At 40.1% G+C, this 61,451-nt stretch overlaps 5 protein-coding genes and 1 long non-coding RNA gene across 10 annotated transcripts; 1 reads left to right on the top strand and 5 right to left on the bottom strand.

The window, feature by feature from the left end:
- Positions 1 to 16,387: 16,387 nt before the first annotated feature.
- LOC108960616 lies at positions 16,388 to 17,186 on the bottom strand. Its single transcript, XR_001988559.2, has 3 exons — positions 16,943 to 17,186; positions 16,640 to 16,845; positions 16,388 to 16,526 (listed from the first exon to the last, which is right to left on the bottom strand). It is a non-coding gene; the product is annotated as an uncharacterized LOC108960616 (long non-coding RNA).
- A 331-nt stretch (positions 17,187 to 17,517) lies between these two features.
- On the top strand, positions 17,518 to 20,768 carry LOC104449071. The gene has a single exon (XM_018876387.2). The coding sequence runs from the start codon at positions 17,551 to 17,553 to the stop codon at positions 20,590 to 20,592; it is 3,042 nt and encodes a 1,013-aa protein (XP_018731932.2). The 5' UTR covers positions 17,518 to 17,550; the 3' UTR covers positions 20,593 to 20,768.
- A 322-nt stretch (positions 20,769 to 21,090) lies between these two features.
- On the bottom strand, positions 21,091 to 22,521 carry LOC104451764 (PRA1 family protein G2). The gene has a single exon (XM_010066356.3). The coding sequence runs from the start codon at positions 22,231 to 22,233 to the stop codon at positions 21,547 to 21,549; it is 687 nt and encodes a 228-aa protein (XP_010064658.2). The 5' UTR covers positions 22,234 to 22,521; the 3' UTR covers positions 21,091 to 21,546.
- Positions 22,522 to 23,060: 539 nt separating this feature from the next.
- LOC104449070 (histidine biosynthesis bifunctional protein hisIE, chloroplastic) lies at positions 23,061 to 26,245 on the bottom strand. 2 transcript variants are annotated; one of them, XM_039315285.1, is made up of 5 exons: positions 25,933 to 26,245; positions 24,235 to 24,490; positions 24,050 to 24,145; positions 23,814 to 23,965; positions 23,061 to 23,515 (listed from the first exon to the last, which is right to left on the bottom strand). In XM_039315285.1, the coding sequence occupies exons 2-5, from the start codon at positions 24,391 to 24,393 to the stop codon at positions 23,314 to 23,316; spliced, it is 609 nt and encodes a 202-aa protein (XP_039171219.1). In that variant the 5' UTR covers positions 24,394 to 24,490; positions 25,933 to 26,245; the 3' UTR covers positions 23,061 to 23,313. The 2 variants fall into 2 exon arrangements, with proteins under 2 accessions (XP_039171219.1, XP_010061389.2); XM_010063087.3 differs by having other exon boundaries at positions 24,235 to 24,480.
- A 5,693-nt stretch (positions 26,246 to 31,938) lies between these two features.
- LOC104449069 lies at positions 31,939 to 39,410 on the bottom strand. Of its 4 annotated transcripts, none has more exons than XM_010063084.3 (4): positions 39,283 to 39,410; positions 37,642 to 38,158; positions 35,714 to 36,875; positions 31,939 to 35,181 (listed from the first exon to the last, which is right to left on the bottom strand). In XM_010063084.3, the coding sequence occupies exons 2-4, from the start codon at positions 37,803 to 37,805 to the stop codon at positions 32,266 to 32,268; spliced, it is 4,242 nt and encodes a 1,413-aa protein (XP_010061386.2). In that variant the 5' UTR covers positions 37,806 to 38,158; positions 39,283 to 39,410; the 3' UTR covers positions 31,939 to 32,265. The 4 variants fall into 4 exon arrangements, with proteins under 4 accessions (XP_010061386.2, XP_010061385.2, XP_010061387.2 ...); XM_010063083.3 differs by lacking the exon at positions 39,283 to 39,410 and adding an exon at positions 39,090 to 39,239; XM_010063085.3 differs by lacking the exon at positions 39,283 to 39,410 and adding an exon at positions 38,967 to 39,086.
- Positions 39,411 to 47,207: 7,797 nt separating this feature from the next.
- LOC104449067 (uncharacterized protein At4g26450) lies at positions 47,208 to 53,493 on the bottom strand. The gene is made up of 4 exons (XM_010063081.3): positions 50,597 to 53,493; positions 50,210 to 50,396; positions 49,571 to 49,628; positions 47,208 to 47,930 (listed from the first exon to the last, which is right to left on the bottom strand). Exons 1-4 carry the CDS (start codon positions 52,570 to 52,572, stop codon positions 47,872 to 47,874), a joined length of 2,280 nt encoding a protein of 759 aa, XP_010061383.2. The 5' UTR covers positions 52,573 to 53,493; the 3' UTR covers positions 47,208 to 47,871.
- Positions 53,494 to 61,451: the final 7,958 nt, after the last annotated feature.

The raw sequence follows: 61,451 nt of genomic DNA, 5'->3' as shown, positions 1-61,451 counted from the left end.
AAAAGAATCACAATCATTTAAAAGGAAGAATTAGTGAAATAGTCACTAAACTACATCATTCCTTTGTGGTAGCTAAACCCTCTACTTCCACTACTTCTATAAAAACACCACAGTTTTCGGCCAAAGCCAACATTAAGATCTCAAGATATTTGAAAGAGAATTTCACTATGAAAATCCAAAAGTCTATGTTCTAATCTCATGCATTTTTTCATTAATTTTCGAGTCTCTTAGGTAACTTCCTAGGAATTCCACTATTATTAATCCTCTCACTCTTCACATGTTCAGCACCTACTTAGGAAATTCAAAATTAAGTGGTGAGATGATTAGCTCATCGAAAAAATTTCCAAGGAATCAGTTCAAAATTGGTTAAATAGGCGAAATCACCAATCACCAATTAATCACAAAATTAGTAAATTTCTTCAGCAAAAATCACTAACCAAAGCTCATTTGGCGACTATTCAATCACCAAAAGAATATTGCCTTGCATTGGCAAAAATCATGTCGAAATTACCGATCACCAAATCACATCAAAAATCTCCAAGTTCCTCTGATGAGTCTGATCAGAGTTGGCAATACAAATGAAGATAATTACTACCACATCAACCTGTTAGGTGAAGATGGAGACAGATAAAGAAAATTACCAATCACAAATCACCAATTACCAAAAGGAGACAAAGGCTGAAGAAAACATAAGAGATTTTCAAGAATATCATCATATTTCTTTTGAAGAAGAAAACCAAAAGATGATGCTATCCTGAAGATGCTATTACTACTATTGAAGATTCGGCCAAAGCTATTAAAAAAAAAAATCATGTTCACTTTGTCCAAGCCTAATGAATTTCGCCTATAAAAGGAAGAGGAGAAGAAGAAGGAGGCACCACTTGCATTCAAGCTTTCAAGCTCTCTTGTTCTCTTGCTCACTTACATACATTAAGCTTTCTTGATCACAACCTTTCACTTTCATCCCAAATCCACTTTCAATACTTATACTCCCTTGTAATTACTTCTCAATCACTTGTAATCACCTCCAATCACTTGTAATCACTTCTTCAAGATTTCTCCGATCACTTGTACTTATCTCCAATCACTTGTATCAATTGTCAATAAGTTTTCTATCACTCAAAAAATATAACCAACCAAGTTTTGGTTGGTATCATTACTTCATGTTATTAGCTTTCTTTTACTTTTACTTTAAGTGGGATCTCTACTTGATGAGGGGTTTTGACAAGAGAATTTTTCAGGGAAAACAATGCTAAAGTCCAAAAAAGACAAGGGCAAAGCTATTGTCGAAACCTCGGAATTATAACCTCAATCATCAACAATAGACCAACAATAAGATTGGTTAGACGCAATGAAAGCTCAACAATCACCACCACCATTACCATCATCATAATCACCCCCCAACAGTTGTAAATATAGTTAATCAAAACCCAACAAACACCATTACCACAATCAATATCCCCTAATCTCACCTCATATTTGTCTCCACTACTCTCACAAGCAAAACCAGAAACTGCCTCATCATAATGACACAAGTCTCAAACAAGATCATAAACTCAAAAATCACTATCACTATCTACTCCTACTAAAACTTGGACAGGTATTGCTTAAAAAAATCTATCAAAGCAAATTGATATCACTTTAAACCTATCACCATTGGATCACTTAAATAATAAGTAAAATAGCCATAAAACCACATCCTTCCTCTGTGGTAGCTAAACCCTCTACCTTCATTACCTCTATAATAACATCACAGCCTTTAGTCAAATCACTCATGATAATTGAAAGAGAAGTTCACCATGAAAATCCAATAGTCTATGTTCTAATCTCATGCACTTTTTTCATTAATTTCCGAGTCTCCTCGGTAACTGTCCGGGAATTCGACTATCATCAACCCTCTCACTCTTCACATGTCCAACACCTACTTAGGAAATTCAAAACTAAGTGGTGGGACAATTTTAAGTTCACCGAAAACCTTTTCAGGAATAAGTTCTAAACTGGTTAAATAAGCCTAAGCCCATTTGGCGGCCATTCAATCACCAAAAAATATCATTTTGCATTGGCAAAAATCATGTTAAAATTGCCAATCACCAAATCACATAAAAAAATCTCTCATTTCCTCCGATGAATCCGATCACAATGGCAATACAAATGAAGACTATTGTTACGGCATCAACCCATCATATGAAGATGGAGATGAATAGAGAAAATTAACAATCACAAATCACCAATTACCAAAACGAGACAAAGGCCGAAAAAGACAAAAAAAAAATCAAGAATATCATCATATTTCTTTTGAAGAAGAAAACCTGAAGATGCTATTACCTCGAAGATGTTGTCGCATTCGGCCAAAGCTATAAAAAAAAATTATTGTTCACTTCGTTCGAGCCTACTAAATTTTGCCTATAAAAGGAAATTGAGAAGAAGAGGGAGGCACCACTTAGGCAGCGCATGGTAACATTTCTATTCCTCCGAATTTTTGTTTTTTTGTTCCCCGTAACAAAAAAAGAATAGAAATCCGTTTGGTAATGCCAAGTTGTTTTTCTATTCCCTGGAATATAAAGTTAGTCTGTGAATAGATTTGGAGAGAAACAAGAAGCAAAAAAACGTTGCTTTTTGTTCCTAGGAACAATTTTTAGAAATAAGCCAATTTTCTTTTTTATTTTTCTTTTATTCCTCTCTCTTGCTGCAGCCACCTCCAACCGCTCGAAGCCACCGCCGACTACCGGCCACCAATGCCCGCCGCCGCCGCCGCCCGTCACCGCCACCGCCACTACTGCCGCCCGCCGATTGCAGCCACCGCAGCTGATTGCGGCCGCCACCAGTCGCCACCACCCGCCGGCCACCGACGGCGACTGATGGGCTATGCAGCAGCGATCGGCGGTGACGATCAGCAGCCGGCGATTGTGCAGCGGCAGCGGCGGGCAACAGCAACCAGCGGTTGGCAGTCGACGATCCGTGAGCAAAAATAAAAAACAAATAAATACAAAAAAGAAACTGTTGCGCTGCTAAACGCATTTCTATTCTTTTTCTATTCCAAGAGTATAAATTTTGTGTAGTTACCAAACGAGTTCTTTTAGTCAGAAATTGTTCCATGGAATAGAAATAAAAAAGAACTATTTCTGAAAAAAAAAAAAAAAAAAAAAACTCTTCCCTAGCCAAGAAGCGTTGTCATGCGCAACCTTACATTCAAGCCTCCAATCTCTCTTGCTCACTTATGTCCATTAAGCTTCCTTTGATCACAACCCAACACTTTCATACCAAATCCACTATTAATCATGTGTACCCTCTTGTAATCAGTTCTCAATCACTTTTAATCACCCTTTGATCACTTGTAATCACCCCCAATCACTTGTAATCACTTCTAGATATCTTTGATCACTTGTAATCACCCCCAATCACTTGTAATCACTTCTCGATATCTTTGATCACTTGTACTCGTCTCCAATCACTTGTATTCATTAATTGTCAGTAAGTTTTCTATCACTCAATAATATAACCAACCAAGTTTTGATTGGTATCATCACTCCATATTCTTAGCTTTCTTTTACTGTTAATTTAGGTGGGATCTCTACTTGAGTGCAGACTACCGCTCTTATGGAATGTCAAATATTATTTTCTTATGCATGTCAGTGGAATCTCCGCCTAAATGCAAACTACCGCCGCTGCGTGAGATCACATTTTTAGTTACTTCTTATGCATAAACGACATCTAGATTTTTTGCTCGACGTATTGTAAGCCCCGATTGCCTAATGATCCACGCCACGTTGAACAAGCTTGTCATCGGGCTATGCCATTCGCACCACCGCAAGACTGGTTGTCTCAGCATGCCTTCGACACCATCAAGACACCTTGGTCCGTCAAGTCGACACCATTGCAATGCGCCACCACCACTCCATCACCCAATGCCACGTCATCAAGTTACCACCGTGACAACCTAGCACCCACCTCAACGCCGCGTCACCCTGGACTGCTACCATAGCAACCCGCTGGTACCGCCACCTCACCACCTTCCTCCCGCGCCACCTACCTCTCATCTTGGCTGTCATTCCTTCCCAGCAGGCATGGTCCAGGTCCACTGCGACACCCGCTTCTTCCTTAAGTGCCAACACAATAAGTCAGGCGGTGAGGGGAGTGAGAAACGAAGCCATCAAGTGAGGAGCAACTTCTGCTTTTCCCCAATTTCGTCCAAAACCCACTTCATTTCCCCCATCTCATATTAGCTGCACCACCCCCAAAAACTAGAAGTCAGCAACGAGCATTCTCTATCTTAGGTCACAGTTGCCGGGAAATTTTCCTCTCAAGTCAGCGCCACGTCATCGCTGTCGTTCCATCGAGCTGCCACCGCAATGCCCTAGGACCCGAGATTAGTGGATGTCCTCTATTCTGTCCTATATCGATCAATTGTTGTTTGGCAAGGGGAGTTTCTGTAGGATTTCTCACATTTTCGCGGTTCCGTAGACTTTCGTACCTAGTCAAAAGTATTCGAAAAAGCTACCTGGTTACGATGTGTGATATTTTAATTATTGGGTCCATATATGTGCGATGGAAGTATTACACGTTGCATTTCATAAGTGCTTAGATGGGAAATATCGAAATATGAACTAAAGTAGGAGGGGATTACCCAAGCTAGGTTCAGATCCAGCGTGGCCCCCGACTTGCCAATTTTGTATTGACTTGTGTAATGTGAATTTCATGGGGCATTCTTCACAAAATCATCCCTTATTGGCTATTCTACAACATTCTTTAATTCTAGATTTTTTGGACTTCATATGACAAAAATATATTTGAAAAACTATTAAGTTTGCAATCTGTTTTTTGTATTTCTGAACCAACCCTCTTCTATTTTCCATTTTCCATAGAATTTTCGATCAAGAATTCTAACATGTGTCCTCATGAAAGTTGTAGAGTACATTCTACACTACCATATATAAAATTTCCGTGATTTTGCGATCTCATTTAGTCTACAGAGTATTTATCTTTCTACTCCATTCTGTTCTGGAAATTACCTATTGTTTTGGCCCAATTTACTAAAAATTATTTAGAGCTATACAAGCTAAATTGGATTCCGAGTCCTTCACGGAAAATGTTCCTTGAATCTTGTCTATCTCGTGTTAAAATTTCATAATTTTTGGAATCCATTTACCTAAACAATGACTACAATTTATAGAGGTGCATGGGACGCGCTTATAAAGCTAGTTAGGGACTCTGGATGCAAAATCCCTCTTGCAAATAGTCCAATATAAGCATGGATGAGTTATATTAGTCCAAAGGGAGTAAAAATAACTAAGGATTCATTAGATTTACGACACAAGAACACCTGGAGTGCCAAAACTTGGCACGAAAGGACACTTAACTGCCAAAAATTAGAAAAGTGACATAAGTGCCAAAATCGAAATAAAATGGATCATTTAGGTGCCAACGGTGAGAAAATCCAGCAAAAACAATGATGTGGTGATTTTCCGACGAGTCTAATGCAAAATGACGTCGTTTTGCACGCTAATGTGGTTAGATAGTGTCGAAACGAGATCGTTTTGGTGCCGACGTGATAAATAATTAATATAAAAATTAATTAAAATAAATTTAAACAAAACAAAAATAAATAAAGGAAGAGGATGAGGAAGGCAACCGGCGGCTAAGGGATCAGCCCTTGGCACCGTCGCCTCCCTACCATTGCTGGAAAGGTGGGGGTGGGTCGACCGGGGTCGCCAAGCCTTGGCCGGGGGCTAGTGACCCCAGCTGACCGATGGCGAGGGCCTACGAGCTCTCACCCAAATCTAGGACAAAAGTCGCAAGCCCTCACCCAGCCGAGCCCCAATAGGCAAAGTGGCCCTTGGCTCAACCGGGCAATCGACGACCCTTGCCCCAAATCCGGGCGAGGGCTTGCAAGCCCTCGCTGCCGATCGGCTAGGGTTGCCAACCCTCGACCAACCATCCCCCACCTTTTGGCGACAAAGCAATGAGGTGGCGGCGGCGAGGGTTGAGCCCTCAACCACCGGCTGCCTTCCTCCTCCTCCTTCTCCTCCTTTATTTTTATTTTTTTAATTTAATTCTATTAATTTTTATATTAAAATTTGAATTGTACAAAAATGACGTCATTTTTGTATGTTTTGCAAGTCAGCCTTCCAGCAAGCCACGTAAGCAAGAAAATTAATAAAAAATTACCACGTAAGATTTCCAAGCGGGATTCGCAGATGTGACACTCAAGTGTCCTATTTTTCATAAAAAATGATACTTGAGTATCACTTTCGTAAGTTTTGTCACTTAAATATCCCCTGTCCAAGTTTTGGCACTTTGGGTGTTATTTTGCTTTATTTTACTCTTGAGTTTTCTTGTAGTAGCAATGTGGAGACCTTTTTAAATTAAATTATGGAATTGTTGCATCATGGTGTAGATGTGTGATGGGAAATGTCGTTGGTCCTTGAAACAACTGTCCCAGATTATAGTAGAGATGCTTGGAAGGGTAATTGAGTTCCTCCGGATGCCTGGGGAGTGTAACACAATTCTCTCCAATGTCCTCACGATGTCTAATGGGTGCAAGATGCTCGAGGGGTAACGGGGTTCCCCAAATGATGATGGCAGCATGAACTAATACTGAGTATAGTCTTAGTACTAAGGGTGAGCACGGTTCCCAGGTAAAATCGGGAATCAGAGAACCGGACCCATTGGTCCGGTTCGGTTCCTGGTTCCGATTCTTGATTCTATTTTTTTCAGAACCGGCAGTTCCCGATTCAATTCTTGGTTCCCACCAGAATTGGAATCGAGAACCCCAACATAGAAACCTAATTCTGTAACGCTTCTATAACCTATCTTTTTCACTTTCCCTTCTTTCTATTTCTTCTGCAGTTTGCAACGCTCCACCCCTAAATCACCGACGACCCCATGCTGCTGGCCGCCCTCGACGTCCTCACTGCTAGCCACCCTCGACGCCGCCATCACAACCCACGACATCACCATAAACGTCACCGCTGCTCCATTTGAAGACGCTGCCGACTCCTGCCGTTGCGCATGCCGCCTCCCAATGACGAGCTGCTGCCGGGCCGCCACAGTGACTCTACTGTTGTTCCTCCGTCGGCAGTCCTCAATCTCACCCACTTCTCCGATCTATCCCTGCTCCCCGATCTTCGTAGGTCCTCTCTCTCTCTCTCTCTCTCTCTCTCTCTTTCTACCCGCAAAGGTACAATCCATGCCCACCACTAAAACAACGAGGACTTTTTCTCTCTTTACCCGCAAAGGTACAATCCATGCCCACCACCAAAACAGCGAGGACTTTTTTTTGCTATTCGTTTTGGTCTTTCTCTTTGGGCAATGACTGGTCAATTCAATCGTAAGTATTTTCCTATAAACAATTTGCTCCTTGCAATTTGTTTCAAAGTTGGATGGCCAACTTCATTAATTGTATGCAAATTTGTCAATTTCAAATTATGAAGGTGAAACAAAAGGTGACCTTATGACTTGTGTACTCTTGTGCAGAAAAGCTATAACTGACTTTGAAACAAAAGATGAGCTAGTAACTTCTGCATTCATGTGTAGAAAAGCTATATCTGACTTTCAAAAGAATATCATCAGGCTCATAAACCTAGGCCTTTTACCCTAATCTTAAGAAGAATAATGTATTAATCATTAATTTGAAACTTTGGGTTCCCATATGGGATTAACAGAATTCATCTTGAAATGATTAATCTGCTGCGTTCCTTAGTACTCATACACTTACTCTTAAAGTTCAGCTGAAAATGATATTCTTGCCATAAAATTTAGTCCCTGGAGGATAAGAAGGTCAGGCTCGTAGTCGTTTGCGACTCTCTCTTATTCTAATTTCACTCTCCTCAAATTGAAGAAACTACTGGATTTATCAACAACTAGAACTTGGTTCATTCTGCTTTGTCCAAGTTTCTATGCACTCATGGCAGGGACACAAAGTGATTGAATTTTTCTCTTACATATGGTATTTTACTCCTGTCCTTTGAGACCTTAACTAGATTTGCTGGTGTTTATTCTGAAATATTCTAATAATTTTAGTCACTGACCCCTCAGTTACTTGGTGTCTTGCTGTTTTCGTGCTTGTAGGTAGGCATGGGGCTGAGAGAAATTAGACTGATGATTCTTAATCTACTCATTTCTCATTAAAGATGACCACTTTAAGGACCGGTGACTTGGAGCTAACTGATTCTTTGAGTTCAGTCAAGTATATTTACCAGCGAAGTTAAACATGCTTTACGTTATGGTGGAAGTTTATGAAATCTCATTGATATTGACCTAGCCGTGCTTCCGAATTAATTTTCAATGAGGAAAATTAGGCACAACTTAATGATTGTTAATTTGATTTCTCTAATGGAGGGCAAGATCTTGCAATGTTCTCATGAAGTACCTTCCTTGAAGAGTTAAAGTTTAAAGAAAAAAAAAGAACACTTTGATTGATTTCGCAAAATTGTGGTCTTTTAGTTGTCTCTTTGAGTTCTTTGATTATAAACTTATTTGAAAATGTTTCTCTTTGTTTCTCTTTCTTGAATTGATAATTTAGTTCCGTCATTTGCAGCCAATTGGTTTATTATAATCGCATAACTACTTTTTTATGTGTTCTCTTATGCAGCCATCTGCTCAAGATCAATGTTATTGTCAAGATTTTTTGGTGCTGCTAGAACAGTCTTCAGCTGGGACTACTGCTGCTGCTTCTGCAGCTACATCTGGGACAGGATACAACCTTCTCGAGGCATTCTTTGAGGCAGAAAAAACCTAGAGAATGACACTTCCGTTGCCTACGTGCATTGGTGGTTTTATTGCGTGTTCGAGACCTACTTTTATTTTTGTTGCCATTGCTTCTGTGGAGCTGGATTTTAGGATATCTACTATATGGATTTGCAATCCATAAACGTGAATGCCATGTCTGTATTTAGTTTCCCCATAGATTGGCGTCTCTTTGTGGAAGTTTTTTAATAAGTTTTGTCACAAATTTCCAAAGTAGGCCGATGATGAATTGGCTCATTTTAGAGGATGCCTTGATATTATTCCACAGAAATGCTCTAAACTTGACATTAGTGTTTTTGAATGGCAAACTTTTGTTAGTGCTTTTTCTGGACATTGTTGTTTTGCCGTCGTTGTTTTGCCATCAATGACGCCACTGCTGTTCAGACTTCAACGACAAGCAGCCCTCGTGCCGACAAGCAACCATGGAAAAGAGTCTTACGTGTCGACAATGCTACTGTTATTCAATTTATTTGTTTTGTATTCTCTTTGGTGAATGACAAGCTTGTTTATTATTGTTGCATTCATTTTCATTTTATTTAACTAAAAAAAAAAAAAAAAACTTGTTGGACCCTAAACTGACCCTAGAACTTGTGACAAGGTAGGTTTCAGGTTTCAGTTCCGAGAGGTAGGTTCCAAGTTCCACAAATTAAGAAACATGTGCCCGATGGTAGGTTCCAAATTCCAGGCGTAAGAAACCTAGAACCGCTCATTCCTACATAGTATTTTTGAATTGAGCTACTAATTACTTGTTGGGAAAAATTATTACCTTTTATTGATTTTTTATGTATTTTAAAAAGGCTCTTATGAAAGTGATTTACTAAACTTCATATTGAGGCTTTCCTTGTAAGTACGGTGATTGATTTATGTAATATAGGCTCACTGGTTGTTGACTTTATCTTTGCATATCAATAGAAATTATGCCAATCCTCCCTGCTCCTATTTCCTTTAGTTATGGAGTACCTGTGGACCTCACCTGGCACTTTTTCGACTTTGTAGATCCAGATTTTTAGATATTGCCCTCATCCAATGTACGCCATTCTATCCATACGAGCCCCATACTACTAGGTTTCCTCGTGGTCTTCACGCGAGTAGGTGGATAGCTCGTGGGTTTGATCCCACACCCAGGTGACAATGGGAACGACAATGATAGCAATACAGTCAATTGAAGTAGGGGTAGGGAGGTGAAGCAGCATTTTTGGATCCAGGCGACGACTTTTAGAAATACTAGCATCAAAAGATAGGTGTATAGACACCCACCCCGTGGTGGCCGAGTTGGTGGAATCGAACGTTGGCCACACGCAAGGCTGGGTTCGATTCCCCAACTCATCATGATGCGCGACTTAAGTGGTGTACGGCGGTTCCTAGGTACCAAAAAAAAAAAAAAAAAAGATAGGTGTGTAGACATGTACAGGATATCTCAGGGTCGGGATGGCATTAGGGATGTGCGAGATTGTAAACGCTTTATCTTACATATGATATACATCAATTTTTATGCAAAACAGGTTCCAATATAAACAAGGGTTAACCCCGTTCTGACCGAAAAACAGGTGGGTCGGGAACAAGGTCCAATGCAAACAAGGTTGGGGCAGTGTCAAAAAAAGAATGGTCCGGGCAGGCGGTTTCCAACCTAGAACCGAGAATCGTCCGCTAAAGATCGGTTCTGAAAAATTGGAACTGGAATCCACCCATTTGTTGCATGGATCCACCCGGGAACCGAACCGCCGGTCCAGTCCGGTTCCCGGGTGGATCCATGGAACCGAATATCATCACGGATTCAACCCCATTCATCACGCAAGTACGCAACCATGCAAAAAACAGCACTAATTCTCGATCCGCGCAATCACGACAAAAGTAAGCTCATGTTGCTCCGTCGAGACTCCCAAGAACACTACTCAAATTCGACTTCAATCTCAATCATAACAAAATAAGGAACTGCAATTGAAAGAAATGTAACATTTAGAACGCTACAATATTCTCCTGATATGCACAATCCATTCATCTAAACCCGAACAATCGCAATCCTCTAGTTAGTGACCAAGCAGCAAGCATCTAGAGCTAAATTAGAGCGTAGCCAGTCGAAAAGATACAATACTACGTTCACCACCAATCTAAGTAGACTGCAATCGCTACGCTAATTGAAACTCAGCCTATTCTCTAGACAATCCTAGGCACAAGAGAAGCTCAAAGCTAGCATTTTCCTAAAAATAGACTCGGTCCGGTCTGGGTGGGCGGGTGGACGGATCCGCCCATGGAACTGAGAACCGGACTGATACCCACTAGTTCCCATAAATTAGAACCGAGAACCGGACCAGTTCCCTCAAGAATCACCGATTCCGGGCGGTTCCGGTCCAGTTCCGGGCAGTCCGGGTGGATCTCGGTTCTTTTGCACACCCCTAGATGGCATCATGGGCGATGCTGATGTAGTTCTTGATGAGCATTTTTGAAATCCCCACTATACCAGCTATGTCACCTAACGTAAATAAATAAATAAGTAAATGAAAGATGTTAGCCTGATTTATAATTCCGCGTGCATTCTTTGAATTTCCTATGTTCTGGATTATTACTATTGACCTAAAACACTTCCGCATGCTAGAAAAAAATGTGAAAGGAATTTAATAACTACGTTGACCATGACGTGTTGGGGGCGTCATAGCATATCAATGTGATCTCTACTAAAGTGTGGATTACCGCCTTAACATGAGATCACATTGTTAATTTAATTACTTTCAATTACATTTCATATCATTTTATGATCGAAATTATAATTAGTTTAATCTTCATATATAAATCATTTCTTTACTTAGTTCATTTCTTATATATAATCACCTTAACTTTTGAATTAATATACTTCATATCATCAACTTTCACAGAACTCTCAGAGTTCTTTGATTACTTTAAAGATATAGAACTTTTAGAGTTCTTTGACATAATACATAGATCAAACAAACGTAGACGTTTAAATTAAATCACTAATCACTTAAAAAACAAACGTAGACGCGCATGTGTGTGTGTATATATGTAACATTATTGGGTCAATTCTATGTGTTGTCTTCATACGTGTAACTAATTTGCTCATTAGCACCCTCTGGCACAATCTCTCTCTTTTTCTCTCTCAAAGTAATCGAGTACAACGGAGCGAAACGAAGAGTAAGGAAGAGAAAGGAGTCGAGTATTTGTGACGGTCAAAATGAAGAACTATTATTGCGAATCATCTTCTTGTGTAGAGAAACATTAGATTGAATTTGTTTTAGCTTGTTAATGCTACGTCTTGAGAAATATTTCAGTGCAGCACAGCATTTATGTGACAACGTGTGATCGACCTATTTTTCGACTTGCAATTGTTGATTAACAAAGGCCAAAATATACATTAGTATCAAAATATGGTCCACCCGGCCTCCATAGACCCGGGGCCTAAGCCAAGGATCTAGGCACAAGTACCAGGGTCTAGGGACCGATCAACGAGGACTCTAGGGCTGCAATCGGTTTCTCTATTGCCCCTATCCAAGTTACTAGTACTCAAATAATGCATGTCTATTTTGAAAAATAAAGGCAAATCTTCCTTATCATAGGACAAAATATATTTTATGATTCTTTTTTAGATTTTAGCCAAAGACCAGAAGATAATGTAATTGAAAAATGACATTTTAAAAAAAAAATCAAAAATGTTACAATTTTCATGAAACAGACGAAGACTAAATAATTGTTTATTTCTCATTTTGTGGGATAATTAAAAAAATTATAAATATCTTATATGGATGACAATTCAGTCTTAAATTTTTCAATTTAGTCAATTTAGTTCTAAACCTTTTGACAATATACTAATATAGATTGGCCAGAAATTGCTAACTTAGTAGTCCAATCAATGTTGATGCTAACGTGGATAGTCTTTTATAATTTTTTTAAAATTATCTTAAATTTTTGTCTCTTTTTTTTTCATGCTTCCTCCACCATCCATAGGCGAAGCCTTGTGAGGGTTAGATTTGCCGACCCTCATATGTGGTCAACCATCACCAAGGCTCAATGACTAGTGGAGGAAGAAGGAAAAAACAAAGAAAAAAGACGAAAAAGAAAGAAAAAGTAATAAAAAAATAGAAAAACTCACCCATTGTTAGCATTGACCATATCAGAAAGGACCACCAACGTCCACATTAGCAAATTTCTAACAAAATTGGCATCTTAACAATAAATTTATAAAAAAAAAAAATTGTAATTTCCTCTCATTTTGTAACAACAATGTCAAAGTGTCTTTAGTCAGAAAGTTCATTATCACAATATTTGTAATGAGTAAGAGTCAAATTAAGTCAAGCTACTCATGAATAATGCCTCAATTCAATGACTGCTTGAGAGTAATCAAGGTCGAGCTTAAGCTGCTTCAGCATCTCATTCGGGTTTTTCAAGATCAAGCTTAAGGTTCAACTTGAGTTCCTACACCAATTGATTGTAATCAAGTTGAGTCAAATCGAATTCGAAAATTTTGATTTTTTAATGGAGTTCAATTTAGACATGTATTTCATACTCGATGGACCTCAAGTTGAGCTTATATGGAGTATTAAAAGAATTTTCAAGAGTTCATGTCACTCGATGATTGGTAAAAAGTTGCGAAAGACTCTGAAGTGCACGATAGTAGAAATTTCTCACATCAACAAGGAATCATGAAAAATTATCGGATTCCGAATTTTTTGTGGAGATTTTTTTATTAAAAGAGGGATTGTTGTTACTTTTCAATTATATCCAAAAAATAAATAAAGAAAAAAGAGTGGAAGAATAGATAATAATATCCGAACGTGGAAGGATGAAATGGGCCACATGTCCATGTGGCCCACTTCAGACCCACGACATGAATCACTTGACTTACTGGCCCACCACCAATCCTTGGGTGCAGCTGCCTTGAATTTACTTACTTGCCCTCCTTGTCTATTTCCATCTTGAGCTGGATCCTTCTCATCTTTCTAGTTTTCCTCATCTTTTGTTTCAGATTTTTTGCTCCTTAAAATAAAATAAAAAAAAAAAATAAAAATCCCTTTGTCCACTATGCTCCATGCTTTTATTTATCTTCAACGAATCAATTCTCTAGGACCATTTTCCCATATAAGCTGATTCCATGTAACTAGAATATATAGGTCCTAATCCGATCCCTGAAACTTGACCTGATCCACTCAAAAATTGATGCGGCTTAACCCAAGTTGGCCGATAAAAAAAAAGTCAACAACTCTTATCAGACTCAGTTTATATCTGAAATAACCTGAACACGAAGGATTTAAATCATTCGGCCTGACATGGCCCAACTTGACCCAAGCCCAAGCAAACCCACACCCAGCTCTAACCCGAAAGCAAAGAGAATCGAATCCGAACCCAACGTGGTCCGAACCCAAGCAAGCCCGAAATCTAAACCAAAATTTTGCAATCGAAATGAATCATGTGCAAATATGGCCTCAAAACGAATTTAATCCCATCAAAATCAAGATGACCATCCCCTATTATCTTCACTGATGTCAAAAATATATAAACTTATACTGAACTATCTAAAACTCGAAAGAATCGAAGACTAGTAATGGCCCAAAATTGAACCCGAACTGTGTCGAAATACCGGATAAATCGAAACAGATTTGACTAGACCCTATGCTCATAATGCATCCTATATAAGCGGAGACCAAATTAAACAAAAACTGACCCGATCTATCCATTTGTCATAGCTAGTTAGGATGCACTACATCTAATGTGCACAAGACACAGACATTGGGGAAATGATGGAAATAAAAAGAACCAATTATTGAGTTGCCTTTTAACAAAGCACAATACATAGCCAACCGACATAATACAATGCTTAACCCATGAAGCACCCAATAAGAAACCATTATCTTTATAAAGTGATTAGCATACACATACCAGTGCAATTCATAGATTATATAATATCAAAAAAATTGTCGATACAACAGAGATGAGCTGCCTCTACATTGGAGAAATGGGAGTTTAATTAAATAAATAAAATTATTTTCCACTATTATCAACGTCTACCCACTTCATCATTAATATAATGCAAGTGCTTGTGTCTTTCAAGGATAAGCATATGCCCTAATGATGCTTCGTAAACACCATTAAATCCCTATGATTAATGCACTATCAAAAGAGTTGAAAAGACGTCGGCAAAAAAAGTGATCTCTAAGCTCCAAATTCATGCACTATCATCCTACCAAAGTCGAGGTGCGTGTATGCACAAATGACGTACAAGGACCCTTGTTCTCTTCCCCCAAGATAACATTCTTTAATTTTGATGTATTAAGTCTCTTAGCTCATGGTTCATCGATGGTTCGAATTGACGAGCAATAATAGGAAAAATTACAAGATTTAACAGTCTCCGAGAACAAAATTTGAAAAATATATAAGCACGTCTATGTTAGAATTTTTTTTTTTTTTTTCAAAAAAAGGTACCGATGAGAATGTAACATGCTTTTTTTTCTTCTTTTGTCTATTTTGATCAGCTAAGTTTGTCGACTACTATAAGAACAGGAGCTATATTGATGATATATCATGTCGTTACCAAATGAAATCTGAACCTATGTTGATATCAATCATGTTCAATTGAATATGCATATAATCAAGCCCACATGTTAAGGAGGTCTCATTATAATTTTATCTACAATTCGCCCCTCCTTTTCTTTTTCCCCGTAGGGTGTAAAGGCAATTACTTAGGCAAAAAAGTGAAAGTTGTGCATGCTGTTTCAGAGACAATCTTATGATTGTGGGTCTTCTTAGATGGCCCAGAGAATTAAGGCATAAACCTCATAGGCTTAGACTTTGACTTGTCTGTCTTTTCATCACAATTTTTATTAAAATAAAATGACCCGTATTCTAAATCAAGTCCCTTTAATTTTTTTTCTATGACATTTTTATGAAAATGATTTTAGATGAAAAAGAAATGTATTTAAAAGAATGAGTTTAGTTTTTTTTCTCATAAGAATTTAAAATGAATAAAGTGAAAGATTATATACATTTACTTATTGGTGCTTATCTTGTTTAATTCATTAAAATGGCAAGTCTGCACTTTATCTAAAGAAAAATATAGTAAATTATTCTCAGGCAATTAAAGACAAATTGATTTTTTTTTTTTTAGAAGTTAGAAGATTAAAGATTCAATTACATTCTAGATTGCCCTCGCTAATGCAAAACATTAGGCACCAACTAGTGGTAGCCGATGTGAATAATTAATGTTCAATAATTGTCAAATAATGCAAGATGGGAGCAAAAATTTGGTAGGTTTGGAATGCTAATGTCGAACATTATATGTCTCAAAGCTGAAGACTGAATATGAATAACGATTGATAATGTTCAAATAATATGAATAATTATTTTTAAAGAACTGGTAGCTTTGGGAGTTCTTGCAGGTAAGGAATCTTTTATTTAGAGACTACCAAGAAAGAAAAAAACTTTTTTTTTCGAGGGGCAAAGAATAATTATTGCAGTTCAGTCCCCAGTTGGACCGGTCTTGGTCCAATTTCCAGAGCAGCTTGGTTTCAAACCCCATGTCAGATGAGTACACCTACTGGGAAAAATCCAGCCTTGCCTCAAACACACAAAAAAAAAAAAAAAAGCACTAAAATTATAATGATTAAAAAAAAAAAGAGATATTCAAATTGTGCAGGAAAGATGTGTAGTTTGAATGCACAAAGAGACATGGCTCTATGTCATGGTGTTTGCTGTCTCCAATGCCATTTTCTGTGAGTACTGTTCTGACCAGTCTTTGGCTTCCGTGAGGAGTGAGAACCCCAGGATAGATTCATAAACTGCAATTAAGGAAAAGTTTAGTATGGACAACACATAAAACAAAAAGAAATTACCACAGCCCAAGAAAAATTATTAAACTAAGTATATAGAATATTGCACCCATTCAACTCACTTGTGCTTCAGCCACTCTGCAAACTCCTTTTGAAGCACTTCTTGCGGGTCTCTTTCTCTCTCCTTTTTTTATTGCTCAAAGCCTCTCAGATCCAACCCATACATCAGACATCAGATTCCCACCCTGTACAGCTTGTTTATTCAATTCAAAACCCACAGAGAGAGAGAGAGAGAGAGAGAGAGATGATTCGATACTTTCTTGTTTGCCTGAGAAGTGAAACGAGTTGAGAGGTTAGTTTTAATCATTTCCCAACTGTATCCTGGGCACCCATTTTGTCTTGTTTTATTGATGTGATGAACTTACTCATGATCTGTCAACGAAAACCTTTATCTTTCCTTTGTTTGCAATGATTGTGTGGATTCAAAGAAAGCAACTTTTGATCCTCCCCTTTCTTTAACACAGCATTATTTAGGAGAAGTGATTTTAAACGCCATCGATTGATTGTGTTCCAGAGCAAAAGCTTGTTAGCGAACGTTTCCCTTTCTTCATTTTATATCCTACAACCGAAGCTGATGACACTTGGTCAAAAACCTGCTCCCAGGTGCAGAGGCAAACATTTTGGGTTAGTGACTTGCCGCAGTCTGAAAGAGACAAGACCCCACATTGAGAGGTGGGATATCACATGCAGTTGCAGATGAATGACTCCTGCTTTGAATGCCACTGTTGCATTAAATCTTCTTCTGCCGGAGTCTCTTGCTTTCAGCCACTCAAATTGCATCTATATGTTTAGAAAAAATCCTCAGAACATGCCCAGTTTCTCTCTGGAAAAAAGGCCCTGTGGATGTGAAGCTTTCTCAACTTCAGAGCCTATGAGGGCATCCAAAAGTACATTTTCCGAAGTGGCTAATGTTTCTTAGAAGAAGATAAGTGCAGATCCTTAAGAGGTAGTGAAGTGAAGATTCATTTGACATATGAGGATGGATTTGGATAATAAGCCAGCCAAACCCTCCTCCAGTCTCTTCAAGGATGCTCTAGCACAGGGGGTTTCAGTTTCAGCCACATCAAAAGACAATATAATCAACACCGGCCTCACCATCAAGATTGCTAATGGCAGCAAAAGCTCTGGTAAGGACATTTTGGCATCGATTGGCTCTAAAGTAGAAGAATCGCTATGTGCAAACATAAAGAGCTCCATTGAATCATCCACGTATAATTCCCCTTCGCTTGTGTCCCCACCTTCATCAGCATTTGTCTCAGCCTTGCAGTCCCCATACATATCTCCAAGGGCCTTGGCACCAACAACCACAAATAATTCCACCCCGCCTGAGGACCCAGCTCCTCCGGCACATCCATCTCCACCGGCATCGTTCCGTGGTGCCGGCTCGCAGTCAGATGACATCCCGAGCAGCTCCTACACTCCCCCATCTGACCAATATGAATTTTCCGATGACCCATATGATGCTAAGCTCAAATTTGTCACCTGCGTCTCTGCCCCAGACCCGGCGCCACCTCGAGTCTCATTCTCCTTCCCAGTCCCACGGATTTCCTTTGGCAAAGGGGCACTTTCCCCGGCTGCCAATGCCAAGCTGAGGAGCTGTGATGTGTTCATAGGCTTCCATGGGCAGAACCCGAACCTGGTAAGGTTTTGCAAGTGGCTCAAGTCAGAGCTTGAGCTCCAGGGAATTGCTTGTTTTGTGGCCGACAGAGCTAGGTACTCAGATGGTCAGAGTCATGAGATTGCAGATAGGGTGATTCGCTCAGTGACATTTGGAATAGTGGTTGTTACCAGTTCCAGCTTTATGAATACTCTTAGCTTGGAGGAGATCAGATTTTTCGCTCAAAAGAAGAACTTGGTTCCATTGTTCTTTGACACAGGCCCTGCTGAGGTTACGGGCCTACTCAATTCTGATACGACTGATAAAGAGTGCAGAGAAGCGATTGATGGACTAATCAAGTGCCACGAGTTCAAGCTAGAAGCTAATGAAGGCAATTGGAGAAGCTGCATTGGGAGGGCGGCTGGGATGTTGAGAGCGAAACTTGGGCGCACAAGCGTGGTCGAGAAGGATGTTGAAGCATTTGAGGAGATACCCTTCCCAAGAAACAGATATTTCATCGGAAGGGAGAGAGAACTCACGGAGATTGAGAACGCTTTATTTGGATCTGGGGATTGTTTCGAGCAAGATTACACGACGTCCATCAAAGGAGAAGCGAGTGGACAATCTGAAGGGCTTGCAGATGAGGAGAGTGAAACAACTACGACGAGAGGAGGAAGATTCATTAGTCTAGACGTGGGGAAGTGCAAAGAACCAAAATTGGAGGCTTGGGTAGAGCCAGTTCTGGGAAGGAACTCTTTGAAGAGATTGAAGTACAAGAAGTCGAAGAGCGGGAGCTACAGAGGCTTAGGCAGCAGTGTGGTCTGCCTCAATGGCATTCCTGGCATCGGGAAGACAGAGCTTGCTTTAGAATTTGCTTATAGGTACTCTCAAAGATATAAAATGGTCCTGTGGGTGGGTGGAGAGGCTCGATATTTCAGGCAAAACATCTTGAATCTGTCGCTTAATTTGGGCTTGGATGTGAGCGCCGATGCTGAAAAGGAAAGAGGACGTATCCGAAGCTTTGAGGAGCAAGAATTTGAAGCATTCAAAAGAGTTAAAAGAGAGTTGTTCCGTGACATGCCTTATTTGCTAATCATCGACAATCTGGAAACTGAGAAGGAATGGTGGGAAGGTAAAGATTTACACGACTTGATTCCAAGAAACACCGGGGGATCCCACGTGATCATAACGACGCGGCTACCCAAAATAATGAACTTCGATTTGATACAGATTCCGCCTCTGCCTTTGTCTGATGCGATGATCCTAATGAAAGGGAGAAAGAAGAGAGACTATCCAGCTCAAGAGCTTGAGGTTCTGCGGAAGTTTGATGAGAAGCTAGGGAGGCTGAGTTACGGTATGTGGATTATCGGATCATTACTCTCTGAACTTGCCATTTCCCCATCTGCGCTCTTCGAAGCAGTGGACCAAGTTGCACTCGATGGCTCTTCTAGTAACACTTCCTATGTAAGCCTTAGCGATGACCAATTCTGCAAAAACAATCCCTTCCTCGTCAAAGTCTTGTTCTTTTGCTTCAATATCTTAGAGCAAACCAGTGTGAGGAGGAACCTTATGGCGTCAAAAATGCTACTTGTTGGTGCTTGGTTTGCCCCGGCACCGATCTCAGTGAGTCTGCTCACCTCAGCTGCTAAGAGTATGCCAGCCAGTGGAAACCAGTTCAATTGGACCAAGTTGTTCGGTTTCAGCTGCTGTTTAGCACCGAAGACCTGGAAAAGCGAGGAAGATTCAGCAGTCCTTCTAGTGAAACTTGGGCTGGCGCGAACAGCTAATAGGCAACCAGGGTATTGGATCCAATTCGACCCCATAACTCGACTGTTTGCACGAAGAAAAGACGGTTCTCTTGCTGCGAAAGCAACAGTTCAAGGCCTGAGAAAATTCGGCAATCCAGTTCTGAACTCGGATCACCTCTGGTCTTGTGCATTCCTAGTCTTTGGGTTCAAGTCTGAGCCCCCTCTAGTCCAACTCAAGGCAATCGACATGGTTCTGTTCATTAAAAAGACGGCCTTGCCCCTGGCAATCAGGGCATTCACAACATTCTCGAGATGCAACTCTGCGTTGGAGCTCCTAAAAGTGTGTACAAATGTGCTTGAGGAAGTGGAGAAGTCGTTTGTGTCCCAAATACAGGACTGGTGCCATGGCTCACTCTGTTGGAAGAAATCCTTGAACCCAGGAAGCCAAAGGGTAGACGAGCACGTGTGGCAGGACGTGACGCTTTTGAAAGCCACGCTTTTGGAGACCAGAGCCAAATTGCTACTGAGGGGCGGTCACTTCGACAGTGGTGAAGAGCTGTGTAGGACTTGCATCAGTATTAGGACGGTGATGCTCGGGCATAACAATGCCCTGACCCTCGCTGCTCAAGAGACATTGGCCAAGCTAGTGAGGATGAGAAGCAAGATCTGATGCTCAGGCTCAACAAAAAAATAGAGTTATGTTCATGGTCTGTTGAGCTCAGTTTTGTTGTGAAAAACACTGTAATCACGTTAGTTTAGATGCAAGATCATCAGGAGTCCTCACTAACGCTTCCACCGTTGTCATACATTTCTTTCACATTCACGAGAACAGTAGTTTTTCGTTCATATATTCTCCTGCAGTCCTTTATTTTAGGAACAGAGAAAATCATGAGCGAGAGAGGAGAGGCTAAGAGCACACGAAGCTTTATCGGAACCATGCACCACCTCAAGCGTCTCCGACGTAATTGTATCACACATGCCTACGCCAACGCATATTTTTAGCTGATCGGACTCCATCTTCCCCATTTTTTCCCGCATTTTTCAGCAGAAGAGATGGAAAGAGTCTGAAACTAATATATGCAGATGCTCATGTCCCGTTGTCATCTGCAAGGTCCAGTGCTGATTAAATAATCTGCTCATAGGCAACACAGCCATAAACAGCAGAGGGGAGAGAGGAATGTGAGCATCACGTTTCAACATCACACAAGTCGAAATGCTTTTGTTTGCTCACGAACTCAAATCACAAGTCAATCTTGCCCGCAGCAGTTAAAAAAACTCACAAGCCTGCCCCCAAATTTTACAGACCCAACAATCTCACTCCCATGACCATTTCAGGAAAACAAGAATCTCCCTTCTCCCTAGCGGGACACCACAAATCTGAAAGAGAGAAAACCCAACTTGAAAAGTACAAACCACAAGTCAAGTCAAACCCTTCTTAGAGAGGGACCAACAAACGACCCTTCAAATCCAACACAGCCACGACTCACACCAACCTCAAAATTTGTGGGTTGCGCCCATAACCACGGACAAACCAAACCCAAGAAAAACACTCACCGACCCCGACTCCACCGGTCAAGACTCGCAGGAATCCATCGTTCTCTGACAATTTTTCTCACAAGATCAATCAGTCCCCAAGTCCCGTTTTCGCAACGTTTCCGCGATCCGTGCCGTACCCGAATCCGGGCGCGGCCGCGAACCCGGCCCGCGACCCGATCAGGCCTTGAGAAGCCGCTTCCTCCTCATCAAGAAACAGGCCGTCGGGGTTCCTCAGCGCCCCGTGGACCCCGCAGAGCAACGACCCGGCTCCGACCCCGATCACCAGAGTCTCGACACGACCCACGAACCAGACCGCCGACAGCGACACCAGGACGAGAGCGCACAGCACCAGGCGGTCGTTCAGTTGGTGACCCGAGACCATCAACGGGTCTTCCCTGAAGAAATGGAAGATCAGCCAGAGGGCGAGCACGGAGGCGAAGACGATCAGGGAGAAAGGGGCGCCGAGCAGCGACACGAGGGCGCAGGAGCCGACCACGACGGCGTAGTTGACGCGGAAGTAGACGGCGTTCTTGCGGATCCGGGCCACGGCGGAGGACGCGGATCCGGGCCGGTCGAACGAGCCGGCGGCGAGGAACTCGGGCCAGGGGCGGTGGCGGGAGATGGCGGCGGAGAAGTTGTGGACGGACCGGGAGATGACGTCGGAGACGGAGATGGGTATGGTGGTGTAGGTGGCTGCGCCGCCGCCGCCGCCGCCGCCGCCGCCGCCGGGGGTGGGGGCGGCGGGCTTGGGTTGGGTCGCGGCTGGGGATTGCATCGTGGAAGGGTTGGTGGGGTTTTTGCTGACCGGTTTGACCTCACCGACCGTTCAAACCGTCCAAGCCTCTTCTCTTCTTCGCCGTGAAACGAAAGACTGCGTTTATTGTGGTCAAACATATTCAAGAAAAGGTCAAACAACGGTCTAAAAAGAAAAAAATTTATTGCTTCAGATGGGATCACGCTTTTGAAAAAGAGTACCATGTTATAACATATAGATTTCGTTATCCTTCATCTATGAAATTAGGAAAAATTTGACCCTCCGTCGCAACATGTGAAACTATCATTTGATCGGTGTGCGTGGTGGGTCGATATCGAGTCTAAAGTCCTTTGATTACGGCACGTTCCCTCTCTCGAGCTTGAGAAAAGGGCACCTTCTCCCTGCCCCCTTCCTTGTGTTGCTCATCATTTGCTTGCCTTCACGGTCGCGGCGCTGCCTCATTCCTACATGTACCGTTTTTCGTGAGTTGGTGCAAATGGTGCGCATAGCTCGTCCAATCTCTGGCGACGGAAAAGGCGAGGCCAGGCGATAGTAGTCTACATGTTTACACGACCGGAGAGGCAATTGTGCCAAATCAACTACACCGTACCCAAGTAATTATGTACTGTATTTGGACGGCACTAAGGCAACTTCAACTTTGATTATGTAGAGTTGTCCATAGGAGGAAGCACAAGAATTTCACTGTAATGGCATTATTTTCTGACTTTTACATTGAATTCATTACAGCACACTTGATTATTTGCAAAGATCTGGATGTGGACCCGAGTTACATCCCGCATTGCCTTTCTTCGGACCCTCCAGACACAAACTAAAACCGACAATAGGCATCATCAAACTAACATTCATCAATTTGCAACCTTTATATACCAAGTAAATCCCTGACCATTTGACAACCAAAGTGATTCAAAATGCCTTCTCAAGCTCACCTTCAGTACAAATGAGAAGACTTGACAAGACTATATCACAACAAACTTAAGTATTTGGCACTCGGTGCACCATTACTTTCTTCTCCACTATTAACCATCGAGAAAGAAGTAAATAATACAATGCCGGCGTACATATACAGAGAGAAGCCCATGCTTAGCCTTTTGTTCGGCTTTTCTTTTCCTCGATTCCGGACCGAGAGAACCTGTGTCGAAGAATTTCCAAAACTTCTTCCATTTTCACGTCTCTGACAGCCAGAAGAACCATGGAATGATAAAGCACGTCCGCCATCTCCGATGCAGTGCGTGCCGTATCTTCATTCTCTTCAAGCGTCCGACACAACTCATCTGCCTCCTCCCTGGAAATGAAGCTTAGGTCTTAGGAACAACTATTTGACCCGTGATGCTAACTGCTGCAATTTCCAGATTAAAACGCCATTGGACGTTCATTTTCTCTTTCACCTACTTTATCTAACAGCCGATATAAGGTCCACAAAAATTATAGGTGCAGGACAAGCTACAGTAATAAAAAGCGAGTAGGTGAAACTGTTGGCTTTCAGAACTTTTTCAACCACTTTACCGGTCTTTCTCAAGAAAGAGAGAAATTCAGGAAACAGAACTTAGACAGCATAAGATTCTCATCATTCTCCATAGTACCTGACTTTTGAGCACAGCAACTTGTTATCAAGTAATAAGCGTTTCGTCCAGGAGGGCTTCCCATCTTGTGGTTCTGCCAATTCAGCTTTTCGTCTTGAGATGGTAGACTCTAATGAGTACAAGGTAGACAAAGCCAGTTCATTTCTCGTGACCTAGCACCATTTAATGTATTCTCATTAGAATTCAGGACCTAGCACCATTAATTAATAGATTCACAAAAGTATTGTGCCTCAAACCTGGGAGGGTTCCAGTATATCCTCTATCGATGAAAAATAGCATGTCTCAGACCCAGTGTGGCAAGTGGGTCCATCAGGTTTCCCAAGATATATTATCTGGAAAAGAAAAATAAACGATTGCTTGAACTAGATCAAACAAGCCAAAAGGGCAATGTGAGAGAAATGACCAACAACTTTGAACTTACAGAATCTCGATCACAGTCAAGAAACACATCAGATATATTGATGAAGTTCCTAGAGGTTTCTCCTTTTGTCCAGAGACTTGATCTGGACCGGCTGTAAAATGTAGCCTTACGAGAGGAGATTGTTGCAGCTAATGCATCTCTGTTCACAAATCCTTGCATCAAGATGGCTCCAGTGTCTACATTTTGAGCTATTGCCACAGCCAAACCTTTATCATCCCATTTTACACTGTCTAACAGTGTGCCCACCTACAAGAATCTATTAAATTTTCATTCACAAATTCCAACTCACTTTATGTGCAAGACTCATAGCAGATAAAGCAAAAGAAACCACGAGAGAACAGTACATAGATGTTAAATGGATATCCCATAACCCAAGCATCAATGAAAATAGCAATATTCCCAACATAAAAACCGTTCGAAGCAGATTCATGTGTAACATTCCCCAAACAGACTGTACATACGTACGTACATATACATATATCTTGACCCATGTCAGAAGCCAATGTAACCAAACCTACACTTTCACACATACTTCGCTTGGGTAACAAAAGCGAACAATATGGAGTCCAGATGTAGCTCGAAGATAACTGAAGCAAATATCATCGGGCAACGATGAACACCTTCAAGAGAGATTAACAAGACAAGTGAGAAACCCACCCATCAGGTTATCTTCTCTGTCTTTTCTTTTCCAGACAAGTAACGACATCTACCAACCAAGAATGGTAGTTATCTGACTAAGTCTGGGTACCACAATCTGAGCTATCACCACAGCCAAACCTTTATCATCCCATTTTACACTGTCTAACAGTGTGTCGACCTATAAGAATCCATTAAATTTTCATTCACAAATGTCAACAAACTTGACATACAAGACTTATAGCAGACAAAGCAAAAGGAAATACGAGATGACATAACATAGATGTTAAATGTATATCCCAGAAAGAATGTGTCAATGAAAATAATCAATATAGCCAACTTAACAGTCGACCCACTAGAAGCCGATTCATGCGTAACTTTCCTTGAATGGATATGCAGCATAGATCTGCACATTTCCATATGGTTTTATTAACATCATAAAACAATGTATCCAAAACCTACATTCTCACACCTATTTCACTGGGGGGTGAAACAGGTGAACAATATGAAGTCCAGATGTAGCTCGAAGATAACTGAAGCAAAACATCATCGGGCAACGATGAACACCTTCAAGAGAGATTAACGAGACGGGTGAGAAACCCACCCGTCGGGTTTATCTTCTCCGTCTTTTCTTTTCCAGACAAGTAACGACATCTACCAACCGAGAATGGTAGCCATCTGACTAAGTCTGGGTGCCACATTTCTCACATGCAATACCAAAATATTTATTTTATATATATATAAAGACCTCAACAGTATCAGCATAATCACATAAGTACTGAAATTGCGAATTGCTTTCAAATACAACATTGAAATGAAGTCGACCCACAACCCAAAACATGTTAAGTCACCAATATTTAGGCTACATACACAAACCAAAAAAATAACATTCAAGAAGCCATGCATGCCAAAGTAGAAGCATTTACAACAACCCATCACCGATGCCCGTGTGTTTCATTCGAAACAGTCGAAGAACATCGAGGCCGTAAATAGCCATATTTCGACATCGTCATGAAAAGCTCCGACATGTAATCCCGAAGTAGTGGGCACACGCTGCAGTACCTTGCTCTGAAGAGAGACATCCTTCCCCGGCACACCCGCCGCCGAAGCGAATGCCACGCGACACCTCCCCCTCCTACTCCCGCTAGAGCAACCGCCCGAAACTCTCCCAGCGGGAAGCCTCGCAGGTTGAAGACGGAGGGAGGACGAGACCACCATTTTCGCGGACCAGTGAAAGAAAAAAGGGAAGCTAACACCCCCTCCTCGCCTCACCGAGAAACCAACATCAGCCTAAGAGAAGAAGGGGCGAAGCTACAGAAAGCGTCGATGGAGATTCGGATGCGTGAGCTCCGGTGGCGCTGAGCAGAGGAGAGGGAAAGCTCTACTTAAAGACGCCATTTTTAGGGTTTTTCTGGAGGAAGGGGCTGGTCACAATCTATCAGGGCTTTCGAAGGCCCGCTGTGGAGAAAGATATCAGGGCTTTCGGCCCAAGTACATTTTGTATTTTGTCAATCTATTATATGCTAAAACTCTATATAAAGCTCCGTTTATTTCATAGAAAATTTGAAAATATAAATTTCAAAAAATGATCACTCATATTACTCACAAAAATAAATAAATGAAAATATTTTTATCACCCATGAAAAAATTTAAACATAAACGATTGTTGATAATGAATATATTTTTTTATTAGTTAATTATTTCAATCAATATAAACCATTTTTCGGGTAAATATCTTTCAAATCACTCATTATCGAAAATAAACGGAACCCAATATCTAATTACATAAAGCAAGAGCACCTCCTACTTGTACAAGATCTTAATCATTTTCTCTCTTCCTCGAATAACCTCTAATTACTTAATTTTATAAATATTATTTGTCTCCACGAATAAATGCATAAGCTAATAAAATTTACCTTATATCCCACATATTTCAATTATTAATGTTGAATCTTTTCTATCTTACAACAATTGAAACTGCTTTGAGCATTGCAAAGAAAAAATAATAATTACATTGGATCTGACACTTTCTGAATGAGGAGAAAGACATACAAAATGATAGGTGTTGTTGACACTCAAAGTTGATCATACTATCATGTGCCGGTCACTAGGACTAAAACAAGCCAGGCGAAATTACACATGTATATCATTGGAATATTAGCATAGGATCAGCTATCGACAAGCCTAATGATAAGGACTTAATAATCAACAACGCAAGAAGTCTTCAAGTGATCAATTGTGACAAGTACTAAATGGCTACCCAAACAATGTTGGTAGCAAAAAATATCTTTCACCAAGTGTTATTTTTGGCTTTTATTTAACAGAGACAAAAGGTTTTGTGCTAATTCTAGATAAAGAAAATCAAATGCAATGAAAAGATCGAATTGTCAATTTCAAATAGGTGTGTAATTGATAACCTAGTTACCTAACGTAAATTGTCATTTCCTTAAAAGGAGTGAGAAGTAAAGTGAAAAATCTCTAGGGGAAAGGGGAGGAAAAAATTTCGTAGTGATGCTTTGTACTTTTTGTTCCTGTTCAATTTCGGTGCTTCAATTTCAAGAGATCTCTTGCCTTCAAAGCAGCAGGAAATCTTCATGTCGGAACTCTGGGGTCCTTTGGATTATTTCTAAACGAGATAATTGCAATCAGTGTCGGTCAACTTTGCCTTACACATCGAAAACCTTTTCTTGCATTTCAAAATTTACACTTTTGCATCTCGCTAACCTAGCAAACGTCTCATATGCCCTCACTCACACGCATCCAAAATTTATGCCCAAGGAATGAAATCCATGTCGAGGATTGGATATTATCGTGCAACCTGAAATTAAATGCAGAAAAGCTAAGTATGGTAATTGTAGTTTTCCTTCTTTCTCCTTTTTTTTTTCGGCCCAACTTTTTGAAGATTTGGAATCGATTGCAATGTCCCTCCCGACGTTGCATCCAGCCGTCTTTCAGCTGGAGCTCCGGTCAAGTGCTTGTTGTTCGACTAATTAGTTCGTCTTACAGAACACTTATTATGAGTTGCCCATTGACTTTTTAAGTTTTTGTAACTTCCTTTCTGAAGTCTCCAAATCGATTGCAATATCCCGTCGGTGTTGGATTTGGCCACTTTTTGCAACAGTCCTGCACTTCAAGTCTTTTTCACAAATCTAACTACCCATATCATAGAAACAATAAGTCAAGTGACGAAATAGTATATTGCGTTTTCATTGTGGTCTCCAAATTTAGTCGAAACTTACAAAGCTGGCACGAAATCATTAGGAATGTCTTATATTATTTGAAAAGAAAAAAGGACCTCTTAGGCTTGTAGCATAGGGTAAGACAAAAGCAAATCAGCAATGAAGAGAAAATTTTAACATTACCACACACAAAACAATTTGCACAAATTGTTTATCAGCACAGACTAATTGTTTAGTCTATAAGTCAATTGTTTTGCTTGTTAAATAAAAATACACATAACACGAGTACCAAATGCTGATATGGTTTGATAATATACTGAAATTTTCATTATAAAGAATGCCAGATCATTATAACTACTTATAAGAGTTACTGTGGGAGCAAAATATTTATAACTAAGAAGAAACGATTTTGTAATTTATATTAAGTGGTAGTCACTAGTAAAGTCTATGCCATTGCCACACGGATGTACCAAGCAAGGGCAGGACATACCTTGCTTAGGTAGCCTAAGTGGATCTCCGGTGAAGATTAGATCAATGTTGAGTTGGGTTTGAAACTCATTTGAATACTCTACGGGGCATTAAAAGAAAATGAAAAGTTAGGAGATAACTTGCTACATGTGCCAAAATTTGAGAGATAAAATGTAATTCAACATTTGTTGATGGACTAATTTACCCTTCTTAAGAGAGCAAATTAGTCACATGACAAGCACATAACTGGCGCTCCGACTGCAAAATGATTACAACCAATTTCAAGAATTCATGGGGATATTGTAAAATCGAGAAGTCAAGGGCCAATTTGCAACAAATACCAAAATCTTGGGTCGAGGGGCAGTTTGGTAAGATCATGTCGGCCTTAGGCCTCAAATGAATTTTATTTCAATTAATTAGGCTGTCACAACTTACATGGTCGCGTTTAAATTGGTCTTAACGAATGATGCTCATTAAAAATTAAAATAGCAAAAGAACGACACATAAGATTTCACAAATTATCTAAAAATCTTGTAAAATAATTAAGAAACTGAAATCAGTTCAAATGGGCTGATAATAATATGGCATTAGCTATTGAAGATCAAACTAAAAAAAATTGTTGAAAACATACAAAGTTTTGCCACTCATAAAAATACAGAAGTTATAATCGCCATATTGCATTAATTGGCTATTGGTATCTATTAGGACTACACCTATCACCTAAAGGAGGTGCATAGATGACAATGTGGAAATAAAACAAAATTAAGATTATATTGTGTCGGGGCAATGTTTGTTGACAAGTTGTGTAGTGTTCAAATCTTACCGATGTGCAATGATCTATCACAAGATGTAAATAAGAGTTCATGGGATAGAAAATTGCACACGACAAATTTATGGTGATTCAACTTTAACAAGCCTATGTCTACATTCTCGTGCTGACAACTTATTGGCTGAATTCCACTATGATGAATCAATGAAAAGTTACAAGGATAAAGTATTCACTACTCAAGCTCGTGTGAAAGATTATTAGATTTCACACTGTTGACCTCTAAGAAATTACAATGAACAACTCATGAAAGATGAAAATATTGAGGATAAGACTTCGTTGGACTTTAGAATTCATAACTTCTATGCACAGTATTACAACTTCCTTTAATACTCCATAGTATCCAAGCTAACCATTGAACTCATGCTCAAAGGATCATTTATTCAATCAACCCATTGGACTTGAATCTGGAAGATCTGATCATTTATGAATTGCCAAGAATAAAATCCCCAAAAGATGTACCACCCATACAAAAGATAGGGTTTCCATAAGTTGAGTCATTTCTTTGGAGAACATTACGTCTTCAATTGATTGTCCCGTTGATAAACTGAGACATTCCAAATAAGTAAGGTTTTATTCAATATTTTCCTTTCGGACAAACAACATGACAATCTTCTAGCCGTTAGCACAATAATTCATAGTCAAATCAATCTCCATATTCCATTGATATTGAATATTAAGGATATGATCTCCACTACGTCATTGAATCCGATAAGTAACGTCTGATGATACATATCACAATTAAGAAAAGTTTTGTCTATCCTCCAAGTCAATTAAAGAGCTTTGTTCAATCTGCAGCCGAGTACCTGGAATTGTTTTATTCAATAAAGTGTATGGACTCCACAAAGTAGGCGCAACCTAATCTTTTCAATAAGAAGTCAGAAACACCAGCGCCACCATTTTTCCATTGAATTGCTATTCATCACGTACTCGGGACGCCAACGTGGTCTTCTTAACATGATGCTGCGTCGACTAATACGTATGGACAACCTGGATCCTCCTTCCTTCCGCATTATCTCTTTCTTCATCCGACACGCAAGAGCCACCCCTTCCGACCCCCCATCGGCCGCCATCCAGCAGCCATGCACCACCACCACCACCACAAGTCGAGCGGAGCCAGACCACCAACCGACGACCCGCCGGGGTCGACTACAGTCACCGCCTACTCAATCTATCGAAAACGATGGAGCAAAACACCGACACGGACACGCGACGAGCCGACGGAATCCCGAAGCGGGGGCCAATGGCAGGTGCGTTGTTACGAGCAAAACGAAGGGCGAAGGGTAGATGCGTCGCGTCCTTTTCCGGAACACTATCGCCACTTCAACTTTTCAGATAATTTAATCGTCTTGCACATAAATTCACATACACAAGTGGGGTTGCCGGCATACAATATAATTAATGATGTAGAAAGATCAAAAAAAAATATATTGTTTTTCCATTTTCGGGGACAAAAAAGAAAAAATTTGCCGGTGCACTGCTTGAGGGTTTTAATGAAGTCCTTATCGTACTTGAAGGGATAGGTTTAATTTTATTTATAATTTGTTTTTTATAACTTCTTGGACACAGAAACTTGCCATTATAAAAAAATAATTGATTGAAGGGTTGAAAGAGAGGGAGAGAGAAAAAGACAGGACGTGTCCCACACAGCAACCAAATGGACAGCAATTCAGTCTTTCTAAGGAAGCAATCAACGCTGTCCAGCTTTCAACATGCAAATTGCAACATCCACGTCCCATCCCATCTCCACCCAAATTCTTTATTTTATTTTATTTTTTTGACCCAGAAAATTAATTTATTAATTAAACAACTACTTGCGCAGTGTCTTATCAAGCTAAAAGCAAAAAACAAAAAAATAAATGATAAAAAAAGAGAGGGAATATTTACTGTTTAAAAATCGAGAGAAGGGGGCAAAAAAGGGAGGAGACAGCGCCTCAGAGAATTCGGGAGTGCCCCTAGCCAAAATATGCGTGCCCAGCCAAGCCGACGGCCATCTGGGTCTGGGACAGAATATCTTCTGAGGCTCCGAACAGTCGTCAACGTTAAAAGCACCAAAAGAATGATGCAAAGAAGAGAGAGACAGAGAGGAGTGAGAGATTTGAAACCTTTGGAGTGAAAGCAGATCGATGATGAACAGGGAAGAAGAGGCAGACGACAAAACTTCATGCGCACGTGCGTGCATGCATGCATGTGGGTGTGCAGCTTACAAAGATTTCCAGGTTTCCAGAGCATACTGAAGGCCTGCCGTTCCTGTTCGAGCGAAGACGACTACCTCATCGAGTTTATGTCTTCAATGTGTGTGTGTGAGAGAGAGAGAGAGAGAGAGGGTGGCTCCGGGGTTTCTTGGCTTGATCATGGACTGAAAACTTCAAGGAGAGTTTGGAGAGTTGATGCAGATTTTAAGATTTCATGTTCATCACTTTCAGGACTTCCAAAAATGATGGGTTACAGATTGGGGAAACATCATGCAGAGGGAAAAAGCAGCTTAAAAGCGAATGGTTTTTCTTTCTTCTTTTGGTAAAGATTGATGATTAGCTATTATTAGGCAATGCAGTAGGAAGTTTTAGAGAGGGAAAAAGGGAGCACATAAAAGTCTTAGGAGTTTCTAACGAAGTCAAGGTTCGTTCCCAACTATTATTCAAGGATTTGCTTATACATTGTCCAAGTCTCATTGAAACCTCTTTTCAGTTTTTTCGGCCTAAAGAGAAAGTCTCAAAATTTCGCTTAAAATCTGACATGGTATCCACTGTGAGAAAAGTTCAAGCACAAAACCTATTGACATCTCAGCAGCTCAGACTCTTGCAGCTTTGTGTTGCGTCTTCCACCGAAACCCCGCTTGTTTTCTGTTTGGCAACCAGGTAGAGAAATCCCCTTTGAATTTCCAGCTCCCGTGCAAAATAGCATCGGCCTCAACCTTGATCGCTATGACAAGCTCTGATAATAAAGAATGCCAGGTCTTAGATGGCCTCTCGAGGATGAAGCAGCCGTAAAAGGAGCTTGCTGCAGCTTCGAACCTTCTGCATTATGACTTGAGGCAACTGGGCTTGTGTTGGATCGAGCAGAGAAGTCTGCAGGATAGCTGCCGAAGTACAAAGGATCCTGTGACTGGTGGGGAAAGAAGGTACTCGCTTGCCTTGGATCACAATCAATGGTTCTCGACAGCGGTATATGTTCCCTAAAGATTTCTGGGTTTCTCAAGAGATCAGCCTCATTATTTTCAGGAGCATCGTCAATTACTATAATCTCTTTGGGGTGATTGGCAGGAGAACCAGCTTTCTTGGATTGCGATTCAGGAAAACTAACAATTCTGACCTGATTGTGCATGGTAAAAGCGTTTGGTACGTCCACTGGCTGGCAAGGTTGAGTCGATGAGCTGTACCCACCATTGTAATCCCGTGCCTCCGTGAAACCTTTAACTAGCCTCTGCTGTGTTGCAAACGCACTAGGTGAAACTTTTGCTGTCTTTGGGTTCAAAAAGCTTATAGAACTGCCCAGTGCCCCAGCGCCAAAATGTGGTTCACCAATACCATTCAGGTCCTCACACGTGATCTTAGAACCTTGAATAACCAGATGATCTGCAAAACCATACTTTTGACTTTGACCTCCGGCACTGAGAACACTGGAATATAACGAGAACTGTGGACTTGGATTGTTCTTCTGGGCACCATTCTGACACTCCGACTGCCCCAGAGGAAACGAAGCATCTTCCTCTTTGTTGACCACAACCAGGTCCTTTCCCATCAGCCTCAGAATCGGATTGGAGGCAGATGGGCTAGCAAGGTCACAGTCACCTCGACCAGGACCATTCAATCGATCGTCAGGAGAAGTAACTGGATCTCTGGAGGAGTAAATCGTAGGGGAAGCTGACCTCTCAGGTCTCATGTAACCAGTAGGATTGAACGTTTCAGGCCTTTCATCCATCTGAGCCAGTCCAGCATAAGGACTCCTACCTAACTGCTTTCCCATCACTGGAACCGCCAATGGAGCCATCATTCTCCTATTCATATGAGGTGATTCTCGATAACTCAAAGCGATGTTCTGAGACAGCCTTTCCTTTCTTTGGCAACAACATGGTTGGTCATCAATTGTCGGAAAAGGAGGGCCCTTTTTAATGGATCTGTTTCCAACTCTGAGTTTCTCCGCATTTTCAGCATTACTTTCCACAACTTCAGCAGAAGCCTGTGCAGTAGCTGCAACATCTTTGACCGAAGGCTCATTACAAGTGCCCAAGAAACCCGACCAAGAATCATTTTGATGCTCTTGTGGTGCCAATCGTTCTGAACAGTCCACATCTACCCTATTTTCAGCAGAGTTTGAAATGGTGGATGTTGCTGAAACAGGAGAATCCGATGAATCCCCATCAACTAAATCTTGCTGATCTTGAGAAGAATGAACCTGGCTAGTAGTTAACGATGAGTTCCCTTGAAAGTCTTCCGAGCCCATAGCTCCTGGACTAGGAAGAAAAGAACCTGGCGGTCCTGGAATGGGAATTGGATCAATCTCAGGGAAGGAGCTTGCTTGCCCATCATCGGAATCCTCATCAACTCTATCATTTCCATTTTGCTCATTTGCACCATTACCATCATCCTCTGCAGTAGAAAATTCTCCCCCATCTGTAAAAAGAGAAACCTTAGATGTTCCTAGGAGTCGCTGAGAGTGAGTCTTAAAGCGACTATTCATATGATTATCATACTCAGAACTGAAGTATCTGCTTAAGCCCCAGCTTGCATCCGCCATGGCCAAGCCGGATGGCATGTCAGCACCATTTACATCATTATTGACTTCATTTGGATTAGATTTTATGCCATCAATTCTCTCTGGTAAACCAGCACTCACTGCAAATGAAGGCTGTATGTTCTCTCCGTCAATTTCATCGAAGCAATGACTTGCTGATGGTGTACTCCTGAAAGCAGTCGCTTTCTCCCTGGGTAAAGGACTTCTCTCTCCTCTTTCTTGTCCAATTACATGTTCACTAAAAGACATATCGTCAAAAGAATCTTCCTCAGCAGATTGATGCTCAACAGGATCCTGCCCTACTTCACGATGATGTTGCAATTTAGGTCGCAAGGCCACCACCTGCTCACCCATTTCCGTAGCCAAAAGCACATTTGACTTCTCAAAGTTTGAGCACTTTTCAGTCCCATTGATCTCAGGTGATTGGCAGAGAGAAAGGACCCTTTTTCTCAATGTGGAGAACCTCAAAGCTTTTCTCGAGAACGCACGAGAGTTCCTTGACGACCTTGCATTCACGTTGCAAGGGAGGCCATAATCACTATCTGGGTTTGCGTGTATTTCAAGTGTCTTGTTTCTAACAAGCTGCGATGAGCAATGTTCAGAATTGTCGTGAAGAATCAATGAGGGACTACTGTCACCGAGGGAGTTGTCCTTGCGAAATTTTCGCTTCGCTGGGGAAAGCGACCTCTCTGTAATGTCACCAGTCCTGCCACCTAACATGCCTCCCAATCTTTTTCTTCCTGGAGACTGCTTCATCTTCTCAATCATTTGAGACCCATCCAACGGCTTTTCCTTCCCCTCAATCATTTGCTGGTCAGATAGACACGATGACTTCTGAAGTCCACTGTCCATGGTAAGATTATTTCCGGGGCATGATTGACCACTTTCAACCAGCAAATTCTGAGCCAAATGCAGTTGACATCTCAGAGGTGGAAAGTCTCTAGTTGCCGCCTTCTTTGCGAGACCCGTTCTCTTCGAGGATGCCCATGTTCTGAGAGATCCACAATCACCAGGTTTCATTAGCCCTTGGGATCTTGAAGTCTGTCTTTGAGATCCCCCACTTCCTTCTCGAAGTGTATTGTGCTTCTTATGATTACCAATGACCTGTTGACAAGGATTTGCACCCATAAATACATTGACTTTAACTATTTATATTGTAAGAGCACAAAGCAATGTAACAAGCCTGCCTACGTAAGCAAGCATGATATTGGAGAAGTGCTAAATATGGCAAAGCACTTAGATTTAGCATATATTTTGAATAAAAAAATTGTAAGAGCAAGGCTTGCCGAAGCGGTTAACACGTGTCTTATCAGTTCCGAGGTCTGGGTTCAACGTTCATACTAAACGCTCCCAAAGGATTTGGTGTCAAAACAAAAAAGAAAGAGGAAGGCGTAAAAAGAAAAGGAACCATAATAATTCAAAAGAGAGAACGTTTCACAAACTCCACATAAGATTAAAATCACCTATAAAAACAATTCTTCCTCTTGGAAATACCAGTAAGCTAGATCGAAGAATTTCATCCAAGAAAAGCCTGGTGTTGTCGGCGAGAGTGCATGCATGAGCATGTTGGCATTATGCGCCAGAGAGGAAGAAGATAGGAGAGGATAGATACAGTAAAAAAGCAAGAGCGGCAAACCTGCAATTCATGTGCCTTGCGAGGATGAATCTTCTTGCCCTTGGAAGAAACTTTTAGATACTTGAGATGTTTTGACCCATGGAGCCTCCTCTTCTTGGAGAACGCCTTTCTTCCTTTGCTTCCTCTCAGACATCTCTTCGGTCCTAAATCCTCCCGAACTTGTGAGACTGATGGAGCGTCATTAAACTTGGACAAGATCCTTAACTTAGTGCCATTGGCATCTATATAAACTGCCCCAGCATCATTAGCACCATCACCATTAACAGCTGATGAGGTTTTCTTTTTCCCTTCAGCAGATGGCTCAGCATCTCTAGGCAAGCATGAAACCCCGGCCCAATTCGAACCATTCCTTCTGTCAAGCTCCTCTATAGTGCATCTCGGCGCTTTTGTGTATATATCCACCATCAACCTAATCTTTCTTGGCTTAATTCTTGGCCGGATCAATTTATCAGCCGCCTGTTTAGGTGTAGACTCAATTGAGAGGCATTGATCAATGTGGGCATTCAAGGTTGTGTTGGAAGAGGATGAGAAAGTCTTGCAGACAGGGCAAACTTTGGAAGCCATCGCTTCTGATATGCTAGTACAATTTGAGGAAAGATCTTCTGTTGAGCTACGCTCAGACTTTCCACCAAATTTTACTATCAACCGGCACTTTTTGCCAGTCGGCTGGCTTGTGCTCACAGCTTTGCCAGAAGTCGCTTCCTTATCCTTTCTGACTGAACTTTCCACCAAAACGTCAGTTTCTACAGCCGAGCTAGGTTGCCTACTTGTGGACACGGGCTCAATCTGTGACCCAGAAACAGCGCTTGTTGTTATTAATGGATAATCATCCTCGCCTCCAGATTTCAATGAGCTAATGTCTTTGCAGGATGGTACAGTATCACGATTCGAATTAGAATTGACATCTGAGTCGAATGAAGGGAGATCACTGTTAGGTCTGGAACTAGGTTGTTCCCTCCTTTCCCAATTGCTTATACTTCTTTTATTGAGCGATCTAGCTTCAACCTTGCATCTCTTTGACGACTGAGTTCTCACGGTATCAGGATGCTGAAAAGGCGGCAATAGATCCTTCACACCATGCTTCAAGCAAAGCTGCAAGTTCTTGAGGGAGAAAGGCCAGTTGGTCTGTATATTTTTGCTCCTGGCTTTGGAAACATACTCTCTGCAGCAAATTAAAGAAAGGGGTCCACGTTAATGCAGCAAAATCCAAAAATAGAGTGCCAGAATCTGAAGAACGGAAAATCTTCCTTTGAGCAAATCTAAGAGAGTAAGCTAGATTATAGTATTGTATGTCAACTCATGGAGAAATCATATGCACCATGTAGAACCCATATGAACAGTGAATCAAGAAACAGCCAAGAAATGCCCATATTACATCAAGATCCGGTATCCAGCTGACTGAAGAGGGGAGGGGAGGGGAGGGGGAGTCCTTTAATCTGCTCCATCGTGAAATCGGTACAAGTACAGTCTGAGAGATGGATGGCTAAAGTTTACCGCCCAGAGATGAGCTCATGTAGAATTTCAAATGTACTAAAGTGACGCAGAATCAACCAACCACATCCAGGGCACAAGGGCGAGTGATTAACAGCGGACTGAGGATATAAAATATCAGAAAGAGAGAGACACGAATTTAAAACCCACTTAGCACACAGCTCCATCTACTGCCATCATGAGAGCCGTGGATCAGTAAAACAGCGCCAAAAGATCAATAAAGAACAAAAGTTTATCCAAGCAGCAAAGAAAAGGCAAAAAATCTGGAACTGGGTCTGACTCAAGAAGCTCCCACATGACCTTGAGATCTATGAAAACACAAGCAGTTAGAAGCCAGCCAGAAACATCATCAAAGAAAGACTTGTTTCATGAACAATCTTGTTCTTGCAGATGAGAAGTGAAGGGAAAGAGAGCATTAAAGAAGGAAATAGATTTACCTTATAGAGAAGTTGGGACGTGGTGGATTCTTAGACTGCAGATCTACCTCTGAGAAGGCAAGTGTGTGCGAAGTAGAAGCCCTCTCATCAAAAGAGGGGTTATTGAGGAGTGGGACTTGGCAAGGACATGGAGGATCTGATGGAGGATTTTCAATGGATAACATCTGATGAAAAGCTTCTCCTTCCTGTAGTGTTGTATCTCCTCCAACAGTCACAAGAATCTGCTCTTCTTCTTCCTCTTCTCCTGCTGCAACTACGTCTACTATTACTACTATCCTTGGGCCTTATCTTTAACTTTGCCTTCAGCATAACAATCGACCTCCCTTCTTCTATCTTCTCTTGTATTTACCTCTCTCTCTCTCTCTCTTTTAACTCTCTCTCTCTCTCTTCCCCCACCCTTTTACTCCGAAACCCCACCACAAAAGCAGACCATCTTAAACAAGCAACAACATCCCCAGAAATACAAGATCAATCAGAGAGAACCCCACAGCTACAATAATCTGCATCCATCATCAGCCTGCAAGAGAGAGAAGAAACAAATTAACATGGGATGATGGAGATTTGAAGAGGACCCAGAAGAGCGAGGTCGGGTAAGATGTTCCAGAACACGCCAGAACGTTATTTTATGTGAAGGGTACAAGTGGATTCGACGCAACTACAGTCGATCATTGGAGCTCGAAGCCCAATTAATCGAGCGAAGATCAAGATGTAAAACAACCCGGAAGAGCAAGGCCGTGTTTTGATAACTCACTGTTCATGAGGAAGCATTATTTCATGGCAGATGAACAAGGCTAAGAGCCCAAAATTGAAACTTTGCCGAACAAGAATCAAACAAGAGCAAAGCCTTGAGATGTTTAAGGGATTGAAAGAAGTAAGCTTTCATCAGGAAGAAGTTCCCCAAAAGAAGAAATCTCGTGGGAAAAGCAATCTTTTGGGAAGTGAACGAGATTACACGAAAATAGAAACGCGAAGCTCCCACAATATCATCAAGAACAGCCAAAGAGCGATCTTGACACAGAAGAAGAGACCTTTTGAAAGATTGTGAAGAAACCCAAAAGCCCAAAATTTTTACTGGGATCGCCTAACTTTGTACAGTAAGTACTGACCTGACCATGACTCAAAACCAAAACCCATCCAGTATAAACACAAGACCAAGTTTTTCCTTCCCTTTTACCCCTTCTTGGGCGAGAACACGAGGGACTCGAGAGTTTGCCAAGAGATTAGACCAACATGACTCTGACCGGAAGAGCTGATCATGAAATAACAAGTTTCAAAGACCCAGCAAAATGATCTCAGACTAGAGAGCAAGAAGAAGAGAGAGCCACCACACGAAGAGAAGTAGAACGATCAAGAACTAAAACCCAACCAGTGACTGAGTGATAGACACAGAGAGAGAGAGAGAGAGAGAGGGATCGGAGAGGAGCAGATGAGATGAATCTGGAACAAACCTTTCAGCTTTTTTTTTTTTTTTGGGTGAAGATCTTTTTTGTTGGGTTTCTGAGAGAGAATGGTTTGCAGAGAGAGAGAGAAATATGAGGCCTCAAAAATAAAGGGAGCAAAATCAAAAGGGGTCCAGATGAAAACAAAACAGTAGCGAGAGAAAGAAGAGATTGAGAGAGAGAAACAGCACCACCCACTCACACATCAAAAGGGGCATCAGGTTCTCCCTTCTCTCTCTCCTCCACGCCAAAAAGCAGAAATTGTACCCATTTTTTTCACTCGACGATTCACCTCCCATCTTGTGAATATGCGTTAATGGGGTCATTTTATATTCAGTGTAGGAAGAAAAAGGCGGAGAGAGAAAGACAGAGAGAGAAGAGAGAAGAGAGAAGAAAATCAGAATCGTGTATTCTCTCTCTCTCTCTCTCTCTCTCCTGTATACCTACCCTACGCCACCTCATTTTCGTGCCATTTCTTTAATCCCGATATTTTCATTCCTCTGGTTCACACCCAAAAAAAAAAAGAAAAAGGAAACATTTTTCCTCTCTTTTTTTCTTCTTTTGCTGCTGGGAAGCAGTTCATTCATGATGGGGTTGGGGAAAAAAAAAGAAAAGAAAATCGGAATACCCAGTTCTTGTTCTTGGCCCATCCTTTCTTCTCGTTTGAATTGCCGGACATTGCCCTGCTCATGTTTCTTGCTACACGACAAACCTCTCGCTGTCTGACAATTACCCCCACCGTGTGGAAAATCAATAAAAAAAAAATTCACACACCCTTTCCTCTTCTTCTTCTTCTTCTTCTTTTTCAATTCCCTCTTGATTTTTTATTTTGCTTTCTTTTTCTTTTCTTTTTTCCTTCCCTTCTTTCTTCTTCCTCCCCAATGGATGGTCGACTGGAGATATTTAAAAACGGCAGGAACGAGGAAGGATCGCGTGGAGTCAGCAACGCCAAAAAGGCTACCGTAGCGGCAGCAGCAGTCAGCAGTTCGTCCGCAGCAGCTTGTTTGGAGACCCTCCTACTCTCTCCTCTCGAATCCTTTGGCTTTTGGTAGAAATACATTATTAGGCTATATTTGATCTCGTATAGATTTTTAACTAAGATGAGACTAGAGAGGATATAATATAAAATTATGAATTTTATTATATTTTATTTATTATTTGATGAATCGTAATAATAAAATCAGACATATTCACGTTATATCGAGATTATATCAATTTATATCTAATCTTATCATATCTTGAATAAGCATCAAGTACTATATAAGATAAAATTTATCTTATCTTAAATTTTATCCTGATTGTTGATGTAGTCTTGTAGATGTTGATATGGAAACAACCCATAGTTGATTGGATGCAGCCCATCTCCAATGTAGAGAAATGAAATGAATAATTTCATAATTTAAAGATGATTTGTGTAAAGAGAAAATGATTAATGTGTTATGCATGTAAGGCTTATCTTATATTGCATCCTATTTTTTTTTTTTGTAGTTTCTTCAAGTGGATTTTCGATCATTTTTTTTACAAAACCCATTTTACACAACACACGGCATGTTTTTTAAACATGAGATGATTAATCCTATTTGCCACATTGATGGGCGAAAATGGTGTTTTGGGAACAAGTTTTGAAAGAAAATTATCAATTGAGAAAACGTTAAAAAATTTAAGATGAAATTGGTTTGATTAGTCTATTGTGCAAGTAAGGCTAATCTATTTTGAATACTATTTTTCTAGTTACTTGTAGGAGCGAGCATAAGTCCAAGGTAGAATTGGGAATCGAACCAAATCAGTTATAAGAACTAGTTCCAAATTACCGCGATTACCCATCTAGTTCCGCGGTTTCAAAAAAAAAAGTGGAATTGATATTGTGCAGTTTGATTCCCAATTATTGGGTAAGAATCAAGCGAGGAATCAAGGCGAGAACCTAGAAATCAATAAATTATGATTGCATATTTCCAACTTTTTATTATTTATTTTAATTTATGCGTTTATCTTTTATGAATTGTTGCTATTGACAAATGGAGATTTTTATTATTGCATTCACTTTCATTTTACTTAACTAAAATGAAACAAAAAGGAAAGAAAAAGATGAAACAAAAATATGAAACAAAAAATAAATAAATTGGCTAGTTCCCAATTCGATCCTATAATCGATCCTGAAACCGGTTAACATCATAGGTTTTAGGTTTCATGTGAATTTTGGATTGATTCTAAAGTCACTCGCTGTATTTCTTTTACCGAATTTAGGTAATCTTTGACTAAACTCATTTACACGACAAACCACGTGTAACTGAACATGAGTTGGATGTTATAGATGGGAGTAAAAGGTTTTTGTTTGCAAATTGCCTTGGGTCAACTCGACCCAACTATATAATTTAGACACGTTGAGGCATTTTCAAGCACTTTTTACGTGTTTTTTAAGTGTTTAATATCTTTAACATACATGACGTGTCGAGTCAAATAACTCACTTAATAATCGTGTCGTATTTTGATTTCAAAAGTATAGGAGAACATGATTATTAAACACGTCATGTTTGATATATGTTTGACAAATTATGATTATGTTATGAAGATGCGAATCGCCAATCCTACTTCTATATGACTTTTTCCCCCCGAGTTGGAGGTAGGCAATGAGCCCCCAAGTTTCACGAATCGAAAGAAGGGAATAAGTTAGTGACGAGGCTAGAAAAGGAGTTCCACACCAGTTACAAAATCTATCATTTGAATTATAATTACTTCACGTGTTGAGAATGATCGCTCAATTACTAAACCAGTTCTCGTACCTACACTGGCCATTTGCATGTTAGACGCTCTAGAGCAATGTTACGATGCTTTTGCTAAAGGGGTTAACTCGGGCAACCATCACCGCAGTTAGGTTTGACCTTGTAAAGACGCATCATAGATGTTCGATATCTTTGCCTAGAGAAATTAGCAAGAAGAAGCCAAGTCCGAACCCTTCAACATATTTAGTTGATACCAACTATTGAAATGTATGGTAAAAGTCCAATTTAGAGAAATCACCAGAGAAAACCCAAATACAAACTCGTGAACGTATCTAATTAAACCCACTTCACCAAACATTTAAATCAATGAATTATATGCAACAATTCTACTAAATAAATTTTTTGATGTGATGCTTTCTCAAACATAAATAGCACGTGCACCTAACAGGAGAAATATCATTTAGTCATACTTGATGGGACTTACCACTTGTCACTAAAAGAACCGAAAGAAATTGAATTTCGCAAGAAAGACCATTAATCAAAATTTTATTTTCACATAAACTTAAGATATTTTTCATAATGAAGTGCACATGTCTGTCGATCACAATCATGCCTTGAGAGACAAAGGGAGTTTCTACGGTTGTGAGAGAGAGGCCGATCTACCATCTTAAAAAATCAAACCTAGGTGTATTTTGTCGTACTCTCTTGTACAAAAGTCGTACTCCATTAACACACTCGAAAGGCTCTTAATAAACAACTGAATCCTATTTTATATGATCCAACAATCACCAATCCGAATGCTCTGTACGAAGAAAACTCTACACCGACATATGCTATAACAACTCATAAAATGAAGGGTGGGATATCTAGGTATAAATCTCAGGTTTCGAACCCCATTAACAATAAAAAGCAAAATAAGACTGGTGACTTATAAGTCTAAATATAAATACAAATTACTCCTCCCCAAAATTCACCGAAATTTATTTAATTTTCTAGTAAAGTATTTTTGAATATGTCGAATTTTAAGAGCTAAAGTTTGGAATATGACATGTATATGTGCTCGACCAGTTGTTTTCACCTAAAATGAGAGAGAGAGAGGTTAACTTCCATACTTTCTAAAGTTTTCAAAATTTAGGTCCCCCACCCTCCCCTAAAACCTTGATCAATGGGGAGTAGTACAATGCTTGTGGTATAGTGAATACAAGGTCCCAGCACATCGACTTAAGTACAAAATCTTAGAATTGACCTAAAGATGGTTTCCTAAAAGTACAAAAGCTGGACTGATTTTTATTCATTTTTTATTTCATTCCTTTCTTTTTGTATATGTACATGCGGTGTTCACAAGAACCGGACCCTAGAGTCAATATTTTCGGGCACCTGAGCACAAACACACATTTACTATTTGAATCTAAACTCTTAAACCTCGTATCAATAAACTAGAAGAATGAGAATGCTGGGATTGCCAAGTCTCTTGGTCAATTCGACATCATCTTCTCTCTTGCCACAACATCGTTTCCTTCGAATCTCTAAACCCTAGCTTTTCCTCCCTCAGCATCTCCTCCATTCTCCTCTCTTCCTTCCTTTGAGCCCCAATTCTCCACCATTTGAGCTCGCCTCTGTTTGAAGCCAGCGAGACCTTCCGACTCACGACCAGAGAGTTCATAGAGCTTCCGATTCTGATTACTCCCCCTGCTTTGATCTAACATAAGTTTGTCCTATTAGAGTTCCAAGAACCCACTTAATTCATGAGATCGAACTTGTTTGCAATAATTCATAAAACCTGAAAAAAGGAAAGAAGAAGAAGTCGGGATGCGTACCGTCTACTAGTTTCTTGGGCACAATTCTTACTTTAAAATTACGACGCAAGACGTGGAATTAACCATGCGAAACACATCAGCATAATCATATTATTTAAAACGCATAAAAATGACCTCGCCCCCGACTAGTAAACCGTGCATCCATCTAATCATACGACATCGCATGTTCATTCACTGTACATTGCACGACTTTAATAATCTAAAATGGAAGGTTTGCATCTTGATGAGAAGGAACCAATTCGAGGACTCAAATGTATTCTTCCAAAGCCCCTTAAACAATCAATTTCCATGGTACTTCTTGGTCCTAAGCTAAAATTAAATGTCCCAACTTAATTATACTTTATATAATATAAGATAGAAGGTAATGTGCGGTCCAATTGGGAAGCTGCGAACTTGGAATGGTCTTTGCGATGTCCAACTTTCTCGGCCAACGAGCCCGCCTACAACTAGCATTTTCACTTTATGCTAATTAATAAATAAAAAAATTCATTCTTTGTTAGATTTAAAAGGATGAAATTGAATTTTTTTAAAAATTATGGAGCCGAAAGATGGGACGTGCGTGATTATTATTATCCTCTTTTTTTCTTGTGTTTTTTTCACCTTAAACATCTTTTTATCTAGTGATGGATACAGCTTATTGTCTTCAGAAAAATGCAAATATAACTGCTAAAATTGAGCGACTTCAATTCATCTAATTTTCTTTGATAAATTTTAAGTAAAATTTCTACTTTTAATTTGACAATAAACGATGAGAATGATAATGTAAAAATCAAAATCCAGCATGACCATAAGGGTTTATTTCGTTTGGTTTAAGCAAGAAGAAAATGACTTACTATCATTTCGCTGAAAAAAGAATCATTTTGGTTTTAAAATTCATATAGAAGTTTCACTGATATTAAATGACCTCGAAAGTTTATTGAAGAAAGTCTTATCTCTACTATTAAAAGTAATAATAAAAAAAGGATAAAGCAAAAGTTGCTCAAAATAAACTTTAATATTTTTCAATTAACCAAAGAGATAGAAAGGGAATTCCCCATACAAATTCACGGGCTTCTAGCCTGTCCCTCCCCTTATCGAGTGCAAATGCAACTTGCAAATTCAAAGGGATTGATTTAGGGGTTAAGTGCATCTCGCATGCGCAATAAATTTCAAATCCAAATGGCCACATCTCTCGCTTAAATTAATTATAAAGCCCTCCCACAAATTTTCTAACGGAGGAGGCCTTACTTGAAATGGGTTGTAGGAACGACTTTCATTGCGTGTACTTAAGAAGATAAATAAGTCAGATCAATAGTTCAAATATCTCATATCATATTATGCTATTAAGTCAAAAACATTGTTCAACGATGGTTCTTCGAATATCTCATATCATATTATGCTATTAAGTCAAAAACATTGTTCAGCGACACTCCTTAACCGTCATCACAGGGCAACAATCGACTTTTTTCTTTGGTCGGAAAATGGCCGACAAGGCCCTTACAAAATAAACACCAAAAAAATTAATAACACTCCTCTCATTTTTCAGTTACAAATTATAAATGCGGCATTTGTTTTTTGGTTAATAATCGGACAAGAATATCAAGATGCTACAAGAAATAAAAAGAAAGAAAGTCGACATCAAGCATTTTAATTTTTCCATCCAATTAAATTTGTGACCATCTTACGTTGATTGATTATTATGTCTCCATGGACCCACTCTTGTATAAATAGGGATTTTTCCCACAATGTAATCGGTTCGTTCACAAGCAAATACACTCTCTTTGCCCATTCGGTTCTTGTGTTCGAGCGAAGTGTGTGTGTAAGGCTGACTTGGGATCACCGATCCTAAGGCCGCGCGGTGTTTGATCGACCGAAATTGATCGACCCGTGACAAGTGCTACAAGAAATAAAAGAAAGAAAGTCGACATCAAGCATTTTAATTTTTCCATCCAATTAAATTTGTGAATCTTACGATTGATTATTATGTCTATGGTTTTTTTTTCTTTTCCCCATTTTTTATAATAAAAAAAAGAAAAGGAAAAAAAATGCTTGCCGGTAGGCAAAAAAATGCTAGTGGGCAGGTAAAGAAATGATGTAGGGGCCTTGACTCCGCCATGGCGCGCGGCCAATCATGCAACGCCCTGGATTTCCTCCCTACACCGCAGATTCAACGCATCAGACCGCACCGTCCGCGACACGTGTCCCGCTCCCTATTCCCTTTATTTTATTTTATTTTTGTTATGGCTGTGGTGGGCCCTTTAGATTTTTACTATTGCCAGGACGCACCCCAACGGTCATCTTTTACCCTTTTCTTCCCTTTTTTCTCGCGTTTTTATTTTATTTTTATTTTAAATTCTAAGGGAGAGAGACACGTTTTGGTATACCCCTTCCCTCTTTTTCTTTTTGTCTTTTCACTTGGGAGATTGTTATAATACGAGTCGCCAGTGCTTATAAAATAATTAATCAGACTGTTCACGGGTTAAATTAATAATTACTTCTTAGTTCATAACCGTCGGTTTTATAGATTTTATATGAATCCCTCCATCCGTGAGTTCCAATCAATGGTTTTAATTGCAACAAACCCATGAATTCGAGTTATATTTTTTTTATTTTTTAAAAGAACCGACCCAAAAGGCGTCCCCGTCCGTGTTGAAAATGAAGAAAAAAATTCAATTATTATTACATATACTGATTATACTCCATTCGAATAAAAGATATTTTTTTTCTTTGTAGAAAACGCTAGAATATCCCACACTTTTCTTTCAATACCAGGGAGAAGAAATAGAATTAAAAGAAAAGACGAAATTACTAAGATAACTTTTAGAAAATCATGTATTCTTTGATTAACTACTAGTTTAATTCAAATTTTGAAATCCAAAAAATGTGTACTCGTTGATATGCCAAATGAAGGTAGATAATCCGTTTGCCTCCAAATAATTTTATCAAAAATTGAAAAGAAGAAGAACAAGAAAGAATCCGACAAATTAACCAGAGTATGTTTTTAGTCCAAGGCAGTTTCAAGATTTACCAAGGACAGAGAAAATGATGAAATGATGCACACCTTTATAGGAGAAATATTTTCGTCTCGAGTTGAAAAAACAACCAAAGAAAAAAAGATGGGGGAAAAGAGGCAATAATTAAAAAGACACATGCAACCCACGAGGCAAATAAAAAAAAAAAGGAAAAAAAAAAAAAAAGAGGGGTAAATAATTACCTTCAAAAGGGGGCAAAAGGAGATAGGGAAAAAAAAAATCCAAATTTTACATGAATAAAAAAAATAGAGGCGAAAATGACGTGGACGAAATTAATCTAGGAAAGCGATGGAGAGGGTCCCCCGTCATTGCATCGTCATACATTTTTCATGAGGCTAAAAAATCCACCAACTCTTTTACACGCATACATGAACGCTAGGCCTCTGCTGTCCCTGTCAGATCCTCTCGCTTTGTCCTAAATTTTTTGCATTGAATTAACTTCACCCTCCTTCCCATCCTATCCTCCCCTATCTCCCTCCGTCCACAGCCCCAATACGTGAATAACGTGACCCGTGTTGTTATCATCATCACATCTGACTTAAAACACATCTAGCCTCAGTTCACACACAAACCAGCAAGAACTGCAAGAATTCCTCAGTACAGAAGTTCAAAAATGAGCCCCAAAAAAAAAGTCAGATGCTGCTGCACGTTTCTCGTGTTTCCCACATCAAACATGAAACTTGGGTCCCTCGGGAAGAAGAGTGTGAAAGGAAAAAACCCTGGAGGCTGGTGAAAAAATGAATCTTTACACGAATTTAGCACCAGTGTATATTGCTGTGTATTGCTCCGTAAGCTATGGCACGGAAAGAATCAGCAACCCACTTTCTTTCTTTGTGGTTAGTTTTGGCTAAGCATGCGGAATTCCTAAGAAGTTCACCAACAACATCCCCATTATACCCAAATCAGTAATCGGCGAAGTCGAGCTCACCTTTTGACCTCGGCCGACGGTGCCAAGCCCAGTCGTCACAAGAGCAGCGGAGTTGCTGGAACTTCTTCCGTCGGATACAATAAGCAAACCATGTCCTACATAGCAGTCCAGTGCATTTCGTACAAACAAGATTACATTCCACGACTCTAAGAGGGCCTCCCAGGAAGGAGACGACATTTCTGCTTCCTATTTTAAGCGAAAAACCGTAGGGGTTGAATATGAACAAAGAAGTCAATGCTGCAGCCACCCGCAGCAACGGCCGCACGGCAACAACGAAGTACTAAGCATTATGCTGTTTTGTTGATAGACAGAGATTCAGAAAGGCTTTCCGTCCTCCTGTGGTGGGGCGGCATTCTCCCAATTCCGGAAAATACCTACAAAGGAGAAAACACAAGCAAACAGTTCAAGAGATATTATCAAGTAATAAAAGGAGGTTCTTGAGGTGATATTACATGAGAACATATCTGTCAATATAAACGAAGTAGGACCACAATCAGATGTTTGAGTTGTGCAAGCTGTAAAAGGAACAAAAGTGGGGATGTTGGGCCAGATGCAACAACAGTGTAGACACAAAACATATTTGCAACACAAACCACATCAGAAATGCCAAATTGCAGATATGTGTTTTTTTTATACTGAACAGAGATTTACGATAATTAATGATGATCAAGTACAACAAAAAGAAAAAGTAAATGACCAGATATTGGAAAAATCACTCAAAGGTAAATATATAGAACAGAAGCATATCTCTTTGACTGCTTAAGACAAGTAAACCGGCCTTGAATTATACAGCTCTGAAGCTTTCATATCTCAGAAGGTCATTTTCAGGGATCATTTAACATGTTATGAATTCCATTTTCATGATCAGCTACCATCAATGCCAAAAAATTGTGTTTTCTTCAAGCAAATAATAGACCAATCTTCAGTGGTTATATCGTCCACATTTTCATCAGATGCTTTTTAAATGCATGACTGTACTTCAATCATCAAATGAAAGAAAAGGTGTAATCTTTATTGAACCATTGGTTTCTCCTATTTTGCTCATGAGGAAACTATACATACCAAACTCTTTTATCAAAGAAACCATTTAAGTTCTATGTTTTTATGTACTTAATACCATACTTATCTGAAAAGGACCCCAAGCATTTGGAAATCAGCCCCAGCTCACAAGTATACTCCTTTAACCACAACTCATCCGCTAATTCTTCAACATCAGTTAGTTCAGACATCTGCTTAGTTTCACCCAGTTGAAAGGCAGTCCTATAAGAAAACAATTTTTTTCTGGTCCACACACCGAATCACGTCTCAACTCATTTTTAAAAATCGTTGAATCACATGTCAAAACCTGGTACTTGTTATCTAGAGGGCATCTGCAAATCTAGATTCACATTCTTTAGCCATATGAAAACATGCTTTTTAAGAAGTTGTAACCACGATTTTTTTCTCTAATTAAGGCTTGACTATGCGTGTCCCTTCAAGTAGAAGTCAGTCTAAGGGTGGAATGAAAAGTAAAGACTTGAAAAGAACTGGAAGGCAAGTATAGTAATTTGGCAGGTTTGTCTCATAACATCCAACAATCTAATACAATAGTAAGATTGACAAAAACAAAATTTCCCTTGAAAACCAATGAGTTCAGCTCTACAAACTTAATGAGAGTGATTCAAGATTACATTTTGCCTGATTGCAAACTAGAACCTCATCTATCCATTTGCTAAGATCCTTTCTTTGTCCTCGCTTCCTCTTCATGTATGCAGAATCTAACATGAAAAAGAAAAAAAGGATTTCCGAAGAGAAGGAGAAAGGAAGGAGGGGGGCGCTTCTAATTTATGATCCGAGGTGAAGTCATTTTTTCAAGAAGACAAGTAACACATCATCGTGTCTCAGTACTCATCAACTCATGAAATGCATCAAGAAGCTGCCTGATAACACACCCATGCCTAACTTAGGTCAGCTCTACCACGCATCCTACTAATTCGCACCAAAAAGAATGAAATAAAATGAACCTTTCACATACTTAAGAATGGTATTTCGCCCAGCGACATATATATCGGATCGTCCTCTGCAAGAGGCACCTGAAACAACAATAAAGATTCAGTTAATCACACAAAATATTCAGGACATGTACAGTGAAAAGGGGTAAATCCCATTAGTGGTAGTTTGCAACCAGGTCAACTCATTTTGATTTCCATCACCTTATGACAAAAACTTTAGTTCTTTGCAATTGATGCATTTTGGCTGTAATTCAGCCAATTTTCTAGAGGAATGCTGCCTTGGTGGCCACAATGCACTGGCCATGTCAAAGAAGAAAAGAGGATCATGTGGTTACCACGTCATTCATTTCGTTGGCAAATTCACACAGTCCAATCAAAGTTCATCCAATGGCAGAAGAATGAAAGAGTAGTGCATTGGGTAATTGAAATAAAAATTAGTGGCCTTGATTGCAAAATGCACCAAATTGAGTGACCGCCAGCAATATTTATCCCAATAAAAAGCCATTAAAGTCAGTCCATGCATTTGAACTAACAGAACGCCAGCCAATAAATAACATTAGCATGAACAAGGTCCTCCCAGAAAGTCAATCAACATTTCGCAAAGATTCTTGTCATAGACAAGGTAAATTCTCGACATATTTCTAGGCAAAAACTGTTAATACCTCTCCGTTATGAAGGCTGATGTTATCAAGAGGATTAATCTCACCCTGCACAGAAGTGCAATTTGAAAAATCGTTACCAAGCAACTCTGAGATCATGAGATTATAGCCATCCTGAGGATCTGGAATATCAACTGTATTTGGTGCAGGATTAGGAAATCCCTCTATATCCGTGAATGCAGTCTCTGTCCTGTACAATCGACAATTAAGATAATTAGTGCACTGAATTTAGGTAAAATTAAAATATGATCTTCTAAAATCTTTCCTGCAAAAGGCGCACCAGAGAGGCGCCTCAGAATCAAACTATAATAAACAGCTGTACAAGGTAATGCTGCAACAATTACATCTGTCGAGAGAAAACGAGAGACATGCTACATATACAACACTTACTTCCTTTCAGGCATGTTGAAGGCCTTGTCTTCTAAAGCAGAATCATTTTCTAAGTCAATTACTTCAATTGCTCTACCAGTAGGCATGCGTCTTGCATTCTCAGAAGATGTGCCGGCATTACTTATTGACAAGTCAACATCAACTGAACTATTTTCCGCTTTCAAGTGTGAAATAGGTGGATACATGAAAATGGGATCTTGATTATGGTTCTCAGTCACATCGGTAGTTTCCATAAGATTAAGGTCACAAATCTTGAATGAGCCTGGGAAAAGCTGCTTCTCCTGAGAATACTTGGCACATGTCGTGTCTTCAACTTCTAGCAACTTAGGATTACTTGCTGAATTATCTGCGTCAGCAATGGTGACTACAGTTTCAGCACTCATGAGATCGCTTTTAACATCCGCTTTACCTTTACTCGACTTGAAAACATGAAAGTACTTGTCCCCCTCATCGTCAATGGGAGAAAGCCAATCCCTTGTTCTTTTACGTCCCTCATTTATACTACTCTCTTCAACCGCCTGCTTTTCAACCCTTTTCTCAACTACAGGATTCAAAATTTCACATCCTGGCAAAGCCTGGCTTGAATCTCGATCAATATCAAAACCTAAGCATTTATCTGGAAAGGACTCAGATTTAGAATCTTTAGCCTCGTCAAAACCACATGCTGGGCTTAATTCTCTCACCTCTGGTGAAGGCTGTGAGCTCACATGTTCGGCCAACTCAGTGCCATGAGCAGGAGCTAATTCTTTCGACGCCTCAGATGGCTGAAGAGATGTTGCTTTAGAGATCTCAGAGTCAAGGCATTTTGATTCATTAGAGTCGTTTGCAGAACCAGTACTAGATGAGCCAACGACAGTATCATCTTCAACCACGACTCTTGTTCCTCTAGAAGGTCCTGCGGCATCATTGGTCTCTACACCACTCGAAACAGGCTCAAGTTTGGTGCCTCTAGCTGAACGGATTCTGGTGGGCATGTTGGCAAATTTGCAGAGTGCCCGTAAATCAGGAAAACTGCTCCCTGATACTTTTATCTCTGCAGCAGCAGTTTCAGCAGGTAACCCCTCCACAACTATATTTTTCCCTGCTTCATGATTATTAGATCCATCTTTCATCTCCTCACTCCTTTCTGTCGAGTTTCTCAAATCATGAGACTCCTTGGAAAGTTCTCCACCAGTTTCATTGGAACAATCTTTCACAGGACTACTAGAATTCACTTTTGATAGGTGCTCCTTTACTTCAGAGTCTGAATCTCCACTGTCCTTACCCTTTGGCACGGCTGAACTGGTGCCAGTTTTCTCCACTGCATCAGCATTATCTTTAGCAACCATCTTCTCCTCGTAATGTCCCGCATCAGGAGCATGTTCAACGCCCATTTCTGGAGACGCTCTACGTCTATCAGACCATGAGCCATTCCTTCCATAATCTCTGCCCCAGTCAGAGCCATGTCCCCTGAAAGATCCTCCTCTCCTCCTCCCTTTAACATGGTTTCTCACTCCAACCGCATTGTAATCATCAGAATACCTCCTCCTACCTGACCCTGAATCATAACCCGAATTACCCAAACGGGCAAGGGCCGACGTTCTCATCTCACCATGGAACTGCAAGTTCTCCCCCTCTGAAGACCTAAACTCCTGAAACTCGCTGACCTGCTTCTTCAAATTACCATTCTGCCACTTCCCGGAAAGTGCGCTCGCTGGCAAAATTCCCTGAGAGACCAAGTATTCCGCTGCAAGTTTCCCAGCTTCCATGAACATGTCAGATTTGCGTGGCAGAGGAGGCGGTGGGGGTTGGAAGGATTTCGTATGACCATGGCTAGGGCTCCGCCCAAAACTACGGTTGAAGCTCCGGTATTCCGAATTATGGAAGCCATGGCTCCTAACTGAACTCTCCGGGGAGATACGAGAGGCCACAGCCATATTCATCCCCATCGAACCCGACCTGTACCCATTTCCAGGACTCCGGTGCCTCGAATGCATGTTGCCCAATCAATTATGTAGACAAATTTGCCGTTCAAATAAGAAACTCAGAGCCGCTACTAGCCAACACCCTTCAGACTCTTGTTCCCGACGGGCTTAGTTGCCAACACTTTGCCGACCTCAAAAGATTCAACTATCGATATCTTAAGAGGCCCTCGGGACAATCGAATTACGCATTCGCTCACACAAGCTTTGCAGGACTCCACTTGGTCTCGTCCCTCCCAACAAACCAAAAGCGAACAAAAAGAAAAAAATTCACCAGCTACTGCCCGCCCGCCCCAACTTTTGCCGTTCTCATGCACGCACCCACGCCCATCTCCCCGAGAAACGGAGACCCACTAAAGAATCAAGATTCAAGAACAGCGCCCGTCAGCTATTTCAAGAAACCCCCGCCACCCCAAGATTAACCCCCCAAGTACACTGACCAGCAAGATCAAGAATCCCACTCCCGAAATCCGGAAACTCCGCACTTGGGTTCGCAGATCTAGCCTCAGTCCGATCCCTCAGAACAGCAAAATCCGATATTTCCACCGCCCCCACCTCCCTCTTTCCAAGATGGGGGCCAAAAGAAAAATGTCCAAGGCTCAAGAACGGTTGGTCGGTCGTTGGTCGTTCGGTCCGTTCTAGGGTTTTCAGATCCAGGGAGTCGTCCCAAATGTTCTTTTCGATCGGAAGCTCGTCTCCACAAGGAACAAAATGGCCGGGGAAAAAAATCTCTAACCCCCTCGGCGTTAAAAAGAAAGTAAGGGTCGGCTTCTGCCTTTCGGTCAAATTCGGGACGGTCCCCCCTCGGCTTTTATTATATATTATTGGAAAAAGGCGTGCTGGCGGGCGACCGGCGGAGGGGGGCGTGGAGAGAAATCACGCCACGAAACGAATTCCGCGATCCGCAGAGAGAGAGATAGAGAGAGAGAGAGAGAGAGAGGTTTTCATCCGAGTCAAGGAATATAAAAGAAAGACAATACATATACGCACGTATCTCCTCCCACTGGCTGCGGCTGGAGCTCCCTCCTGCTCCTCGTCTCATTTTCTTCTCTCTCTCTCTCTCTCTCTCTCTCTCTTTCTTTCTCTCTCCCTCTTTTTTTTTTAAAAAAAAAAAATTGAATTATTAATGATTTTTTTTTTAAAAATTTCTCTGCTCTATTTATTTATTTATAATTCCTATTTTCTTATTTCTTTTCGCGTGGTGCCGGCGCATGTGCCAATGGCAATCCAGTGACTACTTCTGCACTTTTTGTTCGTTTAAAGATTAATACCATGAAAAATTCTAAATTGATATATTTATGATAAATTTATTCAAAATTAAATTATAAATTTATTCAAAATTAAGAAAATTACCCAAAATTAATTTTTTAACCACTAAAAACCATAACCCGGTAAATTTTTTATAATTTATCTTCCATTAATTTCAATAAATTGAGTTAATATCATGAAAAATCACAAACTAAAACACTTGTGATAAATGGAGGTTAAAATCTCAAACTAATATACCCATCAATTGTTATATGTCATCCAACTTAGTACTTTGATAGTAAAATTTAAAAGAAAAACGAAAGATAAATTTATTACAAGTATACAAGTAGGAGAATCGAACTCCTCACTCCAATGTGGGTTAAACTGAGAAGTACTAGTGGTCTACCCGATCCTATGAGGGCAGAGAGTAAATCGTTGGGGAAAAAGATGCACGGACAAAGCGCGGCTCTCAACTAAGCTTCTAGGATGACAATGGGGGAACTAGGAAGAGTCGGTTCCCCGCCAAGCGGATAGAGTTAGAGAAGAACTGAATCTTCACTAAATTGGGATAACGTTCTTGAATCGATCAGTGAATAAAAAAAAGAGGTCTATTGTCACGTTTTTAACAAGGAAAGAACCTCCATTTGGTTCGCTAGGGTCGAAATGCTTAGTAGGCAAAAATGATGCTGCTAAAAGATGCGGTTGGCAAAAAATGTCATACTTGTCAAAGAAAGCACAGGTGATCGAAAATGGCCTGAACAGCTAAGATTAAAAAAAGCTACCAATGGAGCAAAACCTGTTTTGTTAGACGAGCGTAACCATTCGATGTAAAATCCCAAAAGTGGCGCATCAATTGTTAAGGGATGCAAGGAAGTGACAAAATCGATCGCAATGAGGGCGTTGCAAAATTGAGTGGAGGAGAATGTCACGATCTGTGAATTCTCCCACACTCGTGACACTGTTTGGGGTTATTGAGTGGAGGAGAATGTCACGATCCGTGAATTCTCCCACACTCGTGACATTGTTTGGGGTTATTAAGTGAAGAGTGAGAATGTATAGAAGACGAACGCAACTAGTCCATGGGAATGACGTCAGGACGGTTGGTGCTAGGAATTTTGGGATAGAAAGATTATATCACTTAGGAGCTTTGAAAGCGGGGTTGGTCTTCCGTGCACAAATTGGTCGAGAGCTAATGCCACTCTCTTGAAGAGGCCATGACAGACCGAAACAAGTTGTTGAGCCTAAAGAAATCTGCTATTTCACTTGATGGACTAGACGCCCAAGCAAAGCTGGGTGTGATACGATCTCGTACAAAAAAGCTATTCACCGTATTGTTCGCTAGAACAAGTATAGAAGGAAGGCTGGCCTGGCAAATTCCGCTCGCCAGGCGCCGCACAAGTCAATCATCGGTCAAGGAAACTGTTGGCTCGTGACACAAGGGCCATCGAGGTCATGTGACCCTAGTCAAGTTGACGCCAAGGTCGCCCAACTTCAAGCAACCCAACCATTAAAGACCAATCTATCAAAGTTGCGTGACCTTAAGTGACCCAAATATGGAGATCAAGCTTCAACGAACAATCCAAGTGAGGGTCATCGATGTTATACAAACCTATGCAAGCGCTATCGAAATCATGCAACCCTAGGTAGGATATCGACGTCCCTTTGGCTCCTATGCTAATCTCACCACAATTTGTCCTTGATAAGGGCAAAAATGAACTACGAAAATAAGATTGGGAGGAAATGAAAAATCATTTAAACCCTTAAATAGCACCAAAATGGTGAAATGAAAATGCTAAGTAGGAGTTCCATTAAGTTAAGGGAATATGGAAATGCTATGTTTTGCTCAAAGGTCCTTGGAATATTGTCACCAAACAGCTCAATTTTGGCACTAAGGCTTTTGGAGGTCTAGAGTCTTTTGGAAAATATTAACCAAATGCATCCTAAAAGAGAAATATAAAAACGAAAATTGAGATTTTGATCAAAACGATATCATTTTAGCATTTTAGTCAACTTCAAGGCCTCGTAGACTTCTTGTAAGAGTGATAAAATAATACTAAATTCACATTAGCACTTTTCATTAGCTAAGTTTGATGAACTTAACAGGAGGATTTGATCGGATCAATTTGACAAATTTTAAAACTCACTGCACTATTTGAAAATTTTAGGACTTAATCGTATTTTTAAACAAGTTTTAAAATTTCTAGTATAATTATCTCTATTAAATATGTCAATTGCACCACATGTGAGGGTGAACGAATACTTTATGTAAGTGCCTACCGCCTATTGTGTTTTCAAATGTTATTTGTAAATTGCTCATACCTTCAACATTCTCTGTTGTTTTTTGAGTTTTGAAGAGGAAACTCATCCTCGCATTGCTAATACCACCTTAGAAAAACCTACCCTCTAAGGTTGCTCAGTCACAATTTCTCCTATTGCTTTGAAATCATGTCATTTGAGGAAGTATGACATCGCCCCACATGTCACAACCACAATCTTGTTTGACACTCAAGCCAATCGAAAGAGATATCAACTCAAATAAACTCAATCAATAATTGTTTATATTGTTCATAAAAACAAACAAACGAAAAACATTTCTATTATGAACAAAAATATTTAGGTATAAATCATTATTGCTGATAAAAGTACTCGTTATTGAGTAATTTTTCTAAACAATAAAAATTATCTTATTTAGAAAATCGCTTTTCAAATTATCAATCCTTTTTTAGATAAACACACCAGCTCAATACCAAAATTTGCCCTAAAATAAACTGTCAGTTCACCTATTGGAGTTAGGTGAACCCTCCATTTTGGAGGATGAGTGGAGGACAGAATAAATCTATCAGTATCAAACTATTCTCTATTAAAAAGAAAAGCTGAAATGAGGGTTTTCGAGAGGACATGTGCTGCTCTCTTTCAAACCCTTCTTTTACTATCTTTTTATTCATTTTATATTTATACTTTATCTACTCTATTTCCATTTTTGTTTTCTAACTTGACAAGTAACAATTTCTTTTTGGGCCTATCTTTACTTAGCTTTCTTTTTATTCGAAACTTTAAATATATATTTTTCCTGAATACAGATATTTCTAAAAAGAGTACTTACTCTATGATCTCGGTTTTTATTTAATTTTGCTTAAACCACACAAAGACATTAGAAAAACATGTAAATTTCAGATTTAAAAACTCAGTGAGTATAGTTAGATATGTATATTTTTTAAATTGGAAATTTGTAGTATGCATTGGATATCTTATTTTGTGGTATAAAATTTCGATTTAAAGAAATAAAAAAAATATTATTTTTTTAAAAAAAAAAAAGAAGAAGTTCTTTGGCTTCCGAACCACATTTTCCGGTAAGAGCGCCATTAGTATTCTTACACGAGGATACGAATGAAATAATAACTATTCTATTTTAAATTATCTACAAGCTGCATTTATTTGTTTTCAATCGGAGTATCAAATCACTGGGATTCGCCCCAGTGGCCACCCTTCCAACATGGAAGGGGGAGGTGAGGGGTTCAAATCCCCACATTCTCAGGGGGGATGGGGTGGAGACGCATAAGTTTCAGGAGTGGGTTTCGACTCCCACGCCCTGACACAACCTAATTCTGTCTATAATGCCTAATGAAGGGCAGATAATAATAGGAAATTGAACTTGTCGATCACTTTCAATAAGTACACCACACCCATTTACAATCAAAGTGCCAAAGTATGGTCTTGTATAGTGATCCAAGGCCGTGTTTCATCGTTTGGATTTCTAACAAAATAGGATTGGATAAAATAAGATAAAAAATCCATAAGATTTTGCTATATTATATCCACTATTTGGTGATTGCAGAAATAAAATTGAATATATTCACATCGTATTAGATATATTGTCCGTTTAAAACGCCATACCAATATAAATTAATCACAAATTTTATAGATGGATTATTTTTAGTTTATTTTCCTCTCTTTTTTAATTAATTTTTTTATTTCTTTATTCCCCTTCCAACATTCTCTAATTAAATTTTATTAATAGAAAAATGTACCAATATACCTAAAATACCTAAAATACATAATAAATATAAAATATATATTTATATTGTATATTTTATATTATAAAATAGAACTAAATTTGGATATATAAAATAAAAAATATTTCTTTTGTTATTTTGAATTTCTTATATTAGAATTCGAATATTATTTATATCGAAATATAATTATAAACTTGTTAATTTAAGAAGTTTTTTATTTGAGAAAAACTTTTCTATTATAAATATTATAAATCCTATTCACATTTATCCTACATTTTCCATTAGATAATTTTATCTCGACTTATATCTTATTTATATCCGGTTTTATCTTGTATTAAGCAAGTACCAAATGCAGGATTTAATAAATTTTATCCTATCATAAATTTTATTCTGATCGCTAAACATAGCTCAAGAGTCCTGTGTAAAAGTGCTCTTGCTCAACAGATGAAAGGTAAACTAGAGATAACAAACCGATAACTCAAAAGAGCTCTCATCGACAAAGTCCTTTGGCACATCAACGTTGACTCATCACATTTTGAAGGTGAAAAGGTTCCAAGGGCCAGATTGTTCACTGGTCAAAAGATTACTTGAGTTGGGTTGACAATGTTGTGGGATGGTTTGGTTCATATCTATCATTCATGTTAAAGGGAAAATTTCAAGGAGCACGAGAGGATTAGGTTGGGCCAATCTATCGTGTATCGATTGTTATGCCAATAATGGTGTCGGGCGACTAAGCCAATACGAAGAAGAAGTGCTGCACTGTTGGAAATTTTGAGAAAAAATCCTAACTAAATCACAAGACAAGCTACTCATTCCATATATTCAGTCGAGTGGGTCCAAAGCCTTCTCTGCTTATCTATTGATAACTTATGCAAAGACCCTTACATACTAAGCTTTAAGTATCTTTGAGTACATTAAGGCCCATTAGGTTCAGCTTTTCCAAGCGGCTTTGGGCCCCCAAAGCCTATTGGAAAAAATATTTTGCGTTTGTCAAATATTTTTGAAAACTCATTGGTCAAATATTAAATTCTCAATACTGAAAGCCCAATGCAGATCCGGACCTACTTTGAGCATTGGGTATTTTGGAAATCCAAGTTTCACTGTTCATCAGCTTCATCTTCTTCCCCATTCGTCTTCATCTTCCCTGCCTAAGAGTCGGGCTTCTCCGACAACCGCCACCACCGCCTAGGGGTCGTGCATCCCCGGTGACCACGGCCTGGGGTGGCATGACCCGCAACCCAGGTGGCGTCGCTTAGCGCATGAGAGCCAGGTGACGCTGCCTGGGTCCGCGAGACCTCAGGCCGCCAAATCTGGCCATCTGGCAACCAAATCTAGCCTTCGCGACCTCAGGCCGCTAGATTTAGCAGTCGGCGGTTAGCCGGCCATCGGATTTGATTTTCAAACTTAAAAAAAAAAAAAAAAAAAAATAGTAAAAGTCAATTACAAATGTTAGTTTTGTCAAACGGTGTTTATGCTAAAGTTACATTTCAATGCTATTTGAAATTACAATTTACCAAACGGTGTAGCATTTCAGTAAATCCCTTTACCTCAAAGATATTTGTATTTTTCCAAAGTTATTTCCCCAAAATTGAACCAAATGGGCCCTAAATCGGTTTACAAAGGTACTTACTAAATAAATCTGGTATATAAAATCCATCAGGAGGATATACATAGCACCCCTTGACGGCGGGAGAATTACCAAAAAAGTCCTAAACCTATTGCAATTGTGCCAATTCAGTCCTAAACTTTTTTTTTTTGGCCAATTTAGTCCTAAACCTTTTATAATTGTGCCAATTCAATCCTTCGGCCAAAATTGGCCGGCCGGAGTTGACGTGGACGCCGGCCGGAGGCAGTGGCCGGCAAACAATTTTTTAATAATTTAAAAAAAATCGAATTTTTTAATTTTTTTCGATTTTTTTTTTTTTTACCTCCTTCTTCTTCCTCTGGCCGGCGAGGCTGACCTCGCCGGCCACTGGCAAGGCTCGCCCCCGCCGGCCACTGGTGAAGGCGAGCCTCGCCCAACGACGGCGGCGGCCGCCGTCGCCCGCCTAAGGCGAGGCTCGGCCTCGCCAAATCTGGTTACGGCCTCGCTAGTGGTCGGCAAGGCTGCCGTCGCCCGGATCGGCGAGGCCGAGGCTCGACCTCGCCATGGTCGGGTGGTGACGGCGGCCTCGCGTGCCCGGGCGAGGCTTGCCCCGCCGCCACCGGCGAGTCGAGGCGCGAGCCTCGCCCGGAACGGCGAGGCCGCGGCGAGGCCGCCGTCGCCAAATCCGGCGAGGCTCGCCTCGCCGGCCCTCGCCCGGCCGGCGCTGGAAGAAGAAGGAGGTAAAAAAAAAAAAAAAATCGAAAAAATTAAAAATTCGAAAAAAAATTTAAGAAATTATTAAAAAATTGTTCGCCGGCCAACCAATCGTCTCCGGCCGGCCAATTTTGGCCGAAAGGACTGAATTGGCACAATTATAAAAAGTTTAGGACTAAATTGGCCAAAAAAAAAGTTTAGGACTGAATTGGCACAATTGCAATAGGTTTAGGACTTTTTTGGTAATTCTCCCCCTTGACGGCCTATACACCCGTGCTCACCTTTCTTTTTTATTGTTTTACTATCTTGGCATTTTTGTCGTTGTAATTTTCTTTTGTTACAATTTAAATTTTGGTTATTTGTATTTGATGAAGATAATCACAGGTGTAAGATTTACATCCATTTATAACTAACACTAATGGTGCCCCATCAAGATTATTATTATTATTTTTTTTTTTTTGTGACCCAGGGAACCTCCGTGTGCCGCTTCGCGGCGGAGAGTAAACCCCAGGGTGGGACCGGGCCACCACCACGCACTCCACCACAAGTGAATCGCGCGTTTTGCATTGAAGTAACGCGGACGCGGAGTCTCGAACCCTTCCCCCTGCGGATGGGGTACCAAGCTTTAACCATCGCGGCCACCGCGGGCGGTGGTCCCCATCAAGATTATTCATCTCAGTTTAGGAGCAAAATTTGTACATCTGTTCGGGTGGCTGTAAAAGCTTCGTCAAAAGTTATATTTATATTTTTTGTCAAAATATAAAACATTAATAATCAAAAACACGAAAAAAGAATTGGGAAAGAAATGATAAAAAATAATAATAATAATAATGTTAGCCACGCCCATACACTAAAAACATTGTATAGATAAGAAAATAGTACTAAAAATGCACTCTCAAATCTCAATTAATTATCACAAGGAGAATTATCAAAAAAAAATCTTAAATTTATTACAAATTTTTCAATTTTGTCCTAAATCTCTTTTTTTCTTTGCAAATTCAGTATTAAATATTTTATAATTATGTCAATTCAGTCCATCTAGCCAATTTTAATCTATCAAAGCCGATATAGAGAAATTTTAATAATATTTTATTAATAGAAAAGCAAAACACTTAACAAAGATATTGCTTTAATTCTCAATTCTACCATTTTAAGTACACACAAGCATGCACAATCTCAATCTTTCCATCCCAGTTCTCATATATTTGGTAATCTAAAAGTGGTCTAGTCTTTCACCTCTTATTAATCCTGGTTGCTCCCGAATTTGATTTTTGTTTAATATGAAACACATGGAAAATTTTCAAAACATTAATACCCATATAAATTTACATATT

Source organism: Eucalyptus grandis, chromosome 6 (genome assembly GCF_016545825.1).
Source record: "Eucalyptus grandis isolate ANBG69807.140 chromosome 6, ASM1654582v1, whole genome shotgun sequence".
In the NCBI taxonomy this organism is placed as follows: Eukaryota; Viridiplantae; Streptophyta; class Magnoliopsida; order Myrtales; family Myrtaceae; genus Eucalyptus; species Eucalyptus grandis.
Note: the sequence above shows the minus strand (reverse complement) of the source record. Positions and strands in the feature narration are given on the sequence as shown.

What these genes read in the sequence shown, in the direction of transcription:
- LOC104449071 (XM_018876387.2), top strand. Translation starts at nt 17,551, where the DNA reads ATGAGGATGGATTTGGATAATAAGCCAGCCAAACCCTCCTCCAGTCTC.
- LOC104451764 (XM_010066356.3), bottom strand. Translation starts at nt 22,233, where the DNA reads ATGCAATCCCCAGCCGCGACCCAACCCAAGCCCGCCGCCCCCACCCCC.
- LOC104449070 (XM_010063087.3), bottom strand. Translation starts at nt 26,088, where the DNA reads ATGGTGGTCTCGTCCTCCCTCCGTCTTCAACCTGCGAGGCTTCCCGCT. An exon ending in TTGACTGTGATCGAGATTCT is followed by an intron (nt 24,146 to 24,234) that starts GTAAGTTCAAAG and finishes TTTCTTTTCCAG; the next exon opens with ATAATATATCTTGGGAAACC. An exon ending in TTGCTGTGCTCAAAAGTCAG is followed by an intron (nt 23,516 to 23,813) that starts GTACTATGGAGA and finishes CTTCATTTCCAG; the next exon opens with GGAGGAGGCAGATGAGTTGT.
- LOC104449069 (XM_010063084.3), bottom strand. Translation starts at nt 37,805, where the DNA reads ATGTTATCCATTGAAAATCCTCCATCAGATCCTCCATGTCCTTGCCAA. An exon ending in CGTCCCAACTTCTCTATAAG is followed by an intron (nt 36,876 to 37,641) that starts GTAAATCTATTT and finishes AATTTGCTGCAG; the next exon opens with AGAGTATGTTTCCAAAGCCA. An exon ending in GCAAGGCACATGAATTGCAG is followed by an intron (nt 35,182 to 35,713) that starts GTTTGCCGCTCT and finishes CCTTGTCAACAG; the next exon opens with GTCATTGGTAATCATAAGAA.
- LOC104449067 (XM_010063081.3), bottom strand. Translation starts at nt 52,572, where the DNA reads ATGCATTCGAGGCACCGGAGTCCTGGAAATGGGTACAGGTCGGGTTCG. An exon ending in TTCAACATGCCTGAAAGGAA is followed by an intron (nt 50,397 to 50,596) that starts GTAAGTGTTGTA and finishes TCGATTGTACAG; the next exon opens with GACAGAGACTGCATTCACGG. An exon ending in GGGCGAAATACCATTCTTAA is followed by an intron (nt 47,931 to 49,570) that starts GTATGTGAAAGG and finishes TCTCCTTTGTAG; the next exon opens with GTATTTTCCGGAATTGGGAG.